This window comes from Myiozetetes cayanensis, unplaced genomic scaffold (assembly GCF_022539395.1).
Source record: "Myiozetetes cayanensis isolate MyiCay16 unplaced genomic scaffold, myiCay2020 scf14, whole genome shotgun sequence".
NCBI lineage: Eukaryota > Metazoa > Chordata > Aves > Passeriformes > Tyrannidae > Myiozetetes > Myiozetetes cayanensis.
In genome coordinates, this window is record NW_026087048.1 from 7,502,310 (window position 1) to 7,560,297 (window position 57,988).

Sequence of the window (57,988 nt, forward strand, 5' to 3'; positions counted from 1 at the left end):
TCTTTAATTTTTGACAGTGAAGCTACACTGGCTGTTAAAGAGATGTCTGCCCGAAAACCAGGTTATTCTTGGAGAAGAGCCTCAGCATGTAGCTCAGTAGGACAGTATGACTCTTGCAATAGGTGTGGAGTAGTCTGACAGAACAGAATCTGAGACTTGGGGAAAGTAGATCAATAGGTATGTCAAGACTTCAGTAAATCTAAAAAGAAATCAAAACTAGCAGTTCTTGGGACAAACTTCTGTCAGGTTTTGGTTTTGACACTGAATCTTGTTTGAACAGCATGAGGGAAGAAATCCTTTCCCTGAAAGTCTTTTAAGTCAAGAATAATGTGATAGCGGGATGCATTGGATAGACTTCATGGAAGCTGAGATGGGAGGACAGTAGAAGGTGGACTGGGAGGTGCAGCTGAGTGCAGTAATTTTAGTTTGGACTTGACATTATGTGGGCGGTACCTTTAAACTGGAAGAGGGCAGGTTTAGATTAGATATTAGGAAGAAATTTTTTACAGTGAGGGTGGTGAGGCCCTGTCACTGTTACCCAGAGAAGCTGTGGCTGCCACATCCCTAAAGGTGTTCCAGGCCAGGTTGGATGGGGCTTAGAGCAACCTGGTCTAGTAAAAGGTGTTTGCCCATGATGGGGAGCGTTTGGAAAAAGATGGTCTTTAAAGTCCTTTACAACTCAAACCATTCCATGATTCTATGAGTAAATGCCACAAATCTTCCACAAAGTTCAGTGCAAACACTACTGCAGTGACTCCAGCAGCTTCCTTTATTTACAATAGTACTGTATATTGAAAAGGTTATTTAGTAGAGGTGTAGCTCAAGTCTAGTCGGCACTTTCTTGCTGGAATTGTCCATAAAGGTGGCAATTGACTTTGAAAAGGCTTAAGAAAGAGGGTGTCTGGTGCAGATGGAAGGGGTTATTGATGCAACTGATTGCTGGATTCTTGAGACTGCTGAACTAAAGAGAGCAGAGAGGACTCTTGCCAGCCAGGCAGCCAGCAGGCGGCAGGAAAAACTCACTAAACCCGCAGTGGTGGGCATTAACCATGCACCGCGGATTTTCTCTCTAAAACCTGCTTTGCCTCTCATGAATTTTTATTCAGCGGCGCGAGATCTTCCAGAAAGGCGAGGCGGAGGAGAAGGGCTGAGCAGCCATCCCGGCTAATGACAGACGAGCATCTCCCGGCGCTGCCCCCGGGCCGGGGCCGCGCCCGCCCAGGTGCCCGCGGCGCGGGGAGCGGGGCCGGGATCCGCCGGGGCGGTGCTGCCCGCCTCGCCCGGCCCCTGCCCGCCCCTACCTCGGGCCTCACGGGAAGTGATGTTGCCTTGACGGAAAAGACACGGTTGCGGCCCGAAAAGGGGCAGGTGCGGCGGAGGCGGCGCTGCGGGAGCCCCGGCGTTCGGGGGAGGTGAGCGGGGAGGAGGCAGCGCAGGGAGCACGGAGGGGGTCGGGGGATGCAGGGGGGGCGGCTCCGCTGAAGGGGGTTAATGGGGGTCTGGGGATGGGGGGTCTGGGGATGGAAGGTCTGTCCGGGGAACTGGGAATACCGCGGCTCCGTGGGGGTGCCTCACCGCCCAGCCCCGCCCCGCATCCCACTCCGCATCCCGCTCCTCCAAAGCAGCGTCCCGGGGGGGCTTTAACAAAGGGAGCTGAAATCGTGAGATAAACGGGAAACGGCTGAAGCTTCGGCCTTTCGACTGCCCCGCATGTGCTGAGCTTCACAGCTGCTGCCGTGAACGCGCTGACACTAATCCCTCTCAGGCCTTCGCCTGTAGCAGCTGTAGGACCTGCAAATGTCCCACTGCTACCGACGGGCGTTTCTTTTTTACAAAAGAGAGCTGGCTGGCATGTCTGATTTAATTTGGGAAAAAAAAAAAAAAAAAGGCTTTAAAAATGGTAAGTCGTTGAGGAAGCAGTGTGCTTTATCTGCTTAGCCAGAACTTGAATCTTATATTTGAGTATCAGCAGATCTGTTGCTTCTTTCTCAACACTGCATGTTTCTCTGACAGGCTTCTTGCTGGGAAGGTTCAGAAGGTCTCCTCGGCCTGATTTGCAATGCTTGGGCTAAACTAAGGCTTTGATGATCTTGGATCTAAAGAAAGCTAAGTCCATCAGAAAAGCATATTGTTTTTTCTAGCTCTGTAAGTATATTAATATATAAATTAATTTATAAGAGGTATTTTTTATGGTGGTAGCAAAGTATAAAGGACATGCCTAGAACTTTCAAAACCACTCAATTTTTATCAGTTCTTGGAGATGCATCAGGAATATTTTGAGCTTTCTGGTCCTCAAACACTTTCCCTTATGGTTACTGCTTATGAGTTTTTCATCAGCGTAACACATAGACATGTTTGGAGTTAGGAGTTCTTCTAGGTGTTACTGGCATGGTGATGTTTTTCTGTACTTAAAATTTTTATCAAAACTCTACAAAATTTATTCTTGCTGCCTTTTCTTGGAAATTTAATCTTAGGTAGACATCTCTTCTCAGCCCTTCTTTCTCTTCATAGACTTTACTTCTGTGAGTGTTCCAAGAATTTGCCAGCTAGGGAAATGCATATAGTACAATATGCATTTCAAATGTTGATATGTAAATATAGGAATAGTATTTGTGATGCTAAATAGATGTCTCAAAAGCAGGGTTAAGATGATGGATAAAAGAACAGCATGTTCCTGTGTTTCTTGTTCAGGGTTCTAATTTTACATCTACTTAGTCTCTTGCACAAAGGAGTTTGGGAGAGGGGGTGTGCTACAACTTACTCTGTTTTATTTTTACAGTTAATTAAATTTCCCATCAGCACCCAGATATCTAAAACCAGACTGTAAGTTTCTTTTGCTACTATCGTTAAACATGGGAACACAGTATTTTATCACTTGGCAACACATTTCCTTTTCTTTCAAAAAGAAGATAAGGTGAGATAAAAGAATTTTTAAGTAGCTCTTAGCTTTTACAGAAACAAGTATTAAGAGCAGTAATCCTTGTGTGCCTTTGAATTCTTGGCTGTTCTCTTACTGCCAGGTATCTGCTGTGCTGGTGCAGATCAACACCATGACTAAGAGCAGTTGGTCATAGGCAACAGAGGGATAGTTAGAATTAATTTAGAAACAGACAAAATTGGCACTAGAGATGGACTACAAAGAATGACAACTCTTGTTCCCATCGATGTCTCAGCAAATAATTAAGTTGCATTTAAAATGTATTAAATGCATGATTTAAATAGTTAATCATCAAATGTTCCCTTCTGTATTAAAACTGCATTATTGTACTCCTCTGCATGCGTGATCTGGTCCTACAGAGGGTTACTTAGATATCTGGAGCAAACCATGTGCTGGGCTAGGCATGTGCAGTGCTCAGGAAGTTCCTTTCGCTCCTCATCTCGCAGATACCACTCATGCTGCAGATACAATCATGTTTACACCATTGGCATCAAACATGGCTAAAAAGTTGTTTAAGTACAGCATGGTTTAAGAAATACTTACCTAAAAGGCAGATTTTTATAGAAGAAACACATTTTTTTTTCTATTTATACAAATATATTCCCAACCAGTTTTCTCTGGGAATAGCATGTGATTAAGAGATTTCTTTTCCTCCTTTCTTTTGTTCCTCTTTTTAATCAGAACTGCCTCCCTGTCAGAAGGCAGTACTAACTTGAATTGCATTAAATCAGCTGAGATCACACCCTTTTATCTTCAATGGAGGTAAAACCATAGTCCTAGCCCTGAGTTTCTTTCCTGGAACATCCTTATATTGTTTTGTTATCATACATAATAAAGCAGAATTTACTTTTGATTGTTGTAAGAAGTAGTCTCAGTAGCCTGTGATTTATTTTCCAATCTAATAAGCTTTGAAGATTAAGTTATGGCATATAGATTAAAATATGACATATAAGCAGCATAATTTTTTCCTGTGATGTTGATGTGGCTTCAAGGGGTTGAAAATGCTCTGGTATATGTGACAGTTTTGCATAGTATCAGGTGGTGGAATCCTTTCCTCAGACTGACCAACATTTTGGAGCTCACCTAACAAGTTCTTCAGTATTTTAAACTACTCCAGGAAAAAAATGGCCCTTGCTTTTATGGGTCTGAAGATAATATCAAAGTGTAAACCAATGCACCTCTATTTTCCTGAGTTTCCAAATCCATTTCCCGTAGCTGTTCCCTTTCTTTCTGTCTGATACCTTCACTGATGCTAAATGAGTAAAAATAAAGCATGTTAGAAAAAGGCACTTCTGGAAGACTGTGAAGACTGGTACTAAGGTAGGAAAGGGGCAGGAAGCAGCAATGAAGATGCAAACTTAGCAGGAGGAATACAGCTTTTCTAGAAATTTGTGGTTTGCAGTGGACAAGAGACGTTGGTGTATATGTGAGCAGTATTTTTAAATTAAAAGTCAAATCTATGGGCATTTGCAAATAGTATTTTAAAAACAATGCTGCACTTCTGCAGTAATTCTTTGTGTAAAGGCAATATGTGAATCTGAAGACTGTCAGGAGTATAGGTAGCTGAAATATTTTATGTGCAAATAAAACACTGGATGGATTTAAGGATATAAAGACTGCTATAAAGATCAAGCAGCTGATCCCAGACTAACTTTGGAGTTTGCCATTGCAGTTTTACAGCTGTGTACAGCTGTCAGTTTAAAAGGTGGTAACAGGATAAAGAAATAAATAGCAAAAGAGATAAAACCTCTAAATCTTGAGTAATACTTACTCTCAGGTAAAATGAGCTCCATGAGTAGACGTAATATCAATCAAAACTGTTGATACGCTCTTTTTACAGTACTTTTTTTTAACCATATGTCATTAGAAGGTGATGAAGGTTCTCTTGGGAGAAGTATGGTTGCTTTAAAGGCATCCTCCCATTTCTAATTAAACCCTTCAGAGTGGCAGTGCTGTCACAGGAGCTGCTGTTTAGCCAGGAAGGGGAACAGCATGTGCTCTCCAAAGTCAACCCAGTCTCGCTCTGAAGGCCTAGCTCATTATTTTCATAACTGCGGGATATTTCATTTGGTCTCTTATCATTCAAAGAGCTGTAAGGAGAACAGTTGCTCTGTGGACTGAAAGGAAGAAACCAATTCTTTCCTGTAACATCCTTGGAGAACGGGAATATTTGGGCTAGACCGAAGGCTGCTATTCGTGATAAAGACTAATAATGCATGCGTGTTGGGCAGGAGGGAAAGAAAAGCTGATTCCTTTTTATCATTAAAAAATGCAAGGTTTCTGTTTTTCTAGTGTGACTCTGCCAGTCTTGCTGGTATAATCCCCCTGGTAATTGCATGACTGTCATGGAGTGTGGTGGATTTTGAAAATTTCAGGATATCACTCAAAACTAGGTAATTTTGGGAGATGCTCGTGCTGTGAAATTGTTTTGTGAAAGGTTTGCATGAGATGAATTGCTGTTATTGCCAATGGTTGGTGCTTTCCAAGTCTGCTTTGAAGCCTAGCTAACATTCAGAATGTGGATTATACCAAAAGTAGCATAACTGGGGTCTTTCTGTGGTGGTTTTGTTTTCTTTTTTCTTTAATTGCAAAGGTTAATCATAATTCTTCTCCTCCCAGTTGTTTTGTTCCAAACCAAACTTTATGCATGGCTGAATATGACCCAACATACAGGTATGAGGTTATGTTCTAGCCCTGCTGGTATCATCCATTTCCAGCAAAGTGTTTCTCATCCAGCACTTTCAGGTCCTGTGCTCATGCTCCACTGACTTTCTCCTCTAACAATGATTCAACTTGACAGCTCTTTTTGTTGGGGCATGAACTGTCTGACTATACTTAATTTTTCTATATTTTTTCTTGCACTGGAATGGTGTCAGGGTAGACATCTCTGTACAAGGATGGTGTCAACCAAGTTTGAAGATAGTACTGTCTGATTTGATTGTATTTCTTCTGAATTTGATAGCAACATTCTCATAATTTTAGTTTGGATAAACGTAGCCCTAAATTGAAGTTGTTAAAGTGATACTTTTTAATGTACTTTATCTGTGAACTAGAATAAGTGACTATAAATCTATATTTGATAGTTTTCTAGAACTGTCAGTTTGGATATAGCCCCCAGTGCCCAGGACAAGGCCTGAGATTCTGCTGTGTGTCAGTAGGAGCTGCAGAACAGACTTTGGAAGGCTTGTGAAAAGAACTGGCTGCAAAAGTAGATTAATGCTTTTCAGTAGGTTTTAAAACACAAGACACCCCCTGCCCCGATTTGGACTGGTAATACAGCAAAAATCAACTACTTTTTATTCTATTCACTCTTAATAACAGATGTGCTTAGATTTAATTCACATTTAAATAGGAAATGTCTTTAAATCCAACTTGAAAGTAAATGTAAAACTGAATGCCTGTCCCGGTATGTGCTGCAGCACGTACAGCTTGGCCAGCCGGTGGGTGCCCCTTCCAGCCCTGGAAAGCTGTAAGTGCCAGGTTTCAGGGCAGGCAGACATCTGACTCTTTTCTTTATTCAGCTGCCAAGTTTTCACAACATGTGTAGGAACTTTGTGGCTTCTTCCCCTGTGTAAAGGAGCATTAGGCTGATCAGGAGATTCAAATGTGGGGAGAAGGCAGAAATAACAGAAATTCAGTGTCTCTGCCCCTCTCTAATAAGCTTTGTTTCCTTTGGAAACCAGGCTAAGAGGCACGTCCTCATTTCAGCTTTGCTTTTTTGAATTGCAAATTTGGAGCTTTGCTCCAAGAAGTCCTTGTTGCATTCATAATCTCCACTGTGGTGTGCTGAGCCCTAGGGAATTTTTCTTCAGAGTAGCATCCTGAGGGATCTTGAAGAATGGGAGCAGTAGCATTTTTAGTAACTGGGAATCACACAGGGAGTGGAATAGGGCCAGTGGGACTTGAAGACCTACTTTGGTAATGTGCTCCAGAATCACCAGGTCTACAAGCCCACCCATTCCTCCTGCACACCCTGAAGGAAGGTAGATCAACCAGTCAGGTTACTTCACCTAGGGAGGCACTATATAAATGGGAAAATTAAGGAGGTCTAATGTTAATGATGTTCATGTTTTAAGAAATGGTAGAGAAAAATATGTATCACAGGTGTTTAGTTAAGTTTCATGTGCTTCATTGCATGGAAGATCAAACAATAATATACCTCAAAAGCAATACTTTGCTGTAGCTCAGAAGGAGCAGACTTCTCTGTCTGTCACATAGTGCACATAACAAGCCTTTCCATTTTTCCTCTTCCAAATTTGTAGTGGTAAAAAACCACTGTTGTCAACTTACGAGGAAGAGGAAGGACCATTTGCCCTGTTAAGTAGATTTACAAAAGATGTGAACAGGGTCTTCTTCTCTGCTGAGATGAGTTTTAAAAAGCGGTGTCTTTCACTTGGTAGTGACATGTTGGATCAGGTAGTACCAAGAAAAAAAACATATCAATTAGGCTTAAGCATGAATAAAAATATGAAGAAAAGGTTAAAAACTGTATTAATATTACAGGAGTGTAAAGCATTGAAAATCATTTCTAAGGAAGCTGTAGTGCAATTGTTCCTTTAAATTGGTACAGTAGCTTCCTGTAAAGCTCCTATGTTTTTTAATTAAAAAAAATACACTTAGTCATCAACCCTTTTAAGTAGATAAAGATCTTTGATCTAAAATGAGATCTGTAACTCTTCAGAGTGAAGATAGAGACATCAGATTACTAGCATGTTTTTATAGCTTCTTACCCAAACAGCAGGCAGTGCTGTTGTAGGTGTTCTCTTCATGCAGTCAGGCACCCACTTCACCAGTCTTACAAAATGTGAACCAACATGACTCTCACAGAGGAGCTGTAGCATGTCTAGTAAGTCATCCATCTTTAGGTGAAATACTCCTCTTTTGAGTGCAGATTATGTAATTTGAATAGTGAATGTTGCCAAAATGCCATTTCCTGCATGCAAAAGGATCAAATTTGTTCATTTCAGTCAGAATGAATAATCATGGTTGTTCATGCACGTTTTAAATAAACTTTTTTTCACCATCAGTTGGTGTTTTAGCATCTTATGGACCAAGGCTTTATCTCTTGAAATGCTAAAAGAAAGCTCTGTCACCATTACTAGAAATTGCCTAGATTGGCATACAGTTGAAAGGATTTTGTCTTCTTTAGGATCTTTTTAGTCTTTCAGGTCTTGAGTTACAGGCACATTACTGTATTTACAGACTGCCATTGCAGTAAGTAGCAACCTTCAAGGAAACAACTATGATTCTGTTTTACAGTTGTAGGAGTCTGCCTGTACCAATTAATACATTCATATGTTTCCTATTTACTTTTTTCTCACTGCTTCTTTTTCTATTTTGTAGGGTATTTTTCTGTGCTCTGGCCATCCTTGAAGTTTGCTATCATATGTGTGTTCCAGTGGCTGCTTTCCCCCTGCTCTTGCATTTTTAAAGTTTCCTCTTTGATTGCCAATAGAGGTTTTGTGGCACAGATCAGATTTGTGGATGCCAACAAATAAAATTACCCTTTGCTGCCTTCTGATTGGTTTTCATTCCATGGACTTGCAGGTCATCTAAAGAATGCACATGTGAAAACTATGGATGTTGGTAAGAGCATGGTGAGGTTTTAGTGTGTGTTGGAAAAAACCATTACCTGGTCGGAGTGCTGAAGAGGAGACCCCCACCAGAGTTGGGTAACTGGGAGTGGGGAGAGCAGAGGCACTTGGCACTGATGTTAGGCACAGCTTTTGGCTTTGAAAACAGAGATGTGTTCTGGAGTATTATTTGAAATGGGCTATTAATAGATCCAATTCTGCTCCTATTTCTCTGTTCAGTGGCAGATCTCTTAATTTCTGCAGACAGGTAACAATCCAGCATTTTCCTAGAGGAAACACCTGCTACAGGGCAGTTTGGACACCTGCAGTTTTTCTCAGGGGCATGGAATGCATGAAGGCAAATACTCTGATGCTTGTAATAAATACTGCACACTGTTCACTGTGTTTAACTCCTTAGATTTCCTTCTAAATTCCTAGGCCTGTATAGCACAGAAAATTTTTGCAAGTAGACCATAAATTCCATGCATTCAGATCACCTTGTTCATACGAGTTGTTTGTTAAACCATTGGGAAGATTTAATAACTAAATAGGTGGCTGTTCCTTTCTAGAGCTGTGGCTTCAAAATACATCTCACAGTTTCAGGACTTTACTGGTGTAATTTTGATCCCCAGCATAAATGAAGAAGATGTCCAAGCTCTTCTAACCCCCCTGAGAAGCAGCGAGAGGAAGGCTTACCTTGGGCTGGCTGCAGTGGTTCCTGTTCCAGCTGCTGTAGGTTTGCTTGTGCTTCCTGCCCCCACTGCAGGGTTGGCTCAGCTGCTCCTGCAGCATTTACTGAGAAGCTGCAGAAATGTTAGTTTGAAAACAGAGACCATATGTAACCCAGCACTGATGTCCTCCCAGGTTACAAACTGAGGCCCTGTGTTTTGGTAGTAGCTCTGCAGTTTGAAGTCAATGTAACTTCACCCTCAAAAGATAAGCTTTATTTCAGCTGTACCTTTCTAGCACGGTCTTACTGTTGTGGAAAAAGCCCTTGCCTGGAAGGGGAAAGGGAAAATGAGTTGGTGTTCCTCACACCAAGTTGGTAAGAGGAAAGTTGAGTAGCCTCATTTTGTCCTGAAATAAAAAGTCTGGGGATTATGAATTATATGAATTATGAATTCTGATTAATTAATTGCTTTCCCATTAAATATGGAAAAATCTTTCTGTGTGGAAGAGTTTGAACTGCATTTACATTGGTGGTTGAGACTTCCAGACAGACAGTGTGTGTAGTCACCCCCCAGGGCTGTTTGCAACATGGCAGAAGAGTTATTGCTTTGTCTGTCAACACTTCTTATCCTGTTCCTCCTTCTGCACTCTGGGGCAGTTACCAGAAATTGTAGGGTGCTTGTGGTCTGAATATTTCTTCACAGTTAAGCAAATGTGCTGGTATTGATCAGGGAAGCAGTTAAAGCTTAAAAATGTGCACGTTTCTGAAAATTGAATGCATTTTTTTTTTCTTATTGCATGTGGAAGCAAAAAAAGGCAGTTTTATATTCTTCTAAAACTGCTGAAATTTATAGAAGATTGAATTGAGCCAAGGATGGTTAGAGTTTTAAATATTACAACCTGTAACTAAATATCAAATAAATTGATTTTAGTTAATTCTGGCAAAATGCTAAGGCAGGGCAGGAAAAAGTGTTCCAGCTCTGTATAACAGAACTGAGATGTTCACCGGTGAAAAGACAAGAAAAAATGGCTTTGATCCACATGAAAGGAGATGAGATAGTTGAGCACTGAAACAAGTGAATGAAGAAGCTTGTGGAGTTGTCTTTGTTACTGGTAGATGAATGCATTAAGGATATGTTATATGTAGCAGGGCTGTCTGCGGCACTTCTTAAATTATAAGATTGGAGAGTAGTCTTAGAAACCTTCCTGATTTCCTTACTTTGCTGCTCTTGAAGCACCGTGAGAAAAGAAACTGAGACAAGAAAGGGTTGTGCAAGGTGACTCATCTGTAAAAGCTCCTCTGCTAAATCTTCCATGGTGAGTGCAAAACTCGCTTTGTCTGCACCTTTCAGTCCCTCGCTGTGAGCACCTGTAATGTCCAGGGTGTCTGTGAGGGGAGATGAGGCTTGTGGTGTCTGCAGGTGGCTGTGGGGTCCTCTCTCATCCCTTGGACTCAGCACAGGGCCCCCCATCCAGCGAGTGTTTTGGTGCAGACACCAGTGTTGTTCAGGGGCCAGATGTGTGAGTCCTGCCTGTTGGGAGCCTGTGTTAACAAACTTGTTGTGAAAGAATGGACTTACATGTTAAATCAGTAACTTTATTTTCTTGAAGTTATTTAAATGTTTAAAATGTCTGCATGTATCTCTCAGGATTGTGCAGGGACAGGAGCTTGCCTGTTTTGCTGCAATGGTCCAGAACGTTTCTGGCAACATCATCACTCTGGTCTTTTGCTGGAACTTATTGCCATCCAAAGTGGTTCAGGAGAAAGGATTGGATACGGAGGCCTACAAAGCCCTGTAGTCCTGCTGCCACTGCCCTGCCAAATCCTTCCAGCTCCCTCTCACGTGGTCTCACTCTGGTGCTCGTGCCAATTTTGTTATCATTAACTTTTCCTGCTATCTGTAAAGGTGTAAAATAAAGCCAGACTGATATAAAACCAGTTTGGGGAACTTTCAGTGTTCACTGTGTTTCATTATACTGCATTTGCTGTTATTTACTTTATTTTTTCTTTTTGTATAGAAAACTTAGAAAAAGTTGCAATTACACACTGCAATTTCCTCTCCTTAACGACAAGGAAGAGGAGGGTCAGTAGTTTGTGCGAAAGTTCAGCATGTATTACCTGGTTTAGGGAGATCCAGTTAGCTACGTCGCTTGGTTTTAAAAGGAGGAAAAGGGATCACTTGATCGGTCAGCAAGACCACATGACAAGCAGCTGAATGTAATTAGGTGGGGAGAGTGGTTGTGTGGGGCTTGGCAGCTTCCTACAGCCATGCAAATGTTGGAGCTACTAGTCTGAACTACACTGTTTTGGTTTTGTTTTCTTTCTCTGCTGGTACTACCTGTAGATGAGAAATGGCTCTTTTTGCATGACTATGGTATTCCAGACATCTGAGCAGTGTCAGGGAACTTGTCACTGAAGCACTCTTGGAAAACTACAGATCTATTCACAGCTGTTAAGCGTAGGTATGTAAGCACTTTCTCTTTTTTAGTTATTTTCATAAGATTTATTGCATTGTTTTCCTTGAGCTGACTGTTGTGTACCAGCTATTCCTCTTTTAAGGTCTTTGAAACAATGTCACTGTACTTTAACAAACTGTCTGGACTACCTTGATTTTGAGGGACAGTTCAGCATTGCTGCATTGTCATGTTCTAGAGGGAAAAGTAAACTTACAGCTGGGGAGTACACTTGGTATGGATTTACTAATTGCTTTTCACAAATAAATCAATCAGATTTAAAGACAAACCAGGGTACGTTTATTAATAAAATTAAATAACTGCAGTGACCTGTATCTGGATTCAGTAGCCATAAAATGCCCATTCTGGTCCCAAGTCATCAGCCTGCATTTTCTTCTGTGTTAAGTCAAACTTGTTCTGCAGTTAGAAGGTGGAATTGGACCTATGATAGTGAAGTGTGCTGTGCAAGTAACATTGATAATACTGAACAGAGTAACTCAGGATTTTTCAATGTTGCAGTTCTTGAATTTTTTCCCCCTCTATTTCTTCCTGTATTCCCATCAGTATTTAAAGATAAATTATACTCAATAAAACAGTCCTTTAGAATGGTGGTTTTTTAACTGGGTTGTGCACCAACATATTTGTTCTCTTGTATACTAAGTGGATGATAAAAAGAATAAAAGTGGTGTGTTGCACAGTCTGTTATTTTTCAGTCTGTTATTTTTAATTAGCAAAAGAAATTGAACAGCAAGGAACCATGAGAGCTCATCCAGTTCACATTCCATGTTCAATCATATAGTAATGAATTGAATCTTAAAATTAATTATGGTAAAAACAGTATGAGGGTGGGATGTTATTACTGTGGTTTTTATCTCCTCTGGAAGAAACTCAAAATGCACATACCCATCTGACTAAGTCATTCCTTGTCACCCCAAGCATGAATTTGTAATCAGACATCCTTTCTAGCTCGTGTGTTTGCCAGCATTTTTCTAATCACGGACCAAAACTCGAGTTTTTGTAGACTGTAAATAACCAAGGAGGAGTTGTTCAGAGAACAGAAAACAGTGTTCTCGTCCACTTCTGTGGGAAGGTCACAAGGCTTTCCTGGGTTTTTATTGATGTCTGTCATAGATTATCTTAAGATGAGTTTTCTAGTCCTGATCATCACCAGTTGACTTTTGTTTATGAGAAAGAATTGAGAAATTCATAAATACAGTTAAATAAATATGTGTTGCTGCTGTTTCTTTATAGTCATTCCCAATGTATGAAAAGATTATATAAAATAACTGGGCAAAAAGATTTTTGTAAACACTGATGGTTGGATTAGTGTTTCTGTTTTTTCTGTGCTGTGCTGGATGGATTGGTTGTCATGGCTGCTTCATGGTAATTTACTGTTATATAAAGCTTTCAATTATTGCATTGCATGTGCATTTTGAATGTGTGTTACAGAAACTAATTTCTAGCACATTTAGGTGGTGATTTCTAATAACCTAAGTTGCCTGAGAATTAAATTTTGATAATGTTGAGATTTTGTTGTACAAAACAATATTCTAGCATGTGGTGCTACCACCCTTTCCTCACCATACTCCCATGGGATTTCAGTATATTTGCATATTTCCAGCATGTCTTTTATTTATAATACCATCTTAAAATATCCTTAGAAATTAAGCCTGGTAAAAACAAACTAGGAATCTACTTCAGCTGGACTTCTTCAAACATGTCACTAACAAAGGCATTAAAGAGAAACTGTAAAATTTTTTGCCTTTAGAAAAAATAGAAATAAAGAAGACCAACCAAAATTCTGAAATTGTACAAAGCTTAAAAGAATGAACTAAAAAAATCTTGAAAGCAGTTAATTGGAAAAGATCTGCAATGTATCCTAGTACAATGAGAGAAAAAAGCTTTAGACAATGGGAAGGAGAAAACAGAGTAACTTTTATTTGGTCTAAAATGTTTTACTTCGTAACTAGGAAATAGTGTAGCTCCTGCTTTTGAATTTTGTTTAAACACTGTGTGATAGAGATAAAATTTCTTTTAAAAAAATCAGTCTCGATACACTGTGATACAACTGTTGGTATAAACAGAAGCAAACTGGGATCTTGGTGAGGAGGGAATCCTCTGGGAGTGAGTGGGTTGGGGTATGTTATCATAGCTCCACTATAGGCACTGCAGCTGTACTGATTAGTGCAAACTGAGATTTTCTTTTTGCACATAATTTGATTTTACTGGAATCTCATTACTGGATTCTTAGTTCCTTCTATAGTAAATCAGGAGCACTGATTTAAAATCAAACCAAACACTGCAAGCCAAACCTAGTCTTTTAATAGAAAATGAAACAGCAGCACCTATTTTATTGAGTTTCTTCAAACAGAAACTCTTGTGGGACAGTATCATTACATACTCCCAGTTTCTTGTGACTTGTGCATAGATGAATAGGTTCTTTCATATCTGCTTACCCTTTATATGCCATTCTTCATTTTAGAGGGTTGTTGCCTTTCTCAGTCATAATGTAGAATGTAAAAAATTGCATGCTGTTATCTGGTTTGTCAGTTTGCAGGAGATTTTTGGGTTCTTCATAAGTATTCAGTGTTTATATTTGATGTTAAGCCAAGACAGCTCAGTCTGTATCCACTGTGGTGTGATAACTGCACACGCCTTTCCTTGACGCTGTTTTCTACAGGGAACTTGCTCTGCTTGGATCAATTAGAGCAGTCTGACTGGCAATTTATTTTCTTTGCATAACTTTATATATTTTTCTCTGGAACTTGGGTCATAGAGGTGGTTGTTCTGTAAGCCGGCTGCTGCTAAGCCATTTATTAGCTATAGCAGAACCATTCTGAATTTTAATTGAAGACTTCTGAGGGGAGAGGTAGGAAGTTGCCTGTTACTGTAGGTCAGTTAAAGTGAAACTATGCTATGTCTGCAGGAAATGTTATGAAAGAATTCAGGAAGGCATCTACAGCAGGAAAAGCTGGCAACAGCTGCCAGGTTCCAGCCAGGGGTGTTACTCTACAGCGATCTCGGGCCCTCCCTGCATGTGGAACTAAACTAAAAGGAATAGTATGGGCAAACTGTGGCATTACACTTTGTGCTGCTTTTTGCTTTCCTTGCAGGGCTCATACAATACCTCCATGACAAGAATGAGTGTAAGAAATTCTACGTTGCTGTGCTCTTTATCTGAGCAGTCTTTGCTGTATATCAGGATTTAGCTATAAATTCATGCTGTAATATGGGATTCTGATCAGAGCAGTGAGATAAATAGTGTTGGCAACTCAGGTTGAAAAACAGCAGGCTGTTTGAATGGAAGCTTTGTGTTGTGCAGTTCAGCCTGCTTAATCGGTGCTTCTTTTGAATTATGCCCTCCCCGAGGCTCTAGAAAAGCTGTGCTAGGAGATGAATTGAAGCAAACCTTTTGCCAAAGCACTGTCTGGCTATTTTGGCAAACTGCAGGGCCTCAGTGGAAAGCTTGGGCAGTGTTAATACCTTCTGCAGCTCTGGAGCTGTTCAAGTGAAGATTGGTGAAAGTACAGGCTTGGTTTTCAATTCTTGAAAAAAACCCCACCCAAAAGCTGTAATATCGGCTTTACTTTGTTGGAAGAGTTCAAGTGACACTTCTGAGCCACAGGCATGCTCGAAATGGCTGTGTCTTGCTGCCTCACAGAAGATTTCTGTGAAGATTTCTGTTTTGCTGTCACACATTAGTAACTTCCTGAAGAGGACAGGTTGTGGCCTATTCAATACTGCCTATTTCAGGCAGAAATGGTGTTTTATTATGTCATGGACAAGTTCAGTTATGCCCAGAGTATTCTCAGCAAGTTATTTCTAACCTTCTCATAGCATTTATGAAACATGGAAGTGTCACATATGCTTATAATTTCCAGACATGTTTACTAAAAAATCCTGCCCAATACTGGCTGAAATCTCTCTCTCAGACTGTAGCTATTACAGACTCTGAAATCAAAGGCTCAGTTTCTTTTTGAGACCTCTTAGGGGCAGATTATTCGCAATGATGACACCCATCTCTCAAATTCTTTGAGGTGTCATGCTGCCAGCCTGTCCCTGACTGTCCCCACACGGCAGCAGGATGTGGAGTAGGCCCAACGAGCTTGGCACCTGCAAGGGTGCTTCTGTCAAGATTTTATGGTTTTTAAAAGATTGAGAGAAGTGAATTCTAACTGTGAGCCTCAGTTTTATCAATCTGGATAGAATATATCCTTTCCCCTCTGTTCATGTGTATTGTTCCCTGCTTAGCATCTCTGACTGTCCTGTAACACTGGATAGGAGATCATGGAGTATATCCTTTTCCAGTTGCTGGACAGGCTTTTTCTTAACTGACAGCATCCCTTGCTTTCCCAAAGACAACTACAAACTTATTCTGTCCTTTTGGCTAGATCCATTTAGGAAACCCCTCTGATTAAATATTTGCACAAATAATTTTTTATTGTTCCTAAAGTCATGCCTGATATCTGTAGACAATAGAATTTTTCCACTCATTAGAAATGGATATGGATTAGTTTTTCAGCCAGTAACTCTTGATAATCAGTAAGTGTTCTGGGGACCAGGATGTTTTCACTGGTTGCTGGAAGTGTGATCTGACACATAAGCCCTGCTCTAAAAGTCTTGTGGTCAGCTGTTTCCAGAATAACTTCTGAGGGACTTTAAAATCTGTGGTCATCTAAGTAATGACATCTGACTTCCCGAGAAATAAATAGCAAAAACAAAATGTAAGAAATCCTCTCTACTGTGACCCCTGTTAGTTATGTTATACTTAGAACAGACTACAATATTCCAAAAAAGCAATAAGCTAAAGAATGATAGCAGCTGCCAAAAAAAGGAGTAAGTTTTGTTGCATCTTCCAATCAAAAACCAGAGTTAGCAAGGAACAGAGTTTACCTCCTATGGAAAACAAAAGAAGCTGTTATTTCCCAATCCAAAGGATGAAAAGGTGTATTAAATTCTGCACTGAAACCCTTTCCTGCCTCACCCCTTTGTAAGCTCACCCACATCATGTTAGATGAATGATGCAGTTTTATAGCCCCATTTATATTGTATTTGTGTGGGCTCCACTTCTGTCTAACCATGACAGGAGGTATCTTCAGATTGTTTGTTGCCTGACCTTCTCCACTGACTTTTAGTTGACCTAATCATGATAATTTATTTTTGCCAGATTATGTCCCTCTAATGTAACTTATATCTTGTATCCTTCATAAGCTTGGCAGTGTGACCTACTTTTTGTGTTCCAGGTATCTGGTCTATGAGATGAGGTGGCAGATAGCTGAGAACTTCCTGTTCTGAAGGAGAAATATATATATATATTTGTTATTTTTCTTAAAGAAGCTGTAAATATTTTCCTCTGCCTATTTACAGTGTGTGCTTTTATGGGCTTAAACAAAGAAGCTGGTCTGACAAAATAGGTGTTGCAGCCTATTGAATCACCCATCTAGGCAGAGCATAAAATATACTTTCTTTACCAGGAGTATCCACACATTTTCCTTGAGATGCTGCTTCATTCATATTCTACCTGCACATATGAAACTGCTTCCTTTTTCAGTTTTTAGATTTTTAACCTTTTTATTCCTCTTATTCTGCTTTTTTATGTGTTTTTTTAGTCTAACTGTCTGCTGGAAGTTTTTACCTCCTGGAAAACTAAATCATTCCTTGAAAGAAAGACTCAATTCTTATGATACTGTATAATCCATATTATCTTCCCCTTTATCCTTCATTGGCTATTTCTGAGGGCAGAAATAGAAGTTTACTCCTTTTTCTGACCCTACTGGAGTTGAAAGTGTTGCTGAGTAAGTGGGTGGTCAAACTCCTGGATATTTCTCTCCAGCTTTGTGGGTGAAATCCTGGTGGCTCCTGTTTTGTCTAATAGGTTGGAAACTGTAAATCAGTGTAGGACTGTCATTCATAATTCCTTGATACTGTCAAGAGCGGGTCCAGTGCAGTGATGTGTTCCACATGTTAAAGTTGGGCTGTGAGTAAACAGGGAGGTGGGTCCCAAAGTGGTCAGAATTGTCACATTAAGGAAGGATGCTGAGCGTCACTCTGAATTGCTTGGTTTTAAGTCAGTGGAAAAGCATGGCATGTAAGCCATCATGCCTTAATGTATTTATTAGAGGAAGAATTGAATGGCTGAGGATGGAACAAGTAGTATGGAACTGTTTAAAACAAATTTAAAAATTCTTGCTTTATTTTGCCCGGTCTACTCTGGAGTTTATTTGCATTATACAGATGTTTGATTCGCTGCTCTGACTTGAAAGCAATTTCTGATGAGAGTGCAAAGAGGTAACTCATGAGGCAAAAGCTCTTGTTCCCAGGAGGGGGACAGGTCCTCTGAGACAGTTCAACTGTTTCCATCACATACCGTTGCAAATTATTATTTATCTACAGTATTTTATTACCATGAAGCATGAAAATGTTAGAAACTGCTGAGGGAATAGAGAGGATGCTGTGCTTTTTACAGAGAAATTGAAACCACACAGAGATCTGTAAGGGGAGTGTTGGACTCTCATCTGCAATGTGCCTGGGTTTATTTTTCATTTTTTTTCCAGTTCCATGCTGCTTTTCATTCCTTTATGTAACTGAACCATTCTTTGAAATCCAACCTCCTTTTTGTTGGTTTGGTGATACTGAAATGCAAATACAGTTGCAAAACTAACTGTTTTTTCATTTCCTTGCTTCTCCATTCCTAGTTTCCCCTGGTTTCCTGGAAACAAAATCCAGAATCTGCCTTTTCCTTGCCCAGCCTGTTGTGTAAGGTTCTCACCACATCTGCAGACCTGTTGCTTCCCTTTTGTGCTCCCTTTCTGGGTAGGATCATGATTTTATGCCTGGCATCTCCCATAACTCATTCTCACAGTGCTTTGTGTGCCTGTCGGTTCCTCTTGCTCTGCAAAATGCTGCAGTTGCAGTGATGCTGACAAATTGTCAGAGAGCACCTTCTGCTGAGTTAAAGTGACATCAGCATTTAGAGGCTAAAACCTCACAGCCTATTTTTTTTGTACCTCTTTTTGCAGACTCCTGTATGTTCCTTGAGCACCCTTAAAATTACTTAATCTTTCTGAGAAAGAGACAGTCTTTAGGCATTGATCCTGCAATTCCTCTACTGATGAAACTAAAAAGATCATAACAGTAAAATGTCAGGTAAAGCAATTGAGAGTAACCGAAAGATAAATGCTTAGAGCACCAGAAACTCTTCCTGTCGTTTGTGAGAGGAAGGGTTATGTTGCTTCTTGTTATTTATGTTGCAGAAAAGCCCCAGAAAGTGTCATTTTGGCCACAACTAAAGCAAGCCAGGTCATATATTTTCCTAAGAAAACAAAACCAGTGCAGCTCAGAATATTTCAGTGAAGTGCTTCTTTATTAACTCTCTTCCTCCAGTATAGCAGTTACTTGAGTTAATAAAAAATTGTCATCATTTGCTTATATTACATTTGTACATATCTGGCAGCTTTTAACAAAAGGTGTTGACTAAGCAGGAACATGATTTAACTCTGTCCCTTGTTTCGACAGAGCAGGCAAGTGTCTGCTGGTGACCAGTTCTTCAAGCATTAAGGTGCTGCTGGAGCCTTGGAGCAGGGTGAGGCCGTTCTCTGCTCACCCACGCTAGGCAAGAATGTGGTTACTGCTTTGCTGGAGTGTCATGGGAGTGCTGGTGTGACAGGATTCGTGAACTTACAGGTCCAGATCACTTTCTCAGTTCTTCTGCTGTGACAGATGAAGTGACACATAAAATAGCTGTTGAAGTTGTTTTAAGGTTGTGTAGTGCCAGGGTGAAAAACTTTTGCAGTATGAATTTATGTGCACTTGCAGTATGATCAAATCTGTCTAAATGCGTTATTACCAATTTGCTTGTATTTACACATTATCCACTGAGAGATCTGCAGTATCTCCCTTTTCTGTTTGTGTGGGATTTGGAGTCCTCTTCCCCCAGTGCTCATTTCAACCCTTTGATCAACAAGTCTGCAGCCTCTACAGCAATAAAAGATCAGTTTATATTAAAGACTGCTGTATCCTCCTCACACCTGAGACAAAGGATTGTAGAGCTGTGAATGGAACCGAACAGCTGTGATCCATATAATCCAGCATTAACGCATTTTTGTATGAAGACCCTTGTTAGGAGCGGTGTAATTGTATTAAGGTGTGTGGGTGGTTTCACAGAAACTTTAGATCTGCTTCTGGGTAGGCCCTGCACAAATCTCTCTTGAAATGCTGTTTGCCTCTAGGAATAAATGGGACATGTGAACTGTGTAATTGCTTCCCAGCCCTGCTGTCAGGCAGCACCCTCCTTAGACACAGAGACATGAGGCACACCTCTTTATCTCTGAGCACCCATCAGCTCAATGCAAACAGGTGACACGTAAGCCTCCTGGCTGTGTGCTAAAGAGGTGGTGCTAGAAAAATACTCCTACTGGAAGTAATATCTCCAGTGTGCTAACTATTCCTATAGCAGAGTTTGGGGTAAGTGGTATACCTTACTAAAAATTGATGTGCTTGAGGATTGTCTGACTAGGGGCATACACTGTATGTGTGTACATGTTTTTATTTGCAGCTTAATGTCTTTTTTTTCTTTTCTTTTCGCTTCTGTTTTCATTTATTCACCTCTTTTACCTTCTTCCTTTTTCCTTCTCCTCTCCATCAGCTCAGCAGCAGCAGCACAGGAGTTGTGTGTTCTGTGTTAAGGCCAGTTCAGGAAGCATGTATTCCCTGTTCCCATACTGCATGGGGGAAATCCTGCATGCCAAGCCAGTTTCCTTAATTCATACAGAAACAATACTGCCATAGTCTGGAATGTTTTATCACGCAGTAGAGTTGTGATATTTGTGCCCTGGAGGAAAAATATGAGCCTGTTAACATTGATGGCTGTTGATGTGAGAGTACCTCGGACTAGGAGGTCCAAGGAACAAGAGGAGCACTTGCTTTGCGCCGTTCTGTCCATGATAAGCCACGGTTTGGATGTGTGTGTATGTGGAGGCTCCAGAGCAGCAGCTGGACAGGCACAGCTCTGGTGATGGCTGTGTGGGTCCTGTCAGCAAGGACCCACAGGGAAAGGCCAGTGGAGTTTTCCCAGCACTTCCTCATAGCTCCTGTCCATCTGCATACCAAGCAAAGTGCAAAGCCAGAGCTGAATGGGATTTAAGGAGGGATTTACAGCAGGCAAAACTGGGGAGCTTAAAACTGTGTCCATTCCTGATTTTAATTTTTTTTAACCAAGGGGTTCTTACTCTTTTGAGCAAGATTTGGGAATTATTTTCTTTTGATTACCTGATGAATTCTGATTGTATCATCAATTTTCTCTGACTTCTGCCTACTCTCCTGATATGCAAGGTACAGCAAGGTGGAAGGAAAAACCGGAAAGTGTGGAACTACAAGGCTTAATTAAAAAAAAAAACAAAATTGGAAGAAAAAGATGATATGAGGGTTTTAGTAACAGGGCCATGACTCTTAAAAACTCCACAGCAGTTTTTGCTATGAATGTACTTTGCTGGGAATATATTCTTATTTCTGTTATGTGGAGCTGGAGGAGTCTGGACATTAGGACTGCAGGTCTCGGAAGAAGAGGGTGGAGATCACTTTTTAAATATTTGTACAGGGAGGAGGACAAGGCTTGAAACTGCTATGAAAATAGCTCTTTGCATGTCTCCAAGGATAGGTTAACTGTGCAGGGTTTCACAAGAACCACTCCCTGGAGATATTTGAATAATAGATTGACATTATGGGGTGCAGTGAGAGGCGTGTGCATTTCAAAAGCCAAAGGAGAAAATTTCCTTCTCAAGCAAATCCTTTAGAAGGCATTTTTATGCCCTTCCTGTGAAGGGTTCCTGGTCTTCTACCACTCCTCTGGAAATTGTATTTGTAACCAGCCATGGGGAGAACTGAGGTTTAAGTGGGCTGAATGATGTGGCATGTTTGGACAAACAGACAGTACAAATCAGATATGACAGTAGGAATACCTTTAGGTTTTACTTGCCCAAGGTCTAACCTTGATCTTTCTGTTTTGGCCAGAGCTTTAACCCAGCCCTGTCCACTGGAAGGGCACAGCTGAAACATAACAGTTCCCTACAGCTCCATGTAAGAGCTGTAATGCCCCTCCTTCCTCTGTAGGGTCTTGCACAGAGTGCATGATAAATTAGCTTTCTTACATTATAAATTAGCAGTGATGAGGTGGCACTATCACTTGTCCTTTTTATTAAAAGTATGTTCTACATACCTGTAGTTGCTAACAATACCAATAAGACAAGGCAAATACCTCTGTACAGGTGGGATAGCACAGTAAAAGGCGTGAAGGTAGCTTGTCTTTGTATAATATACTGGCCCTGAGATTTACGTTTAAGACTTTTAAAGCAACAATTAATTTAGGGATATTGAAGCTGAAAGAACACGTGCTTGAGTAGAGGGTGAGCTTACACAGCTCTTTGCTCTTGGAGAACATCTGAGGGCAAAGGAAACACCATGTAAGAGATGGAAGTCTGAATCAAATGCAGTCTTTAGAAAAAACCTTCTTTGTTTATTTTTTAAGCTATTTTCTCCTTTCTTCTCATGCATTTCAATGAAAAGACTTTGTAGGGCTACAAGGTTTGCAATCTGGTTTTACTTCTTTTTCCTTCCCCAGCAGGGGACAGGATTTTAAAAACGAAATAAACCCCTCAAAATCACTTTTGCTGATACATGTGAGTGTGTCTAATGGATGGGGGTTCTTAATTTCTTCTAAAACTGCTCTTATGGCAGTGTGGCTACCTGTTCAACTTGCTTACTTGAACATGCTGCTCCTTCAGACTTGTGTGGTGGATGCAGGCCTGCAGTTGTGGTGAATTTATGTGAAAACTCACTGATAACTATTCCTGCAGCGTTTAGCCTTTCAATCTTCTGCCCTATTGCAAAACTTTGGCTAAAACACGACAAGGGGAAGTGAATTAGCTGGCTGTGGTGCAGTAGTGAGTGTGAACTCTGACACCTAAAACCCCTTTCCTGCAAGGTTTTACTGGCATTGGCATAGTATAAAATATGCCTGGGCTGGGGAAAGGGAGGCTTCAGCACTGAAAAAGGAAAAAAAGAGTCAGTCAGCTTTCCACTGACTCTTCGGGTGGAGAGTATCTGGGGTAAATCTGACCATGGTCTGCATTTGATTGTGGTAAGGCCAGCCATGGCTGAGTCAACTAGTCACAGTTCTGTGACCAAGGGCAGGATTAACACCAAGGTGAGGCTTTAGAGATAGTTTTGGTTTTAGCTGAATGGTGGTGATTGACACCCACATACTGGAGATACAGAGTTTGTTCCAAACCTCAAGCTGTGAGTTGATATTCAAGAAATGAATTGGTGTTTTGCCATTGATGCAAACTACTGCAGTGTTTTACTTGAAATGAATAACTTTTATCTAGTTCAAGCTACAAGTAGTTCCAAAAATACTTATTTACAGTTGAAACAGCAGATTTTACTCTCTTAAAATTTTATTTCATCATCGAATTTTTTTTTTGTATTTTGGTATCTATTTTCATCCTTCATAAGAGGCAATTTTATACCAATTTTATGTTGCTTTTAGAATGGTTATTTTAGGCTTATCTTTTCATGTTCTTGTCTTTGAACACGACAGAAGGCAGCTCTCTACTGTTTGTTTTGGGGGAGGAGAAGCTCAGTAGCTACTCAACAGGAAAGTGCCAACGCACTCACATCAGCCTTTGTAGTACACGTGAAACTTGCCAGTGATTTTTATTACGCATTCTGTCTGCTCCTGCACATAGATCAGACTGCACATAATATGGTTATTTTTTCAAAGGCACCAAAAGGAGAAAGAGAAATTTCTGAAATGTGTATGAGCCATGGAAAAACATATGTGTTGTTTAATGGGAATTCAGGATCAAGATTTGGTTTGAATGATTAACTAGCATCATGATAAAAACTTTAAAAACTGAAAATTGTTCCTCAAAACAAAACAACCCAACAACAAGAAAAAGCTTTCTCAAGACTGAAAAATAGTTATTAGTAGAAAATTATTGTAATTTTTATTTCATTATAGTGGGCACTCTGGAAAAATGTGAGGTTTTTTTGTGTGTTAGTAATGCCACAGTGAGAGTGAGGCCAGAATTGCATTGCTGGTATGTTTAAGTAGCTTTTACAAGCTTCCATGCAGATTAAAATCAGTTCTGCAGTTCAGGTTCCAGATATCTTGAATACTTTGACCTTGATTTTCAGTCTTTCCTGAAGAAGGTAGAACTGTGTTGCCTTCTCTTTCTAGTAAGAGGAATGGACTAAAATTAAAGATGCACTTTTTCAGTCACAGCTGAATTTGCTATTGGATTGGTGTAATCGAGAGTTTAAGGTGAAGCCAGTGTAAAGGAGTACAGAACTGGTCCCACTGCTCGATGCTTTGTAGTTCAAATAGTGATTTGTATTTTAAACGTTTGTTAAAAGAAGCCCTGGCAGAGCTGGTGACTAACTCATCCTTTTTCCTTTGCTTTTTAAGGTGCCTCCTGAATTCTCACTATGTCTGATGGGGACTATGATTACCTCATAAAATTTCTAGCACTCGGTGATTCTGGAGTAGGAAAGACCAGCCTTCTTTACCAATATACAGATGGCAAATTTAACTCCAAATTTATCACAACTGTGGGCATTGATTTCCGGGAAAAGAGAGTGGTGAGTTTTCACGAAGAATGTGTTATTTGAAAATGGTGTCTATTTGTTAAAAATCAGGCCTGCCCATCCCTTTGTGCAGGCATGTAATCCATAGTTTGTATGGATCCATTACTGTGTACTTAATCTTGTGACAGGGGAGGGGTCTCATTTTACCTGGTGATTTTTGTTATTGTTGCATGTATAGACCCATTTCCCCAAAAAGTTAAAGAAGAGCTGATTCTAAGACACCACTTCATTCTGTTCAGCAGGTGTTGGTGGGAGTGTTTGCTCCATGAATTTTGCACATAATACCTGGAGTAACACTTTTATTGTTGAACTCCCTCCACAAGGAGGAACTGAGCTGTAGTAAAAATGCTTTTTGCTGTGTGTGAACTGAAATGGACAGTGAACAAAGGCCGTGGTGTTGATTTTTAAAACTGTTTTATAATGTGGATGAAATGGGATAGCATGATACGTGCAGATGATCTGGCTTCCTAAGCAGTCACCACTACCAGAGAAGAACTGTCAAAAATAAGGTTTTGTTGTTGTTTTTTTTTTTAAACCTGAGTTGTTATTAAACTAAGCAAATGTACTTTTGATATGAAACTGAGCAATGTGTTATGATAACCAACTGGATGCTGGTCCTTACTGCTCTGGGAAGTGGAGCTGGCACCAGTTGTTTTTTCACTCTTCTGTACAAGTATTAAATGCCTGATGATTTCCCAAGTGTCCAGAAATCTGGACAGTGCAGGAGGCATCGTGCAGACTGGCTTTTGATGCATGACATGCACCAGAGTCATGTGAAGAGTAACTATCTTTATGAAAATGCCAAACTGGTCTCTTGAATAAGTCAGTATTCCTTTTGTGGGACAGTAAACATGGTGTGTTTGCTTGATCAGCATTTGATAACTCAGGATAAGATTTAGGTTTTGCAGCCTGAATTTTATAATCCACAAATTCAGCAAGATTATGTATCTTTAAAGGTGTGTTTGGAACTCCTGTAGTCTTAGGTACAATGGCAGTTGAAGGTGAAGACGATGACCTAACATGAAGTTTCCTAAGCAAGAAATGAATCTGTTTTTATCTGATCCTTCCAAGATTAATAGATGCCCTTATTTATGTTTTTATGCTGAGTAAACTCTTCAGCTTTTATTATTGTCATGCAATTTCTGCTTTATAAACTGTGATATGATAAGATCTACCCTCAGCAATTTTTCAGCAATCTTTTGGCAGCTAAGAAGAGATGTCATTATCTCCATGAACCTATTTGCTAATGAGGTTCTGCTGGTGGCAGAAATACATTGCCAGATTGCGTTGTTGCTTTCTTATATTTTCATTTGAACATGATACAGGATAATAGTAAAAAAACCCATAAAATCAAAATACTAAAGTCAATCTTATGGCTGCTCTAAATATCTGTGTGGAGGTCGTAGTCTATTGGAGACTGCTTTTCCAATTCACTTTTACCTTTATTTTTAAATATTAAATTGGATGCAAAATAAAAATGCTACTTATATTACTTTTTTCTTATAAAGCAAAGGGATTGAGTTGTAGTTGGGATCTCTGCATTGGCAGTGCTGCATTTATTGCATTTAATGACTTCAAACATGAGGTTTCTTTTGTTCTGTAGCAGCTGGACTGGTAACAAATTTACCTTTTTCAGGTGTATAGACCCAATGGGCCGGATGGTGTTGGGGGCAGAGGACAGAGAATACATCTTCAGCTCTGGGACACTGCAGGGCAGGAAAGGTATGACTGAAGATGGGAACCTGTGCTTACTGTAACACTGATGGAAAGTTTCCTGTGAATACCTATGAAATTATAACTATAATTTACAACTGCAGGACATGAAAACTGTAATTCTTGCTTTTTGTCTTTTGGAAACTTTCAGTTAACTTTCTTCATGGACAATATAGATGCTTTTAAAGCTTTTTCAAGTTTTTCTTAAATTTCTGTAAATATGTTGAGGGCTTGGGGAAGTCAGGTAAAATCATCTCAAAGGATTCTTTTTTATTTGCCTATCAAAAGAGTAGAATCGTTGTGATTGTTAGTCTTCAAATTAAGAACTGAGGTGTTTAGGGGATAAATTTCTGTTCAAAGTTAGAATTTCATTATTATTTTAATCTCTGAATCTTGATCAAGGCATGCTTTATAGTAGAAGCTTTAGTTTAAAGCTCTCACACTCCAGTCTCTTTGATTCCTTAGGCCTTGATTAGGCCCCAGTAGTGTTAGCAATTCCTGTTACACAGTCCCTGCATCAGCAAAACAATTACGAATGTTTCATTCTATTAATTCAGTCTTAAGTTACCTCAGTTTTATGACTGTATGCAATTATGTTTTCAAAGTAACTTGTCAGATGAGCCAACCAATTTCACTTTGCTGCTCTAGGTTTCGTAGCTTGACAACGGCTTTCTTCAGAGATGCCATGGGCTTTCTGCTGCTCTTTGATCTGACAAATGAGCAAAGCTTTCTGAATGTCAGGAACTGGATAAGTACGGCTTTTTTTTTTTCCTTTCTTTGCATGGGTGCGGAGGGGGTTATGTTTGTAAATGTGGAGTTTCACTGAGAAATGGAACTTAAAATACTGGGTTTTGTCGCTTTTTCAGTAAAAGAATGTAAGTGTTGCATTTGTAATTGTAATAGCTGCTGGTGGTGGCTTCTAGGGCTCACCTGAAATTCAGCTTTGCCTACCAAACTTGAATCTTAAACTATATAAGAGCAAGCTGAGGGAACATGATACCCCTGGCTCTGGTGCAGTAATTTAAGAGTGTGGAAAACCTTATTTTGACTCACCTGAAGCTTTGTCAGCAAAACTTAATGGAAGGCAAATGTTATTGGTCTCATATAAGTAGGCAAAGAGGTTCCCAAGCTGCATCTTCCATAAGGAGAGGGAAGTACATCCTTTCCTGGCAGCTCACTGGAGATGCTTAATGAGCATAACTCCTTAATCTGCAAATGCACAAGTTTCTGTGCTAAATTTGTCAGGCTTCTGTTTTTCTGGGTTTTTCACTGGGTAGGTGGCAGTGGGTGCCCACCTGTTCCCTAGCTCCTCAGAGCAAAGCAGAAGTGCTGTGAGCTATCAGAGAACACCCTTGGTTTGTGGTGGTTGGAGTGAGCTGTGTTGTGATCCCTGTTCTTTTTGGGGCTCTCAGGTCAGCTACAAATGCACGCGTATTGTGAAAACCCTGACATTGTGCTATGTGGAAACAAGAGTGATCTGGAAGACCAAAGGATGGTGAAAGAAGAAGAGGCTAAAGAACTTGCAGAAAAATATGGGTAAGTAACTTCCTTCCAATTACTGCTGTCTTTAAAAGCAGAATGAAATGTTTTCTGTAACGCTTTTTTTCTGCACACTGAAAGATTGCTGTGAGAATAAGCATTTTAGGATGTTTAACTGGCTGGTATGATGTCTTTTTTTTCTGTCAGAGATTAATGTGTTCTGCATTGCTAAAAAATAAATACTTAGTATTGCAATAATCTTGCACTGGAGATTGGTTAATCTTCTTTCCTTGGCAGTAAACAAAATAAATTTTCACAGACATTCTGAAAAAGAGGTAGAATTTAGCTAGAGAGGCAGGTGAATAATGGGTTCTTAGCTCTTGCCTGTGCTGAGGCATCTGCACTCTCACAGGTTCCCAGGGAGTCTGAAAACAGATTCAGACAGCAGGAAGACCGGGGCATCCTTGTCCTTCCCCTTCCCTACAGGCACAGGTCATGTGTCCCTGAAGGAAATATGTGAAATCTTTGTTCCTATGAAATATTAATTAACCCCAGAATATTTTTATACCCCCTTAACTCTTTCATGGGGCTCATCTCCAGATTATATTTGCATTTCACTAGGAATCAGAAAGGCCCTTCTGAAGGAAATCTTCTGATGCTTTTATTGTGGTTTGATTCACATGGTGGAGCAGCTTTCTGGCACATGAACTGGATTCCTTCTCAACTGAAAACTGAACTGCATGATGTGCTCCAACCAGTAATCTGTGTTCAGTCTGGAGGAATAGATGAGAAAGAACTGCTCCACAGCAAAGCCCACAAAACATGCACGGTTTGCTCCTCAGTGCAAACTGCCTTGTTCTGCAGCTCTTCTCCTGTTGTGTCATGCTGGTTCCATTTCTTAACTCTCTTAGCATGTGACTTCTGGAAATAATTTATGAAATATTTGTCTTTGTGGCTGAAAATACCAACTTAATTAAGGAATAGGGAGCTAAAAGTCAAGGTTGTGGATCACTTCCAATCCACAGGCAGTTACAGAGTTCTCTGCCCTGTAGAGATGAGACAGGATAGCTGCTAGGAGTTATTCTCTCCTGAGAGGAAGCAAGACAAATCCTGCTGCAGTGAACAGTTTTCTGGTAACAAAAGTGTGAGTCAGCATCCCCTTTCTGTGAAGGGCCTTGTACTGCTAAGTGATGTATTCAAAAATGATTGCAGCAGACCTACACACTGAGACAGTAAGATATTTTTGAGCACTCATTGAGTCTTGCAAGTTAAATAAGAAATACTGAAAATCCTGAAGTGATGATCTCAGTTTCCTGGGCAGTAACACCAGTGTAGCTGCTGTAGCCCCTCACTGTGGGGACCACTAAGTGCAGCTGGTCACAGCCTCTGAAACTGCCATTGGAACATCCTGATCCACAACAAGAATGAAAATGAGCAAGGTATTTTCAATAACAGGGTGCCAGAAAGTTTTGTTTACAAAGACATAGGTGGTCTGAGCACTGAGATTTTATGTAAGAAAGTTTAGAGTTAGGGTGTTAGCAGAAGAAACAGTCACCTTCTGCAGTGATAAGGTACCACACTGTAAGTCTTTACTGCCTTGCTTGCAGAGGAACAGCCATACCAGCAGTCCCTCTCTTGCAATGACTCCAGAGCTGATGTGCATAGAAATCAGTAAGGAGAACACTTAATGCACACAAGGACACAGAAAATAATTGCATCTCTTCTAGGGAACAGAGCTTAAAAAACAGACCTCAGGAGCATAATTCATACTGACCAGTGCTTCTGTAAATTGTGGACTCCACTAAGGCTTACCCTTCTGCTCTGCTTACAAAGACAGCCACTTCATTAATTTCTTTTTCATTTCAGACCAGAGCACTTAGAAATCACACAAAGGCTGTCACTGCTGCTCCATAGCAGAAAAACACTGAGTATGGGACAGTAATCTGTATTGTTTTGTTCTCCTGTGAGTATAAACTGTGTGATGCAAGTTTGTATTCTTTGTCTTCTTCAGAATACCGTACTTTGAAACCAGTGCAGCTAATGGGAATAATGTCAGCAAAGCCATTGAAACTCTGCTTGACCTCATTATGAAGCGCATGGAGCGGTGTGTGGATAAATCCTGGATCCCTGAAGGGGTGGTGCGTTCCAATGGGCACAGCTCTACAGAACAACTCAATGAGGAGCAAGAAAAAAGCAAATGTGGCTGTTAGCCCAGTTACAATTAATTTTAATATGTATTATATAGTACAGTTGCAGCTTAACTGTTTAACTTATGGACAAATCACATTGTGTAGTTATTGAATGAGCTGTATTAATTCTTGATACTAATTTTTGTTTTCTGCCTCTCAAACAACCTTGACCTTTGCTTGCAAGGTATGCAGTTTATTAGTGATGGGACCGAGGATTAATTTGGTGTAGCACTGGATATTCCTCTAATTCTCTGCTTTGGAGAAAAGGGAAGGAAAGGAGTTTTCATTACCAATTCGGAAACATCTCTATGGGCAACAAGAAAGGGTAGAATTCTGAACTGAAGGGTTTTATTTGCCCTTTGAAGGCTCCAATAACTACACAGGCCTTTAGATTAGATACTGTGCCAACCTTTGGTCTCTACTAACAGCAAGCTTACCAACATGGTTCTTGGTTTTGAACAGAAACATTTAATCATTTCACCAATCAGTAACAATCTTAAAGAGCAAATCCTGTGTTTTCCACAAAAGCCTGTGAGTAGCTTCTCCTTGCTCTCTCGAACCATCAGTTTCCAGTGATGAAAACCAAAAGAAGGCTATTCAGTGCAGAATAAAAAACTCCAGAGTAGCACAGGGGTGCTCATGGAGAGCACTTGGGGTATGTCGTGTGCTTGAACATGTAAACTACAACTGTACTATATAAAATATATCCAACGCAGCCTGTGAGACCTCCTGACAGCATTTGAATTTCTAGAACACGCAGATACATGTATTTATGTGTAAGTGGCATAACTGTGCATCTGTTATGTTTCTTTTACATTACCATTCGTGTTTGAACATCAGTGTAGGCCAGCCTACATGTCAGCAAAATTTCATCAGAGCTGGTGCTTTGCACTGACTTTATTTTATCAAACACAGATTCAGAATGTTTCTTCAAATTTGGATTGAAAAACGAATGATGATTGTCTTCTGGTGAGATGCAGCTAAGAGACTAGTTCTGTAGATCAGTATTTCTATAAATTTATAATGCTCATTTTATTCTGCCAACCTTTGTGTCCTGTACATCTTGGTTATCATATATTCATTTACGGCTTGTTCATTTCCTTTAGGTTATATTTAAAAAAGAATAGAGTTGCTTTTCTTTTCCCCCCACTACAGATCCCACAAATGTCAGTTTTGGTTTCAGTGGATCATGTTACTCTGACCATTTTTATTTATTCATACAACCTAAGAAAGAATTAGTATTTTTTGGGTCTTTTTTTCCAGACTGATTTATAAGATGTGCCTACCATACTGATTTCTATCCTGGCAGAGATTGTATAACTGTAAACTATTGCCAATTAAAGTCATAACATGCCAAATTGAGTCTCGTTACAGACTTTCCACAGCAGTTTGTTTACAAAACTCCAAAGGTATTGCTTCTTTAGAAATTATATATTTATTTATTTAAATATCCTAAGTACTGCAATTTCAGGCAAGTATTAATACCACTTACGAACATGAATTGCAGCATAACAAATTTTTTGAAGGAAGGACCAAAAATGTTTCTAGAATAGGAGCTAAGAAAAAAATATATATTTGATGTAGCCTCTGGTTATATTAATTAATACAAGAATAAGTGTTAAAACTTGGTTCTTAAAATATTTTACGCAGAAATGCATTGTTCTTTAACAAACACATCATGTAAATATTAGATTTTTATCACAGCCTACACAGAATATTTTAAAAGTGCAATATAATTTGACTACCCTGGAGCTAGGACAGAGATAAAAGCAATTTATATATGATTATAGGGTTTGGTTTTTTCTACTGCACAATACCAAGATTCTAAAATGCTTGTAGACCGGGGTTACTGTAGTTTATCTCAGAGTGCCTTTTGAAGTTACCATCATGTCTCTGACCAGTGGAGTAACAAACTCTACTGTAAGACACAATACATTTCAATGTACTTCAGTGTCTGAATTTCTTTTGATGTAACTCTTTGCTTTTCAGAGGGTTACAGTGGAACTTTGTCATGCATTAACTTTAATGGGAGTTTTTGTGCTTATACTCCATCCAGTACCTGAAAACTTTAAAGATTATTGCAACCAACTACTGAGCTAAGTGGCTACTGAAATGGTGTAAAAATATTTCCTTTTGAACACTTATGTTTAAATTGGATATTAAATATTAAATATTGGAACTGTCATATTTTTGTCATGCCTGTTATTTGCAACTATTTGCGAAGAGGTCTACATAAAATTGCTTTGATGTCAGCCTTTGAAATGTGTCATAACATTTATCTGTTTGAATTATTGTGTGACAGAACTTTTTTTCCCTTTTAAACTCTCATGAGAAATCATGGTTGTTTCTTGACAGTAAATTACACTATTCTCACTAGTCTAGTACTGGCTTTAAAAAACAAAGACAACAGAATTTTTATGTGATGAGAAACTGTTATTTCAAGAAAAGTTGTTTCCATCCAATGTCCAATGAAAACTGATCTGTAATGGAACAAAATTTTGGAAAGGATTTCCCTTATGTTTCATTGTCCCAGGATTTCTTATTAATATAAAGTAGTTAAACATTCCTGATCTGAACTTTGCCAGCATTGTTGCAGTGAGCTGTGACATTTCCTGCTGTCTCGGTTCAGTGTCAGTCTGTCCCTCTGCTCTGTCCCTGTGTGCTCTGGGGTTTTTTAGTTCAAATGCATCCACGTTCTGGGCTGTGGCCGAGGTACTTGCTGATGTTCCCCTCCTGCACTGACCAAACCCGTCAGATGGGGGCCTGAGTAGTCCTGGAGATGCCGGAAGGAGCTCAAACCCACAGAAGGCAATAGAGGCATCAGTCCTGTACTCATAAGACATTCAGAATGCTGCCAGTCTGTGCATGCTGCACGTTCAGAGCAAAGGGAATCAAGCAATACAGTTTGTAAAGTCTTTTGCTTCTACAAAGGTAAGGAGCCTGATTTTTCAGAATACCTGCTTCCATCCAGAGCAGTGTGTATTCCCAGGTAGGTTATGGTGTCTTGGAGGACACTGCTGCTATTCAAATGTTCCTTGACAGGCAAGAGAATGAGCTGAACTAAACAATTTTAAGTTTAAAAAGGGCAAGTTTGAGTTGGTATTCTGTCTGGGCTGGAATAACCCCATGCAATAGCACTAGCTGAAAAAATATTTTTCAGGAAAGGGGATGGGCATCCTGTTCCAAAGCAGGCTGACCAAAAGCCAGAATTTTGCCACTGTGGCAGAGAGGATCAACTGCATCTGGGGCTGCGCGAGTAAAATGAAGGCACCAGGTTGGAGTACTCAGTTTTCCCTCATCTTCAGTAATTATAAGACCACATCTGGGGTTCTGTACCCTGCTTTGGACACCTCAGTAAAAGAAAGACTTTGACACACTGAAGTGAGTCCAGTAGATGCCACCAAGATCAGAGGCTGGAGCACAGGGGGTAGGAAGAGAGAGAACAGAGTTTGCATGACTTTGAGAAAGCTGAGGGAGACCTTTCTACTCTCCTGATTTATCTAATGAGTGGAGATGGAGCCAGACCCATCTCAGAGGGCACAGGGATAACAAAGGGGCAAGAGACAATTTCTGTAGAAAATTAAGATTAGGAAAAAATTGTCACCATACAAGTGGTCAGAAATAGGAACAGAAGCTGAGAAAGGTTATAGAATCTTCATCCTTGAGGATACTAAAAACTCAACTGGATGTGGCCCTGAGCCACCTGGTGTTAATGTGTTCTGCTTTGAGCAGGGTTGCTCTAGATGACCTCCAGAAGTGTCTTCCACCCAACATGCTCTCTGACCCTCATCCTACACGTGCTTGTGCCTGACAGTTGTCCTATGGCTGTATGACAGCTTGCATGAACTGCATATGAAAGTTCTATTACTCCATTAGGAAACTTCTGCAAGTATGTAAATACTTGCAGATCAGAGCTTGGCTCTGAGTTTAAGGTACTGGGTTGAGATGTTTGGTGAAGCAATTCTTGCTGTAGGACTCTTTTGTCAAAAATCAAACAAATAAGCCATTTGGTTTGCTGCAGAATCTCTTCTTCCAGTGAGGCTGTTTTTCAGCTGGATACCCAGTTCTGTCTGTGAATAACTATTAATGGAGTAGAAGTACATATTCTTTTTTTATAATTAATCTGGACTCTGGCTCCAGCAACCTTCCATCTATATTGCCTTTTAGATCAGGAACAAGCACTTCAAATCGACAACATAATGGCTTGTACTTGAAGAGGAGATTAGTGCCTTGATGTGAAAAAAGGAGCTGGGGTGGAAAATCCAATTGTAAATGCTTGTAATATCACTGTGCTCTCACATCCCATCTGTCTGCTGGACGTATTGGTGACAGTCTGTAATCCACATTGTTTTAAACTGTAGAAGCCACCAAAGACTTCACAATAGAGTACTCTGCCAGGAAAAAGCTGTCTTTGGTGAAATAAATACAGCCCATGATGGAAAAAGTCACAGAGGCAGGAAACTCAATCAAACTGAAAAAGGAGGATTTCAATTGCATATGCCAAAGATGCCAAAGCACAGCAGTCCTGGACGTAAGCAAACTTTTTGCTCTTTGGTTTTGCCTCTAGCTGTAAACTTGGTGTCTTCATAGCTTCCCTCATAAAATTGCACTGTGTGTGCCTTTACTCTTCCCTCTTATCTTTTCCTCTGTCACAGCCCCAGAGCCTCTGCTCCAGGGTGTAGCATGACAGTAACATCCTGCACATCTCCTCGCTGTCTCTGGGTCGGTTTGGAGCTGTTGTCCCTTAGGGCTGGGCTGAGTGCTGGTCACCAGTGCTTGAGCCTGTGTCTCCTGCAGTAGGATGTGGCTGAGGTCTGGTTTTCAAAAAGACTGGAGACAAGTTCCATGCTGACAAGGTAAGTGACTACTGTGCTAAAGCAATTTTTCTTTCTTCCTTTGTTCTTTCTTAATCCAGCACTGAGCTGACTGTGGTTTTTTTTCTGTTCTAGAAACCAGAAAGCAAAAACTGCTCTAAAGGCACATGCAATTCAACACATGGATTTTTCACCAAATACTCAAGTAGTTAATTTCTTTTAAATGGAGAAGCAGGAATTGTGGTGGTAGGGCCTTATGTGGTGAGGAAGATTTCAGACGCAGCTGGGACAGCATCCTAGATTGAAGAACAGAGAGAAGACCGGCTCCAATTCCAAACCATTTAGGAAGGTACAGGGCCTAGCATTTAGGTCCTCTCACAATAAACAGGTAACTCTAGGAGAGGGAACAAAAGGAGTAATAGGTTCCTATATGGTGTGCAGAGCCATTGATTTTTGACAGTATTTCAAATTTTGCTTTAAAAATTAATTCCCCCATAGAAGGCTTGGATCTTACAGGTATGAAAACAGAGCCAAAGGTGTTTTGCCTGAATTTTAGAGGAAGTCAGCTGTAGACTTAAAAATCTATGTCTGACTCCCTTTCATTTTCTTGGGTTACTGTGTTTATCCCTGTGTTAATACTGAGCCATTTCAGCCTCATTCATTTCTCACACTTAAATTTTTTTTTTTATAAGGAAAAGCTGGAGGAGCTTGAACACAAGCTGATCATAAAATCTTTTAGTTTGTATTCAATTTCCATACTAAGATGTGAATGTATGTTTCAGGGAAGTAGAGAGTCATTTGAGGAAAAGTCAGCTTACTTCTGAAGATGCAGCATTGTCTAATAGTTCATTCCAACTTGCTTTCTGTGTATGGGGGCTTTTGTTTTTTTATTTTAATACTTTCATGAGCATGAGTACCTCTAAGTGTCTCGCAGTAAACCCCTCTGGTCAAACCAAAGGATGGACCACACTCTTGATGTCATGGATTGCAGCGAGCATCCATGTGGCTGATGTCTCCATCTGGTGAGCAAATATAGTATGTGTGGGTTTGGGCATATTACTCCTTTTATAGATACTCTTCTCACCCTTTCCTCCCAGTAACCTGTTTGTGTGATGGTTTAGAAGTTGTGGCTCCAACCAGTCAATAAATGGAGCATTCTTACAGTGTTTGGGGCCTGGTTGATGGCCAGTTGGATACGAGTCAGCAGTGCCCTGGCAGCCAGGAGGGCCAGCTCTGTCCTGGAAGGGCATCAGGCCAGGCGAGGGAGGGGATTGTCCCGCTCTGCTCTGCACTGGGGTGGCCTCACGTGGAATATTGGGGCAGTTTTGGGTTCCACAATATAAGAAAGATATTGAGCTATTAGAGAGTGTCCAAAGGAGGGCAGTGAGAATGGTGAAGGGAAGTCATACAAGGAGTGCCCGAGGTCACTGGGTCTGTTCGGCCTGGAGAAGAGGGGACTGACATTGCAGGTACAACTTGCTCGGGAGGGGAAGAGCAGGGGCAGGCACTGATCTCTTCCCTCTGGTGACCAGTGACAGGACCCCAGGGAACGGCCTGAATTGTGTCAGAGGAGGTTTAGGTTGTATATTAGAAAAAGGCTCTTCATCCAGAGGGTGGTTGGGCACAGCACCGAGCCTGGAAGAGTTCGAGGAGCGTTTGGACCACACTCTCAGCCACACGGTGTGACTCTTGGGGTTGTCCCGTGCAGGGCTAAGAGTTGAGCTCAATGATCCTTGTGGGCCCCTTCCAACTCAGCATATCCAGCGATTCTGTGACAGACAAAGCCCAGCACCTCTCCACACGCTCCGCGGGTCCCTGAGGGAGCGCAGCGGCCGCGCTGCCTGGCGGGGCCGGCAGGGGGCGGTGGCGCTGCGGGCCCGGCCCCGCCGCCTCCGGTCAGCTGAGCGGCCCTTCCGCGGCGGCGGGGCCGGGCCGGGGCCATGCGGATCGAGAAGTGCTACTTCTGCTCGGGCCCGATCTACCCGGGACACGGCGTCATGTTCGTGCGCAACGACTGCAAGGTACGGCCGGGCCGGGCCGGGCCCGCTCCCCCGGCAGTCGGGGCGCTCACGGGCTCGCCGTCCCCCCGCAAGGGCGGTCACGGCCGGGGCCCAGGGCCCGCTCCCCGGGCCGCAGCCCCCGCACGGGCCGGGCCGCGTTCGTGAGACGCTGCCGGGCCCGCACGCACCGCCCGGGGGTGTCGGCGGGGCGGCACCCCCGATCCGGAGCGAAGCAGCGCTTTGGCCTGCGAGAAGAGTGGGGGATGAATTATATTTGTCTTGGGTTCTTAGTAAGAAATTAGACGCCTTTCAGAGCAATATGCAACCCCTCACTCTGTAATATTCTGATTTTAGAAATGTGTTGGTTCAGGTAGGAGCAGGTCGCCCGGCTCTGAGCAGCCGGAGTTACGGGCGCTGCGGAGGGGAGGCTGATGGTCCGTGTTCCTCGTGGTGCTCTGCTAAAAGTGCTAAAAGTCGCAACTCGGGGATCCGATGTGACTCACCCAGTTGAGGCTGTCACAGCAGGGCGTGCTTTGCGCTCTGGGCTTTGCACTGCGGTGACAATTCCGTACACAGAACGCTGTGTGTAGTTCTCCAGCCTTTGCTGTAGCTCGCCGTCGTTCCTGCGGGGCGTCGGGGACCCCAGTGTGAAGTGAAGCTGACGCAAAGAGCTTCCTCCCCGCGCTCAGAACACATCCCGGGCGGGCCGTGCTGCTCGGATGAGTCACAGCGCTGGGGAGCCCGGGGAGATGTGCACTGACACAGCTCCCTTCGCTGGAAACGGCCACGAGGGCTGTCTTTAAAAAAGGCAGGGGCAGGTTGGTTGTGAACAGATAATCTGTGAAAGAGACAAACCCGCCAGTCTGTTTGGCTGAGTTGAGGTGAAAACACTCGGTGGAAGAGTGTTAAAAAAAAAAAAAAAGTTCTTTGAAGATGATCACCTTAACTAGAGGTTTTGTATTTTCTGTTAGTTTTCTGTAGAAGTGACTATTACATGGGAAAGGAGAATAAGGTTGTAGAAAAAAAAAGGGGTTTCAAAAACTCACAAGTAGCAAATGTAGTTTTGAGTATTCTTAAGTAAAGAGTCCAGCATTCTGTGGAATTTGTGGAAAAATGGAGAAAGAAGAAAAAAGGCCAATTAAAACATTATAGCCTATTCTTTAACAGCTTTCAGTGAATTCAGTCCAGGACTTAACTAATGTGCTTAGGACTCCTGTGGGGTAATCTTTGAGGCCCAAAGCTGCATTCCAGAAAATAACCTTTTTGTGTGTGTGTATATGTGTTGCACAGAGGATGAGAGATGTGAGGATTTTTGTTGTCAGAATGGTGCTGTATCTAAAAAGTGCTGGCAGCTGTATAAAATTGTTTATTCATGCTGCAAGTTTGGTTTTATGGTTATTTTTGCAGATGATAGTTCTCACAACTCAGGTATATTTTATTTATAATCAATTTAATTGTAAGAATTTGTGCATATCCCTGGCAGCTGTAAAAATGGCTTCATAATGAAAAAAACAATAACAGTGCTTGAAATAATTTTTGTTAATAGCAATATTTGCTATATATTGGCAATATTACTGATATTTGAAAGAAGAATATAATTTCCCATGAGTAGGACTGTTAGAGCTAGCTCAGTGTTTGTTACCATGCTTGCAGTGGGGCACTTATACTGTGATTTAACTCAGATGGGGTTTTTTTCATCTCCCTTCTCTAAGATATTTAGATTCTGCAAATCAAAATGCCACAGAAACTTTAAAAGGAAGCGAAATCCCAGAAAGATGAGATGGACCAAAGCATTCCGGAAAGCAGCTGGCAAAGAATTGACAGTGGTAAGAATTGGTTCACACTTTACAGTGACACTCCAAAATGGCAGAAGTGTAGCCTCTTCCTGTTGCAGATAGGTTAGATTAGGTGGCTTAATACATTACCATTTAATTAGATGAGCTGGAGGGATGGAAGAAGGGGAGGAAAGAGGGATTGTGGCTGAGAATGGGAGAGTTTTTTGAGAGTGAGCTATTCATTTAGTTTGACTATAACTTGGATCTTCCCGTTTCAGCTTCATGGTGGAGGCCAGTATATCAGGTGTCTGTGTTGGTGGTCCTAGTAGCTCCTAGTCCAAGGCATTTTTTTTCCATCTACAAATCTTCTGTTCTCTGTACATATCCATTCGATAGTGTTATTTCTGCCCAGTCAGATAATCTGTGTCAACAGGTAGCCCAGGAAGTCTCTCTGTGTAGATCCCTAAAATAGTTACCTTTTGAAGTGTCTTTAAAAGCATACAATATATAGGAAAAGTCTTTGATAGGTAGGACTGTTTCAAAAACAGCATGGGATCTTAAGAGCAGTTCCAAACAGAGCTGCTTTGCTGGTAAAAATATTAAACAGTCACATTTGGTGGGACAGTCCTTAAATAATTTACGAATTACTGTGATTTAATTACCTGGTTTTTGACAGAATATTGACGATTTAGTAAGCATTTTGACACAGTGATTTACTGCCTTCTGTGGATCTTCCAAGGGGAAGAATGTGATTTTATTTTTTAATGTGACTGTGAAAAGCCAAGATTAATTGGCATCTTTGGTAACTGTGCTTCTTGCTTTCAAGTTGTTTCTGGCTAAATTGGATTAACTTTTTGACAAGAACTTGGTTTAAAATGTCTTTATATAAATGACAATATGCTCTAATTTTGAGATGAATAATGTATTCTAAAAATAAAAACCATGTATGAACTTAGTGCTGTATTCTAGTTTGGTGGGTGTCTGTTCTTTCATGAGCCAGCTTTGGGTAGTATCTAAATAGGCTTTTGACAATGGGAAATAACGTAGTTTCTAAGAAGGTGACAGGTAACTCTGCTTTACCTCAAAAACCCCAACCTTTGGGCAGGGAAAAGTCCTCAGATAAAACTGGTCTAAAGCTAAATATGCTTAACAAAAAAATTAGGAAACTGTTTCTCCATCTTGAACTCATGGTGGGGCATTAGGGCATGGCACCTGTTCCAAACACCACAGTGTCACCAGTTGACACATTTCAAATTATTTTATATTGTTTCAATATTCTTAAGATGAAATAGTGGTTGGGTTTTTTTTTTAAACCTTTTCAAAATTGCAAGCTGTTGAGTAGAACTTATTTGACCTGTGTTAAAGTCTTTCAGCTCTACAGGTTTTCAATTTCTCCTGCCACCTGTCTAATCTATTCTGTATTTCCTGCTCCACATTGGTTTTCTCTGTCTCCTTGTCTTGCTAAATAGAAAACAGCTGAGGGAGACGGTTCAGTAAATAGTTCTCTTCAGACAGATCACTGTGGCTCCTGACACTTTGAGGTCAAACTCTTCACTCGATTTCCTTCTGGTGTAGTTACCTCTAAAGGTTGTTAAAGTGTGGGAATGAGGTTCTGGAAGGGGGGGAAAAATCACATAAAATATGAAGTTATATGAGTAGTGAGTGCTATAGTAAGAATGTGTTGATCTAAATATGCTTCTCTATATGATCTGTATTTACTTTTGCTTAATACAGGATAATTCATTTGAGTTTGAAAAACGTAGAAATGAACCAGTGAAATACCAGAGAGAGTTGTGGAACAAGACTGGTGAGTCATTCTAGAAAAAAAAAAAAAAAAGATCAATTTTTTACTCTACATGAATGTATTTTCAGGAGACTCCTTAGAGTATTGATACTTTGTAGTGATTGTGTTTGAAATTACTGGAATCATGATGAAATTCTTCTTTGTCAAAGAGGTTTGAGTTGTGAACAGGTGTGGGGTTTCACTTGATGTTTATTCTTTTCAGAAACTGGTTAGAAAATGAGGTCCAGCATTCCTTTATTTTGAATTATTATCTTCAAAACCCCTTAGTGGCTTTCCAGCTTTTAAGAGGCTCCCAGTGTAAGCTTTTTACACTGGTGCAGTTGTTTCTTTGTTCCTGCTCGTTCCACTTCAGTCTGTTTCATGGAATCAGTTGCTGTGAAATGGAAGAACTGCTTGTATAATGCATGAATGCCACAAAGGGGAAAGTGGTAACTGGCATCTGATTTCAAGTAGTGAAGAATCTCAGTTGCAACTGAGTCTTCTGTAGGGATGGTTAACTGTAGAAATTATGTGCAGGCAGAAAAGTGGAAGCATAAATAAGTTGTAAAATACAGTTCATCGTAGCTGCTACACAGAGTATTCCCTTCCTGCTCTTTGAAGAAGGAATGACTTTCTTTATATAGTGCCTCTGGTACATAGATATTATGGAGTGCTGGTAGAGTTGCTCTGTAAAAATAGCATGTATTTTCATCTGCAGGTATGTAAGCACATTTAAAACAATTTCTGCTTTATTTCAGTTGATGCAATGAAGAGAGTGGAGGAAATAAAGCAAAAACGCCAAGCCAGGTTTATTATGAACAGGTGAGAAGGATTTGTATGGTGGGAGCTCTCACATGTCTGTGTTAGGCAACCTTTCCACACAAACAGAATGATCAAAAGTTTTAAGTGGTTATTTGCTTTTTATTTACACAGTCATCCAAGTGATGGGGTGAAATAGTTTGAGTGGGGTCTACTCTGCATTATTGGCTGTCAAAGCAAATGCAACTTTTGGACACTCAATAGTTAAATTTCCTTGTTTATAATAGAGTCTTAGATTTAAACAAATTTCTGATCAGAGTTGATACAGTGCTGATTTTTTTCCTGGTTTTGTATACAGTATTTGCTTGAATAGAGTTTGAAATACTTTTAATCTGTGTTTCCTTATAGTAATAGTTATCCACAGCCTGTGCCTACCTTTAGCAAAAGATGCCATGCATTAAAATGAAAGCATTTAAGGTATCTTTTAAGGTAATTGAATCTAATTTTCCCCTTCCCCAGATTAAAGAAGAGCAAAGAGTTGCAGAAGGCAGAAGACATCAAAGAAGTCAAGCAGAATATTCACCTTCTTCGTGCTCCCCATGCAGGTAAGAACTTGCTTTACCTGGTTTACATACACAGTTTTAGGTTAAATGCCTAATTGTACAGATGAGTGGCAGCCCCTGGTGGTCTAGTGGTAAAGGCGCCGCGCTATCACCACGGAGACCCGGGTTCGATTCCCGGTCAGGGCCACTCCCGGGCAGGTGGAGCTCGTTAGCCCTTAAAGGCAACCCACCTACGTCCTAAGGACCTCGCTGCCACCGTCCAAGCTCGCTTGGCCCCGGCAGATGAACCTTAGGATTAAAGGGTGGGCTCAGTTCCGCGCACACTGTGTCTCACCTAAAAAATCCAATGCGCAGGCTGGAAGGTGTAAAGACCTTCCCCGGATCTTCGCTCGCGAAGACTGGCCATTATTATTACAGATGAGTAATCCTGTGCATTTGTATTTGTTTATTGGCTATGGAGAATAGCTCTTGCCATTAACTGTAAGCAGTATCTTTGTTCTGAATCAAACATTCCTTTTTATTTATCTAGTACTGCAGTCACCCTTTTCCTTGAGTATTTTTAGCTGCACTCAATATCTGGTGCTCCATGAGCTGCATGTTTGTTAACCAATGCATTTATCTAAATCTTCCATTTGAACTGATTATTTGGACTCAACAGACTCTACCACTGATTGATATAAAATACAGAAGTTCAACGTTGCTGTTTGATTATGTCGGTTAACAGAGTAGGGTTTTTTTGTAGTTTACTGTGTATAATGAAACTTACATGAAAATACTGTTTCTTGAGTGAATTAGGATTTAAAAAAAAATTTTACTTTAAAAAATACAGTTAACGGAGTAATGGAGAAAAGTTAAAAGTGTTTCCATTAGTTCTGGTTTTATAAAAATTACCAATGGTTTTGTTTCTCCATTGTTAGACATTAACTAGAAGTCTGTTCTGTGTTTTTCTTCCAGTTTGCAGTATCTGTAGTCTAAGGTACAAGATCTTGTCAGGATACATTTTAAATTTGTTTTAATCTGAACCATTTTTTTTGAGGAAAGAAAACTCTCTGAATTCAAAAGACTAAACCCAAGTGTTTATTTCTTTGTCTTCACTTATGTTAAAAGAATGGTGCACAATAGCATGTAGTACATCTGTTAGTCAAACATCAGCTGCCTTCTCAGTATTCTGCAATTCTAACTGGGCAGGGAGCAGAATCAAATGTAAATCTTGAATTTATATTTTCCTTTCTTTCCCTTGTGGTTGTATTATTGGGAGTTAACACTCTTGCCATCCAACACAGCATTCAGAGGACTTAAATCTTCACGTAAAAACTAATGTGAGAAGGCCATTGGTCTGTTAGAATGAGTGCATTTTTATAGTGCTTTGCAAGGTTCTGCCAGGCACTGTCAGCTGTATCAGTTTGTCATGCCAGATGAAAATACATGTTTGCATTTTAGATTTTGCATATAAACAGCATCAGTTTTTCTGCTAAAACAATTCAGTAGTTTTAAATAGTCATAGAGGTTAGCAATACATACCTTGGAGCTTGATGGTTTTACTCCTAAATAAGTCTTTAAGCAATATATTTAGGCTGTTTTGCCAAGAATAAATGCCTAAGTTGTTCAAATAAAAAGAGTTACTTGGGTTTAGAGAAACATCTTGAATTTAATTTTTTTCTTTGAAGGCACACCAAAACAGCTGGAGGACAAAATGGTGCAGAAGCTACAAGAGGAGGTGCCTATGGAAGAAGACTCTTAAAGTGCTTTCATTTTCTGTTTATATCTGTTCAGCAGTTAACAGTTCCCTACTGCCTCACCTGACATCATTCAGAACTGTGCTTACAGTTGAAGAAAAAGACATTTTAATGAATAGTGGTCATTTACCATTTGGATTATTTTTTGGTTTATAAAAAATAATAAATTGGTTACTGGTTTGGGCAGTTCTTAAAATTGTGCAGTTTGAGAAAACCTTGTCAACAGGATGGGGAATGAGGCGCTATGTTTGACATACTGTGTGCTCCTTGGAAAGTTACACTTTTTCCAGGTAACTTTTCCCTCCTAATTCAAGGAATAAAATATGCTGGCCCTGAACTTTTTTTGCTTTGTCTGTTGTTCTTTCATAGTGGTAAAAGTAGATAATGGTTACAAGGATGTAGTATTTTTCATCAGTCCAGTGCAGTCCAGACTTGCTTCCACTCTCGCCCTTGGGAAAATTTTTCTGTTTGTTAAGGGTACATATAGTGTTTGTTTTTTCTCCTTTTTAAGTCCTTCCCCAGGATTCCATTGCAGTTGACACCTGGCAAAGCTAACATTGATCCAGGACTTAGGTTTGGAAAATGGTAATGGTGATATCTGGAGTTGGACCTGCCATCATCCCAGGGAAATTCAAATCTACTGTGTAATCAGGCTGACTGAGATGCTCAATAAACCACACTTTAGACTGTTTTTACCTGACACCCAGGATCATTTTGATAGAAAAAATGCTGTTAAATCATAAATATTTTGCATATTTTGGAGGTATTTATTCAACGTGTCAACAGCACTGAGATGAATACTTGCTGTTCTAACCTGTCAGCAGTTTCTCTGCGACAATGAAAGAAAACTGTCAAAGGCATTTAAAGCATTTGCTTTCTTGTCAGTGCTGGTTATCCTGAAAAATAATAATTTGTAGTTCCACTGCAAACTTGGGTATGTGCTACAGCAAGCACTGGAAAACCTTCTGCCTACCACCCCCATGTGTGTTGTTAGTTCAGAGAAGAGTCATATTTGAACGTATGTAAGGGGGCTGTGGGGAGTGTGTGAAATAAACAGGCATTGTACTCAATTTTTTCTCTCTTGGTTTATGTTTTATGTTTAGATATTTAGAAAACATTGATGTATTTTAGTGAGAATTCTAGTAATAAAAATTAACTCCTTGTTTTTGTGAAATTAAAGTTCTGTCATTTGCTGTTAAGGTGATGGCTGATAACCGCTTTAGATGTACAGTATTAGTACTTCCCCTGTAAACTGTAATATAAATAACATCTGAGAAGCATACGGTAAGTTGCCCAAAAAATATGTCAGTGGGGTGAAATCATTAAGATCATATAAATACAGTGTGTATATGCTATATGTACACCAAGATGCTTGGGCACAGTGAAGGAAGACCTTCACAGAATGTTAATTAGTATGTTTATGTGGGATTACACAAATTAACATTCCAGCTCAAGAAATGTGAGGATTTTTGTGTGGCCTGTTTTACGATAGTATACGATGTCCATAATCCTTGAGGTGGGGTACTTCATCTGAAAATCTCATTACATATTATTTTTCTTATTTACTGAGTTTTAAAGATAGAATGTTCAGTGAGTGCCATGTTTTAACTTTCTCCAAAAAGAGTAACATAAATCTGTGCAAAGCAGAAAAAGGTGAGGAGCCCCATTGGATGTTATGTATTTATGTACAATCTTTTACTTCATCTGAGTTTAACATTAAATAATTTATATTACATAATGTCTGTGGTTGTTCTGTACGCGTATCTTTAAATGGACTGCCATAATTAACTGGTTTGTTGTGCTCTATGTAAGTGTCTCTCTGGGATTGTTAACCCTTTCCTGTGAAGGTTTGTAAGTTAAATAGTTACTGTTATTGTGCAGGAGCTGAGAAGAGCCATCTGGGGAGTACACTACAGCTGTAAATCCTAAACATCCTGCCAGTTGTACGAGTTGCTTAATCCCTGTTCCTCATTACTGCCAGTGTAACAGAACAACTGCAAGCAAGGGCTTTGGAAGTTAATACTGAGTTGTCCCTCTGCAGATGTGCTGTTTCTCCAAGCAGAGACTTGCAGCCTGCTGTGTGTACCTTGTGAGGATGTAGGAGGTAGCTGAGTTCAAAAATCTGTCGTGAGTAACATGTTTACAGCACCTGTTCAGAAGGTGCCCTTGTGATTTTTTTCAATTTAATTTCATTGCTATGGTGTCCTGCTCTCTCTTGCAGTGATTTCTGTGTCAGCTGGAGCAGAGGCTGCTGAGACATCACACGGTGAGGCAGGAAGAGCTGCTGCTGAGGAACAACAACATGGAGCTGCTGCTGTGAATCAACATGTCCCTCCTGCACATCTCTGCATAACCCACTGAATGCAGAGACCTTCCTGAGGGGCAGTTGAGCTGCAAAGGAGTGGTTTTTCTTTCTTTTAGGAGGCTGGCTGCCCATCCACGTTTCTAATAGAAATTGTTATTCAGAGACGTTTTGGTGATCTATTTTCTTTGCTTGCTTAAGATGAAAATTTTCAACTAAGCCAAAGCTGACAGAAAATTTCTTTGAATTTTGGATTTTGTTTACAAGGCTTTGAGAGAAAATATCCAACTGGGCAATGGTGTTCATGGAGAAATACTGCCAAATACCAGGAAGGGAACACACTCCTCTTTTCCCTTGGACAGCTCTCAGCCAGACAGTGGCTTGCTAGAGGAGTTTGATGATGGGCAAAGGGGGAGCCCTCATCTGCCTCCTTGTGTGGGGCTGAGTTGTGCCCAGTCCTTTGCAGAGGCAGGACCTGCCATCTGTTTCCCCAACAGCAAGTTGGAGAGATGGTATTTTGTGAGCAGCTTATTCATCAGAGATCCTAGGTTAGTGGTGTACATCGAAATCACTGATCCTGTCTGTGTTGAGATCTAGTAGGAACAGAGCACAAGGTGGCTGTGAGTACATATTTACGAGGCAAATCATGATGTGTGAATATTTAATCAGAAAAAATATTAATAACTCATAGTGCTAGCTTCTGTTTTACAGTCCATCTTCCTTGGCGTTTAACAGATCTAACAAACTTGCTATTTTGTGTTTGTGCCATCAGGAGCCTTTCTTCAAAACAAACTGATGGGCTTGATCAGAACAAATGTGATACTCAAAACCAATTTTTAAGAAATGATTTTTAGTTTCAGCTGCTGTCATCTTTTCTTACAAAACAAAAACAGTTGTATGGATTTTTTTTTGGTTGGTTTGGTTTCTTCTTTACAGACTGTGCAAAAAAATGTGCAAATGTGGATTTTAACAGTGATTTTAAAAGTGGTTTTTTCCTCATATTTCCTCTTTTCCTTTTTTAATCCATCACTTAGGGATTTCAAATTAAATGCAGGCTTTACTTTGAGGAAGAGGTGAACCTTGTGTTAACATGTTTTGGCTACTCCTTCCCTTCCAGCCTCACTTCCTTGTGCCACAGGGCCCTGGGCAGGGGTTGCAGCTCTGCCCTGAGTCCCCAGGGGTGTCATTGGGATCTGCTGTCGAGTTTCATTCTCTTTTTGCTGTGTGATTGTCACTGTGGCTGTTCCAAACACGGCTGCTCAGGGGAGGTGTGCGGGGAGCCACTCCTGCCCCTCCTGAGAAGCCTGTGGCCCACCAGGAGTGACACTGTCTCAGGAATAACATTTACTGCAGGTTTTGTGGGATGCTGAGTTAGTGAGGAAGGGGAAGCACTGTCTGTTTCTGTGCTTTGACCTGTGATTCAGATGTGGGTCTGCCCACAGAGGTGCAGGAACAGCTCCCAGCAAGGCCCTGGCAGGCAGGTTGAGTTCCTGAGCTAAACGCCACAAAGCTGCCCCTAAACATCCTCTGCGCCTCACGGAGAGCTCAGGCCTCCTCTGCAGGCCCACCCTTTTCCATGTTTTCATACAGAGCAAGACCTGGAGATACTTCTTTTTACCTTTTTGCCTGGGGTCACGGGTTCATTTGCAATCCATTGCTTCTTACTTTGATTTTCTGCGGAGTCCCATCTTCTCAAAGTGGGATTCTGAGGGAATGACCAAAAAAATGAAGAGGTGGGTGATGATGGAGTTTTACTTTTGTTTCTTTTGCTTTTAAGAAAAAAAGCAAATTCCTTCTCTCAGGCTTCCCTCTCAGTCTTTCCTTTGCAAAAGGAAATACAGTGTGGAAAAGGTGAAAAACACAGCTTTCTGTGTAATTAAACCGTGCTGAGCTGGTGCAGATTTTCTTCACTGGAAATTGGGCTTTCATACAGTTTTGAGAGAAGCTACTTTTTAGTTAGAGATATTCCTGAGATATCCTTTCTCTTTAGAGTATCAGCATGGTGGAGCCCAGCACACGTACGAGATCTGTCTGTGTGCCACACAGAGAAGTGTAAATCAGTTCCATATGTTGACGTGGTCATGGGTGACCATGGCTGGAAAAGCAATAGACAGCTGCTAATAGGTCCAAAGGCTCATGTCCCAGGAGAAGATATTTCAACCTCCAGGCTGTTCGATTCCTCAATTACTGTTCTGGCCTCAAAAATTCAATCTCCTTCACCAGCCTAACTTATTTATGGGTTGCACTGAGTTGTGACCAGGGAGAGCAGAAAGCCGAAATAAATCAACCACTGATAAAATTGTTTAAGCCTGCTTGTTGTCTGTCTGTCTATTTTTAGATCTCAATTTAAAAAGACCATATGCAGAGAAATGCCTAAGATTTGTTTTGTTTTAGTTGTATCACGAATAATTAGTCTTTGGTGGTGTTTGCTTATTGTGATTGACTTGACCTGATTATAGCCACAGTGTTTTGAACAAGCAGAATTACTTGAGACTGGGTAAGCATAGAGGGAGAAATAAGGATTTGTGGAGGTAGCTGAGTTGGAAGACATTCTTTGCTGGTTTGGGGTTTGTTTGTGTGTTTCTCCCCTGACACTCCTCCCTCCAATTTAGATTTTTCATATTATATTTAGTTTGGTGAAGTCATGCTTGTTCCTTAAACAGCTCTTGCTTCACCTTTAAGAAGTACTTGGACAACATTTTTTTCTTACACACATATACCTGGCAATAAAGGTATGTACTGAGTAAAGGGGAATATCATCTCTAGCTCTACAAGCAGTGCAGATTTATTAGTGACATTGTTTCAGTACAGGGAACAGACTCCTCAGTGGAAATAGATATGTTCTTTATGAGGTGACAATATTGTACATCCACAAACTATCACTTGAAATCAAAGCAGAGGTCTCTGCATAATTGGGGAAAAAAAAATCTTGTTTACAGGTATTTGAGCCGTGTTCTGTAAGGCTCCACTCTGCACTAAACTTGCTGATTAAGAGAATTGCTTTGGTAATCAACTTTGACTGAAGAGATTCCTGAGTGAAGAATTTGAGAAATTTCTTAGTACTTGACGGTTAAAATGCTGCCAGAAATTCTCCCTTGTGTTGAAGTGAGCATTGCTTACAGTATCTCTGTTTACGTAGCTCTTGCCAAAGGAAATATTTTCATTCAGCCTCACTGCAGAAACCGACTCTGCAGAAATGCTTGAGGTGAGGACTGGAAGGATCAAATGGTTTTCTCTTCTATGACCATTGCCTGCCATTCCCAGCACTGGGCAAGTTCAGATTGCACTTCAAATCCCTGTGTATTCAGGGTTCTCGCACTCCTGACACAAAACTCAGGCACAGGCCATACAGGTTTAGCCTGATACATAAAGTTGACCAGACCTGAACCCAGCAGTGTTCAGACTGGGCTGTGCAGACAGCTTTTTCTGCACCTAACAAACTGGTGGTGGGTTTGGGAGACAGAACGAACCAGCCACGCTGGTCCCCAAGGGCTGCTCCTGCCTTCTCTGTTTGGTTAATTGGGCTGGGTACAGATGGAAAGTCATTCAAGGTTAATTTGATTAGCTGTTCCCAGCTTCTGGGGATCTCTGGGGACAATCTTTCTTTTGAAATAGAAAATACAGATATCATAATGTGATCCTAATTCATGTGTGATATTTAGAAAGAAACAGTATTTATCCTTGAGCTAGGAATAAATTTAGAATGTTCTATGCACAAAGCACGCTCTAATTCAGGTTTCCTTAGGGCATGGCCTTGCTACTGCTTGGGATGTCTCATACAGATTATCCCCGGGATATCTGGGGAATACTGTGGTGCTGCTTTTAAAGAACTTGTGCTTTTTCTCCATGGGTGTCTACTTCCATGTCTGGTGTTGACTTGGGATGAGATTGTGTGCCAGATTTTGTCATTGGTGCTGTCAGAAAGCTGTGATACAAAGGTGACAGGAAGCATTCTTCACTTTTCACAGCTGCTGTAGATTCATCTGTTTTGAAAAGGAAGGAGATGGCTCTCTGAAAATTGCTTTCACTATCTCTTGAAAGATTTCTACAGCGGACATTCAGAATTCAGATTCTGCTTAAAAACACCCAAGCTGTGAACACAGGAGGCATTCTTAGGTTTAGCAGGGTAAAAGCCTGTAGACCTCTAATAAAAAATTTATCCTCTTCCTCTTTTGATAGAAAACTAGTGCCATCAGGTAACAATATTGCAAGCTTTTCTAGTGATCATCATGGTCTGCCTGCAGTTCAATTTACTTTCTTATTGTATCATATGTAATGATCTACATGAACCTGGTCAGATTACAAACATCTAAATGGTACTCTCCTTATTTTCTGAGGATATGCCCACTTTTGTTGAACTACTTCTCCTAGACTCTGTCTAGTTTTTTTGGCAGTCATTTAAATCCACTTCATTACATGGTCCAAAATCTGTTAATAGTTTTTCACTTTTCATGACAATAAGGTTGAGTCCAGTTCTAGAAGCTTTTTAAGCCTCTAGACTGAAAATAGAGGAATTTTTGTGCTGTTCATATCTGAAGTCCATCTAACTTAGTACTACCATGGATGGCCAGTATAGCAGATCCTTTCAGAGAAGTATAACAGAGCAGTCCCTTTTCCATGGTTTACCTTCCTAAATTCAAATAGTCAGTAATTTAGAAATTTCTTTGGAAATTGCTGATGAGCTAGTCTTTATTACTGTATCTAATCTATTTTTGAACTCCTCTATAGTTTCATTTCCCTAATGTAACATGGTGATGAATACTGATTAATTGGTTGTTGTGAGGAAGAACTTATTTGTGATTTGGGTTTTTGATATTGTTGGGTTTTGTGTAGTTCTGGTATTACAAGAAGCTGAATTAATAATTCTTATCACCCCCTTTGCAGTGTTTACAGTGCCACAGACCTCCAGTTACCTCTTTTCCAAACCAAGGAGTCCTAATCTGTTACCCTGTTCTGTAGGAAGGCCTCTGAGCATCTTTGTTGCTCTTTCTTTCATCTATTCTACTTGTCTGGTTTGTGAGATGAAATGATGACAAATTCCTGCAGTATTCAAGATATGGATGATGTACCCTGTATGTCTACACTGTTTCCCCTTTGTTTCTTTTGTAACTAACTCTCTTTTCAACCCATACCCCTACCTTTTCCCTGCACGCTTTGCAGAAAGCAAATGACTTTCAATGTGCACATTTATTTTGATTTAAAATTTTCCAGGTCATTCACTATGTTTTCTCTTTCTAAATCTTTAGTGAAGAGACAAGTCCATGACTACCTGAATGCATCATGGTTAGGATTGTGCTTTTAAGAGAAGTGAGACAGACAGCATTATAAAAAAGATAAACACATAAAAAAGACACAAAGGAAATAAATTCTGTCAAAACAGATCTCAACAGATGGGCATCTGCTGCTCTTAACAAGCCAAGAAAATCACCTTGAATGTTCCTCATTCATGAGAGCTGTAACTTTGAAGTGAGTGGTGCTGTTGTCTTAAATGTTTAAACATAGTCTGATCATAGATGCAGGGAAGTGTTCACTGGTATGGAGTTTTATGAATCATTTACCTCTGTAGAAGTACATTCTGACATCCTAAATGCAGTGTGCCATTTCCCTTCCCACACATTACATGCAGTAGCTAAGGGATGAGTAGACAGCTACAAGTCAGCAGACCTGAATTTTATTCCTGGTTCTGCTTCCCTTGGTGATTTTATTCAAGTTGCTCAGCTTTTCTGAGACCTCTCTAAAATGTTCTACCTGATCACAAGGAGTACAATCCCTCTCTTCCAACTTTTCCATGCACAGTAAGGCACTGAAATGAGTGCAGCAATTCATTTTATGCTACAATTCTACAGGATGTTTTTTATGTCATTTCAATCTTACTTTCCCATCTCTGAAACAAAGTGTTCCTTTGATTCATGCTTTCCACCTTTTATTTTTGGACAAGTTTGTGTCACTGATTGAGGCCTCTTGGGCCAGGTTCAGTCATGAGACAGTTTTCTGGTAGCTCTGGAATCAGATGGGGCTGCTGTGTGTGTGTGTGTGTGTGTGTGTGTGTGCCTGATAGAAACCAGGGTAACACGAGTCTGGCCCCAAACACTCCACTGGGAAAGCAGCTCCCATGCAGACAAGAAGCTGACTGTTGTTTTAGGTGGATGCCCAGGGTGTTGGACATCTTACTTATTTCTGCTTCTTCTGCTGAAGTTAAATAATTGGGAATAATTGTAGTTCTTAAATCTGGTAATACTATGTAGCTATGTGATTCTTCCCTCAAGCCATGTTTCAGAGACTCTCTCTGCTTATGTAATTTGGAAATCTTAACAGAGTAGTATAAGTCTAGTAAGCAACCATATTTAGCACAGAAATCTCTATATTTATTATCACTAGAGACACAGGACAAAGGAGATGAAATATTCTGAAGCTATTCACTGAGGATATAGCACACATATTTTGTGATTCCGAGGTTGCAGATTTTATTAGTTATAGCATGAAATGTAATCTGGTATTTTAAAATGTAATTTAAAACTTTTTTCCTTAGCCCTCAAGAATATGAAGAATGTATCTCAGCCAAGTATGAATCTGTGAAAGAAGTGATGTTTTATTCTGTCTGCAGACAAGCAAAACAGGTAGTTAAAACATGAGTCCCAGTTCTAAGGAAAGTTCCAGTATGGTAAATCCATTTTTATTTTCTGAAATTTGAGTTAATGAAAATCAAAACTGGCAACTCTTCACCTGGTTGATCACAGCATCATTTGTCTTCATCTTGCTGTCCAAAAATTACTTACTGCCTGCAGCCCTGAAGGTTTTTAAGCTGAATTTGTTGTTGATGATCAAAAATATTTTTGGCATATTGAAAATTCAGAGAAAGGCAACAACATTATTCAGATAAAGAGTATATGGGTTGCTATACTATTTCATGTATATTGCAGATAATTCTTAAAATTCCTCATTTTCTCTTTAAAACAGAAGAAAGATGGCTTAGTTAATTGGTACCAGAAAACAGTGGAAAATTGTGAGGGACATTAAAGCCCTTGGCTGAAATCAGATTTATATGGCCTCTTTTTTAGAAACTGTATTTGCTGGAGCCATTGCAGCCTGAAAGAAGCAGGTATCTTTCTTGCAAAATTGCTGATGACATCCCAGATAATCAATAACTTAGGGCACTCTCCCACAATTGGAGAAAATCCGGTTAGAAAAGCTTTCCTTTCTTGGATGGTAAAAACTTGAAGTGAGTCTCAACATCCAGTCTTTTGCATTCAAAGCCCTATCCAGTCACAGAAATGTCTTTTTGCTCCTCTTCCCTCAGTGTTGTATTTATTAGAAGGTAAGAATTTGATACAGGAGCCAGAACCTGAAGGTGTTCAGTGTGTTGTGACTCAGCTGCCTGGCAAAAGATCTTGCTTTGGCAGTCCCCAGACTGATCTTGTGAAGTATTCCTCAGGGAAGGAGATTTCTATCCAGAACTGTCCTCCTTTGGTGTGACCATCTGTCTCTATATAGTCATTTGGTCAAAAATATAAATCACAAACAGAAAACTGCCCCATTGCCAGGTCAGCTGCAGAATATGCACTGACACTTTTCTCAGAAGGATTTAGTGCCAGGGCTCTTTGCTGGGGATAAAACACTGTATCATATTTTCCCTTCCTGTTGGTGTTGGATTAAAAACTAAATCCTGCTCATTTCACTTTCAGAAGTAGTCCCAAAGGATATTTGTAGGAGTAATTGCATATGAAAAGCAAGTAGGATTTGGCATTCTGTGTACTTTGAAAATTAAATAGAGGTAAACATTATCAAAGATTTGAATTACTGATGCTATTTCAGCTTGTTTTGTAATCTGAATCTCTTCTGATGAACACTTATTTAAAGATGCTCATGCAACTTCAGAAAAATCACATTTCTGACAGGAAAACATATGTGTGTGTAGGATCTCAATTCATCAAAGACTTGAAATAACTAATCAAATCCCTCTTCCTTTCTGAAATTAGGCACATATGTAGGTGCACTGTTGAATTTGGGACTTAACAAAGTCCATTACCAAATTCTTTAACCTTTTTCCCACCACATGCACATTTATTTTTTTCTGTAGTTTTTCCTCTGTAATATTCTAAAGCTTCTGCTGGGAAGAGGATGCAAAACACCTTTATGATATATTGGGAATAATGCCAATAGTGTCAAACTTTCATTCTGTGGATTTAGAGTTTGCAGAACAATTTCTAGTTCTGTGAATAGTGTGGATGGATGTAGGGATGATGAGCTCTAAAAAGTAAAAGTCAATACCTGATAAACTTGAGAAAGTTATATCATCAACAGCCCTAGATTTTTTGTGGTGGGGGAGTGGAAGAAGTTTATGTCAAAACAGACCTAAACAATTTTTTTTAACCCTCTTATCTTTTGTAATCTCTTCTTTATGGCACTTTATGGTGAGGTTATTTCATCTACCTCAGTCTTTGAGCTTTTTGATGTTGCCAATTCGTAATTAAAAATTGATTTTTGAATGCTATGCGTAATCTGTTTCAATTACTTGTTCTCCTACAGTTTAACTGAGTTTACAAGACTTTATAAGGATCTTTTGGGGAAGGATGTCTTTCCCGGTGAGGGAATGGAGGGAATCCAGGTGTCCAGGTGCCCTGGGAACACAGAGCACACATGGGCAGGGAGATCAGGGAAGAGACAGTGTAATTTACCCAAATCTTACAGAGTGCATGGCCTGAAAGTGAGAGCCAGAGGGACCTGGTTAGTCCCAGCTCCTTAGGGGCATCATCAGTTTTCAGAAAGATTCAAGATCCAGAAGATCAGCAGTCATCTTGGACAGAGCCAGTGGGCCTGTGTGGAGGCTGAGCCATGGAGAGGTGAGGAAGAGCTGTTTGATACTTTGAGCACTGGAGCTGCAGGGTTTCTGTGCAATGGCAGTTCCTTGTTGCTGCTATGTTTCTGTCTTAATTTTAAGCTGAATATTTCACAAGGATAACATCCCATCCATCTTGAATATGTTGTGCCTTGGGCTGAAAGAAGCAAAAGGGATCTGATGATGGCCTCAGTCAAGGGAGACTTTGTCTACAGCAGCTTTTGTGCAAGCTGTGCAACAGCCAGAGCAACAGCTTTCAATAAATAAGGAGTTTCTCCTGTGCTGTCTGCTGCCCTGCAGCTGTTTTCTCCAGCCAACACCACTGTCATTCACAACTTCTCCTTCAGGTCCCCCAGTACTCGCCCTCCATCCCCTGGTGTGGTGGAGTCTGATCCTTCCCTAGTCCACAGGTGCTGTTTTGTTAAACACATCTTGGGAAAGAGTAACATGATCAATACTTCAGATGCATTTTGAAAGCTCCATATAAATGTGTTCAAGTGAAAGCCAAGTCCATGATCCTTGACCTGAATTTTTTGTTCCAAGGAAGCAGATTAACTTCCTGAATAAACTAAAATGACCTAAAATGGCACGATGTGGCTTTCCCCTGGGGCAAGGACAACGGTGCTCTAGTTGCCTCTATCTCTACATTTACCATCTTTCTCAGCTACCTCACATATAGCCCAGAAGGTTTTATGGGGGCAGAGGTAATAAATCCTACATGATAACTTTCTTACTGTTGTTGCATGATCTGGGTGATTCAGTGCCACACTCAGATGGTGACAGACAGCAAACACTAGGCCCTCAGACCTAGATGTGAAATAATCGCTGTGGTGCTCTTTGGCTCTAATTTCCAGACAGATAGGAGACCTGATACATGATTTAAGTGCTGAAACATGTAATACATTTTTAGTGTTTTTTATGGGAATCTTTCATATTGTGTTTAGGTACTCATCCATCATGTGGTACACTGGTTGTACCAGTGGTTGGTTATCAAAAGTTCAAGAACCAAAAGCATAATTTCATGTAGGATGATATGAAGGGAGCGCAGTGTTTGTGACATGCTAGTATTTTAAACACTTTTAAGTTAACAAACTCGTAAATAAGAGAAGGAATTCTTGACATTGTTTTCCAAATTAATTTTTGACCATTTCTTTTGAGTTATCCTGATTTGATCTCAGATGTTCCTTAGTCTCTTTGTTTCAGCCTGTCTTCTCTGAATATTGATAGTGATAGATGAAAACAGAAGATCCAATTAATTAATCTTCTTATGCATACTTTCACTTTTAGCAGAGCAGCAAGGTGCAAAATCAGAGCATGTTTAAGAGGGTTTCAGTCCTCATTTTTAGCTGTGGTACATTACCTCTATAAGAAACAGCTGATGGTATGTACAGCACGACTATTTGAATGAAATCTATGTACTACATCTTTTAATTCTCAGTGCCTGGTATTTGGTATAAAGAGCTATTTTACTGATTAATATTGCTTTGCAGAATCACTAATAGGAAAATGGGAAACATGTAAAGAAGTTCTACAGGAAGTACAACGCACTGGAGAAGCAAGCCTGTTATTTTTGTCCTCCAACAAACTACACCCACTCCCTACTATATGAGAGATGCATTTAATTTATTTTATCATCTATGTCTTATTGATTCCACAGTTGTTATGTTTTTCAGGTACTTTGTTGCCAAATCTGCATCACTCTGATCTTGTGGCATCACATTTAGATTTTGAACTGCGTCATTGTCTTGCCATCTGTTAAAGCCCTATGTCTGCTGAGCACTATCCTGAGAGAGCTGCCAGTTGCCAGCCAAGTCGGAGAAGGTAACAGATTTTTAATTATGCAGACAGGATGGGAGTGGTGGGGGACTGAGCAGTGAGTGATTATTGCTCGGACAGTGGTTGTGTCTCTCAAACAGCCTGCTGACAGCAGTCTTACCACGAGTGGCCAGTGTTGTGCTCTTTGGAGATAAGCTGAGGGAAGTGGGACTCCCTGGGGGGGAAGCTGTGATTGATTGGTGTGTAGCTGTGTGAGAAAAGTGGGCACAGAGTTAATTTAATCACAGGTTTTGTAGCTGGAAGAAGCTGAAAGCTCCCTGTAGTCTGCCTTCCAACCCAAACCGTGCTGAACCTATGGTTTCTTGGTTTGACAAACGAGAAGACCCATATGAATAATTCCTTCCTCTATTTTCCATTGATTGGTATTCAGAATAGGCCATTTTGGAGCTGAAAATGAAGAGATTAGGTGTACTTGCATTAACAGGTTGCTGGGTTGCTCACTTGGCCAGTCTCCACATGTGGATCTCCATTTCATCAAAGGAGGCAGGAGGGAAGAGACCCAGCAGCTATTTGGTCAGGACAAATATCCCCCAAGCTTTAACAGGAACTTGTTCTACTTTATTTTCCTTTCTGTGCCTTTATGAGTGTACTTGGAAAGAAAAAGGGATTAAGAACTTCTATGGCAGCATTAAAGAGAAGAGCCTTGCAGGGGTTGTCATTGTGTAATTAAGGGCCAGTCTGGAGGTGGACTTATGGTTCCCTTAGAATTAGTGTGGGCAGACTGGGCATAGAATGAATTCATTCAGGATATAAGGAGGAGGGGATGCCATCTCTAGGCAACAGGGCTGCCTGCAAGCAGTCATGCTGTGTCTGAGTTGTCTGAGAATGCTGCTAATGCTGCCCATTGTCAGGACCCAAAGACTGGGACAAGGCCAGGGGCTGTTCATTGCAGGAAGGGGATACATCCCCACCCTTCTACATGGAGGGCTGGGGAAAAGGGATTGTTCTGATTCTGCCTTTTGAAGCATGACTGTGACTCAGTTGGGGCTGACATTACAGTAAGAGATTGGATTTATGGGCTGGAGCCTTTCACAAGTCCTAAACTGTCCTGCTTTGTGTTCTTAATTTCAGCAATGGGTCCCTTAACTGGAGCGTTTTTAATCAGGTGTTCCTTTCGCTAAAGAACTTGCACTTTTACCTGAAAAAAATCATGGGAAAAAATTAAAAATTGCAAGAAAGTCTGAGTTTTTGTTTTCTTCTCATTTCAGTTCTGCCTTTCTGCCTCCTCTGGTGCTGAATAAAGCTGTAGATTAACTTTCTTTGCTGCCTAGACTGTGGGATGGCTGCAGGTGCTCTCTGCATTCCTAATGGGTGCTGCCTGCCTGGGGCCATTCCCACAGGAGAGACAGAAGCCTGGTTTCTCACACAGTGAGCCAAGTGGTGGAGGGACAGGCTCTGGTCCCATGCCCTGCATTTGTCAGTGCACCCTGTAAAGGGCTTCTGTGCTGCCCACGTGTTGTGGGGCTTGTTGTGTGTGCACCCAAGGCAATACGTTCAACCCCAGAGGCTCTTGCCAAGAATGCTGCTGACTTGCTGATTAATCGATTGCCTGGTTACATAAGGGAAATGGAAGCTACGTTGTTGACTTGATTTCCCCTCTGCTGTGTGCTTCAATAGACTGCACCAATCCGTGGTGTGACTTCTGAGATTTTCTCTTCTGCTGATGTAGATACAGTCAGTGAAATCAAAACCTTGTGGAAACCGAATTTGCTGAGTCACCAGATCTCTCCTCTTGCTTCATTACAGCCCTGTTGTCAGAGTCAGGCTTAATGTGCTTTAAATTCCTGGATCGTTACTGATGTGTTTAGTATGGAGCTGAGTGCATCCTTGCAAGGCTACAGAGACAGGAACCTGCTCAGTAATTCTCAGTGAAAGCCCTGCTCCTGCCTGATGCAAGGGTAGCTTGCTGGAGAAATTTCAATAAACC

At 40.6% G+C, this 57,988-nt stretch overlaps 2 protein-coding genes across 3 annotated transcripts; both read left to right on the forward strand.

Annotated features, from left to right (window-relative positions):
• Positions 1-1,292: 1,292 nt before the first annotated feature.
• RAB27A (RAB27A, member RAS oncogene family) lies at positions 1,293-31,842 on the forward strand. Of its 2 annotated transcripts, XM_050309601.1 has the most exons (7): positions 1,293-1,412; positions 2,014-2,145; positions 24,098-24,270; positions 25,913-25,998; positions 26,638-26,741; positions 27,402-27,525; positions 29,480-31,842. In XM_050309601.1, exons 3-7 carry the CDS (start codon positions 24,118-24,120, stop codon positions 29,676-29,678), a joined length of 666 nt encoding a protein of 221 aa, XP_050165558.1. In that variant the 5' UTR covers positions 1,293-1,412; positions 2,014-2,145; positions 24,098-24,117; the 3' UTR covers positions 29,679-31,842. The 2 variants fall into 2 exon arrangements, with proteins under 2 accessions (XP_050165558.1, XP_050165559.1); XM_050309602.1 differs by lacking the exons at positions 1,293-1,412; positions 2,014-2,145 and adding an exon at positions 11,449-11,643.
• Positions 31,843-36,345: 4,503 nt separating this feature from the next.
• On the forward strand, positions 36,346-43,424 carry RSL24D1 (ribosomal L24 domain containing 1). The gene is made up of 6 exons (XM_050309621.1): positions 36,346-36,492; positions 38,184-38,297; positions 39,981-40,053; positions 40,788-40,851; positions 41,308-41,393; positions 43,019-43,424. The coding sequence occupies exons 1-6, from the start codon at positions 36,412-36,414 to the stop codon at positions 43,090-43,092; spliced, it is 492 nt and encodes a 163-aa protein (XP_050165578.1). The 5' UTR covers positions 36,346-36,411; the 3' UTR covers positions 43,093-43,424.
• The last annotated feature ends 14,564 nt before the right edge of the window (positions 43,425-57,988 follow it).

What these genes read in the sequence shown, in the direction of transcription:
- RSL24D1 (XM_050309621.1), top strand. Translation starts at nt 36,412, where the DNA reads ATGCGGATCGAGAAGTGCTACTTCTGCTCGGGCCCGATCTACCCGGGA. An exon ending in CTGGCAAAGAATTGACAGTG is followed by an intron (nt 38,298 to 39,980) that starts GTAAGAATTGGT and finishes TGCTTAATACAG; the next exon opens with GATAATTCATTTGAGTTTGA. An exon ending in AGAGTTGTGGAACAAGACTG is followed by an intron (nt 40,054 to 40,787) that starts GTGAGTCATTCT and finishes GCTTTATTTCAG; the next exon opens with TTGATGCAATGAAGAGAGTG.
- RAB27A (XM_050309601.1), top strand. Translation starts at nt 24,118, where the DNA reads ATGTCTGATGGGGACTATGATTACCTCATAAAATTTCTAGCACTCGGT. An exon ending in ATTTCCGGGAAAAGAGAGTG is followed by an intron (nt 24,271 to 25,912) that starts GTGAGTTTTCAC and finishes TACCTTTTTCAG; the next exon opens with GTGTATAGACCCAATGGGCC. An exon ending in GAATGTCAGGAACTGGATAA is followed by an intron (nt 26,742 to 27,401) that starts GTACGGCTTTTT and finishes TGGGGCTCTCAG; the next exon opens with GTCAGCTACAAATGCACGCG.